The 72,089-nt window shown below is 39.4% G+C and overlaps 1 protein-coding gene across 1 annotated transcript in view; it reads right to left on the minus strand.

Moving 5' to 3' along the window:
* Positions 1-71,702: 71,702 nt before the first annotated feature.
* LOC145801227 (uncharacterized) overlaps positions 71,703-72,089 on the minus strand; it is a 3,575-nt gene continuing 3,188 nt past the window's right edge. Inside the window, exon 3 of the mRNA XM_082891937.1 lies at positions 71,703-71,998. Within this exon, the coding sequence (XP_082748063.1) occupies positions 71,703-71,998 (296 nt within the window). The remainder of the gene's footprint in view (positions 71,999-72,089) is intronic.

A 72,089-nucleotide genomic window follows, 5' to 3' on the forward strand; every position in this document is an offset into this window, starting at 1 on the left:
TTAACCCAGCTACCTATAGACTGGCTTTACCACCGGAACTAAGTCAAGTTCACAATGTGTTCCATATTTCGATGTTGAGGAAGTATATTCGGGATCCACTGCATGTAATTGATTATTCCAGGATTGTGGTTAGTGAAGATTTAGACTACGAGGAGAAGCCGATTAGAATTATTGATAGACAAGTGAAACAGTTGAGGAGCAAGTCGATACCGATGCTGAAAATCGAATGGAAGGAGCATTACGGCAAGGATGATACATGGGAGAAGGAAGAAGAAGTGAAAATCCGTCATCCAGAGTTATTTGTAGAGCAAGGTAACTTAAGTTTGGGGACCAAACTTCTTTAAGGAGGGTAGGATGTAACAACCCTCACTTCATCTTGGTCATGCTCTCATGCATTTATACGATTTTGTCTTGTTAAGCTTGCATTACGGATCTTGTCTTGTTTTGCTTAAGTGTTGTTTGCTTTGCTTGGTGTGTGTAGCCGAGGTCATCCTAAGCCTAGGTCACCTTTGAGCCTCTTATGCCTAGGACCATCTTGGGATCACCTTGACTGACCTTCACCTTCACCCTGGCATATTGGCCGAGATGTCATTATCTAGGCCGAAATGTTATCCCTGCACCTAGTGATCTTGTCCCTGGATTGGTGCGACCTAGACCAAGGTGTGGCACATCTAGGCCGAGGTGTGGCACAGCTAGGCCAAGTGTTGTCCTTCCTTAGCTGAGATCATTACCTGCCGGAGTGCCCATGCCATCTTGCTTGTTGAACACACTTTGTCATAGTCTTGTCTTTTCACTCAGTCACCTTTTGAGTAGAGCCAACCAGTCGTTGCCACGTGTCCGTGTTGAGTGTTAAATCAACCGGCAGAAAGAGGAATGTATCATTTGTTATATGTCTTTGTTCTTGAGGAGAGAGAAGCTCTAGAAGTGGGAGAAGGAGTTCTTAGAAAGGGGATAGATTTCCAAGCTTGATCTTCACACCTTGTGTCTTGAGGTTAGAATCTTGATCTACTCTCGTTGTTCTTATTGTTCATCTAGCTGCATTGCATGATCGAGCACGATTTGTAAGCCATGCATCGATTTAAAGTTGGGTTTAGAAAGAGAAAGTGGTATTCATGTGTTCTTGGAGAGAAAGCCTTGTTTGATCCAAAAGTTTGCATTAAGATTCATGTTTTGTGTTTGTTTTCATAAAATCTTCGAGTATGGGTACCCAGGTCCATGTTTTTGAATTCATAGCATGAAATCTCAGATTTTGTAATGATAAGTTATGATCTTTGCATCCATGTTCTTCATGTTCATGTTCTTCAAGAAAGGGAAACCCAGATTTTCCCGACTTCATTTCCTTGAATGTAGCCATCGGGGGCCACACCTCGGCAAGGAGGTGTGGGACCTCGGCCAAGACCTGGTTGGTGCCCAGCAAGTTTTCCCGAGATGAGAAACAATGTTTTGTTTCGGTTCGACTTAGTTTTGAAGGAATGCCGAGATCATTTGCATTCATGTAAAGCTTGTTTGAAAGTGCATTCAATAGACTTTGCCATGTGTTTGTAGGACTTGGACTCTCGCTTGACCCCGATGTTGAAGAACTATGTGAGTGGTATTTTTAATAAAGCTATGTTATAAAGTTTTGATAAAGCTTTGCTTTGTTTTGAAAAGTATTTGTTAAGCATGAATGATTATCCCTATTTTGTGTATCAAGTGTTAGTCTCATTTTGGATAACAACCTTTGAAAGTCTGTACGTGCTAGGGGACTATAAGCATTTGTAGCACAACCTTTGAAAGTCCGTACGTACTAGGGGACTATAAGCATTTGTAGCACAACCTTTGAAAGTCCGTACGTGCTAGGAGACTATAAACATTTGTAGCACAACCTTTGTTAACGTCACCCTTTGAAACTTGAAAGCCTTGAAAGACTTTGATTGATGAAGCTTGAAAGACTTGTTAGATGAACTTGTTTTGTCTTTGATTTTGTGCAAGATATAATGTGTGTCGCTTTGATAAAGATCTCGGATATTATTCATGCAAACCCTTTATTACTTGTACCATTCACTGAGTATCCAAGCTCACCCTCTCTATTTATATGTAGGTGATGAGCAGGACGACGGTGACGCCTAGATGTGCTTTGCAACTTGTTTTGGACTCGCATTTTGTAGCATCTTGAAGATCATGCTTCTTAGCTTGTAATTCATTGTGTTTTGTATATGATGGCTTGAGAAGCCTTTTGGTCAAGATGTGTTTTTGTATTTCATTTTATTGTATCCAAGTTGTAAGACCTTGATAAGATGTATGACATTTCATTCGATCTATGCACAACTCTTATAGACCAATTAGATTTAAATTTATTGCTTCCGCACATGTTAGCCCCATATACATACTCTGATTGTATGCGAATTCTTGTAAGTTGGCCTTTGGTAATCTCAGATTACTGGCCATCACGGCACCATTCTACTAGGGGCGGAATGGGGTCGTGACAAGAGCATAGCACCATCATATTACATTTTCTCCCACTATATCTAAAACAATCTAACAATACATCTATTTATAACTTTTTGCTCAGGTATGAACATGAGTTGGACCATTCCAATTTCTCCACGTGTATTTTCTTTGCTTCATGGTGAAGCTTTGACCATGGACGCTTCAAGGAAGCAAACTTTTTCTTATTCAATATGTTTCAAATTTCTCTCATCTTCAAGCTCCTTTACTCTTCTTCTTCAATTTGAATTCCTCTATTATAATAAAATTACTCAAAAATCCAAACTCAATACACTAACTCCAACACACGAAAAGTGGCGCGCTAACATTTCAAAATATAAACCGTTCATCAACATACAAAACAAAAAGGGAAAAACAGAAAAAAAAAAAAAAAAAAAAAATGGTCCCCCGGACCACATGTGGTCCCCATATATGATATATATATATATACTACAATCTGATAAATATGCGGTCCCCCTATAGAAACTATCGGCGCCAAGGGTACATAAACTGTCCACATCACCTCCTATGACCAACCACCTTCCGCCACGTACCCACTTCACAAATCACACCAGGCCCATAAGCACATCCTAAGCCCAGAAAAATCCTCCTATCAAGGTACCCGGGAAATCCTTTGTAATATATTATATAAGGATTTCCCACGGGTTATGTAGACACCCCATTTTGATAGACCTTAAGACTTTAGTGTTTTTTTCTGAACACCCGATGATGAAAATTGGAATATATTATTTTACAAATTTCTCGACAAAAAAATCAGATTTAAGCTTTAATTCCAACCTTACACGCATTTTGGCCAAATTATTTTAGACTAATTGAAAAACATTTTTCTGGATAAAATTCAAAAAAATAGCGCAATTATGGGAAAATTGGCCTCATTCAATCTTAGGATGACCACATGGCTTGTGAGAAACCTCGTGGGTTGCCATGTGGTTTGCAAGGAATTATTGGGTGTGGTGAGAGAGGAAAAAAACATGGGTTTTATAAAAGGGGAAAGGGCAATGAGAGGAGAATTCAGAGAGAGGAAAAAAATATTGCTTTACAAAATGAAAAGGCAAAAAAAGTTAAGTGAAAGAAAAGAAGAAAAGAAAGGAGGAAGAAACGAATTTGTTTTAGAAAGGAAAATAAGGGGTGAGAGATATTATATTCAAAGAGAAGAGAATGGAAAAAGAGAGAAGAATTAAAAATTGAGAGAGAGAGTCTGTCGAAGAATTTTGTTCAAACAGAGAGAGCTTTCAACCTTCTCACCTCTTTCTTCTCGGGTATATTATCTTTCAATTCCATTAAAGCTAAAATTTAAACCTTCTTGCTAAGATTTTAAAACATATTTTATAATCTTGAGAGTGTTAGAAAGAGAGTTTGGTAATCAGAAAATTAATCATTTGTGAATTTTTACAATTTTTGCACCTAATTTTATAAATAATATAATAATTTATAATATGTAAATAATTATTTGAAGGAGTTGTCTCCCACTGTCCTCCATTATTCTCTTGTTATTGCTTTTCTTTTTGTTTTTTTTTATATTTTTTTCCCTTTCTGTTTTTCTTTGTTTATTGTTATTGTTATTATATATATATATTGTGATGTGGGTTGCCGATGTTGGCACCCACATTTGTTGGGTTTTTATTTTTTTATTTTGTTAGGTATAAATATAATATATGTATAAAATAATGGTAGTGGGGGGTGTTAGTGGAAGTTTTGTTGGAGGTGTTGGCATTTTCAATGTTCAAATATTATTTGAGAAGAAATATAACACAAGGAAAGGCTTTGGCAAGTGGGTAAGGTGGTGTGGTAAATCTTTGGCAACGTTTGAAGCCCTCTTCTTGCATTTGAAAGTATTGTTTTTTTTTTAATTATTATTTGTGGATGATGACGTTAGGATGACGCACTGCTAACATCAGCAAACAAAATATTCCCTCGTGTTAATGTTTATACTTTAAATTCTGAAAATTGCACTTTGGCCTAGAATTTTTAGATAATTGTTGCGTGGCCCAACTTTTAGGGAGGATTTTCAGTGAAGCCCCCGAATGTTTAGTGAAGGTTAGTCCTAGCTAAATAGACCGTTTTAGACGCAATTGCGCGGTCAAAATCGTGCAATTCTAAACAATTTTAGAAAATTGTTTTAGATTTTCCATTTGATTGCTTTTGTACATATCATATTGCATTTCTCTTGGAAAGGCTTTGTTTGCTTTGTTTTGGCCCTGCTGCATGAAAAAACAGGCATTCCTAGAAAGAAAGAAAAAAAATTCAAAGGCGAAATAGAGCAACAAACAAGGCAATTTCTGGTGGATGATCTCCAAGGCACATGCAGATTTTATTTTTAATTTGAGAGATTTGTTAGGATTATAATAATTTCTTTCATCTCTTTTCGTTTTTTTATTTTATTATTTTAATTTTGTAATTATTAAAGTGTTGTAATTCTAGCACTTGTGTCCTCTAAACTATTGGAAAGTGTATTAAATTCCTTTATTTTCATTTTGGGAGTCTTTAGAGTTGTTGTATTTTGGTTTTGAAAGAGTATAATTTGATTTAGGCTTGTTGGGATTATTCGTTCATGCTTGTTTTCGTTGAAAAGTTCTTTGGGACCTTGGAAAATTTGTTCTGGTGTCGACCTAGTCTTCTTGGGGGTCAACACCACCTTGCTGGCTTGCTCTTAGTGTCTTTGCCAGCCTATAAGGTCGACAACACGGGTCCCAAGGTCGACCATTGTCTGTTGATGTGTTCTAGGTGTTGATACTGAAATCTAGGGTTGATACCACTGCTTCCTAGTGTCGACCCTTATCTGCTGCACACATTAGTATCTCAACTTTTCTTCTTGAGGGTCGACACCACAGTCTAGAGGGCCAACCCCTGTGAGTTATTTTCAAAAAATTTGGTTCAATTTTGGGCCCAACATTTAGGGGTTTTGAGGTATTATTTTCATTGACTTTAGGGCTATTATTCTACCTCTATAAATAGACCCTAAACACACTTTTCTCATTCACTTTTTCTCTCTCTATCTCTCTCTCTCTCTCTCTCTCTCTCTCTCTCTCTCTCTCTCTTAGAAACTCAACTTTTCTCACATAATCTCTAGATCTACTTGGTTAGAGACAGCTTTTCATCTTGGTCCTTTGAGAAAGGTTGTAGATCTCCTCAAGGGCTTTCTTTTGATCTAAGAGTTACATGTTTTCATCAACTTTGAGTTTTTCTGAGTTCTCCTCTTCGCTTCAAGAGGTAGGGTATATTTCCTAAACTCAATATGAGTTTGATAGCATATTTGTGGCATATTTTGTTATTTATATTTGGTAGTAATTTGGTATGATTTTACCCTAGTTATCTGTTATTTCAAAAGATCTATGGATTTGGGTGTTTTGGGTTAAATTTAGGATTTGGATTTGAAATATAAAAGAGAGATCTTTTTTCAAATGAATTCTTGAACAAGGTTATGATTTTGTATTGGTGGTTGAGATATGTTGACATGGTGGCTTTCCTTTACTAACAAGTGATTTTGAAAGAAAATGAGGTTTTGTTCTAAAACCACATGTTTTGGCTTGTGTTGGAAAACAATGAAAAATGATGTTGGTTTTGTAAGAGATAGGAAGAAAATGGTTGTGGGATCTTGAAAATGGTTGTTGTTACTCTTTCGAAAAATATTACTATATTGATATCTTTTGACTTTTGTATAAGAGACAACTGTTTTGGCTATCGGTGGAGGATAGCATTGCTGTGTGTTAGAAATTGCAAGTGGATTAGGCAATTTGAAATCATCCATATCATGGAGCATGTAATGGATTTTGAAAATTAAAATTGTATGTTTTAGAAAAAGATTTTGGAAATTCCTACATTATGTTTTGGAACATTTGCATTGTTTTGGAAAAATAATATTTTGAGTTACATGTATTGTACTATTGAAAAGTGTAAATAAAATAGTGAATCTGGGAAGAAAGCATTGTCTTGTTGAAATAAGTTGGCATGCATGTCCAGGGTGAAAATCCCAAAAATCACACGTATATATGAATGCCAATCATGCGGACGAAATAGTCGTAAATTAGCAATAGTAGCGCTGGTATAATCTACGTTTACATGGGTGTCGGTTACGATTTCTCGCAGACAAAATTTTCGTGAAAGGTTATATTTGTTTTGGAGATTTACCCATTTTCTTTGTTGTTATGTTATTTTGGAATAGGATGTTTGGAAAATGGTTTCAACCATGTATTTGTTGTTGTGTAGTGATGTATTCGCATTTGATTTAGCAATGTATTTGTTGGTTGGTATTCAGGTACTGGAATTGGTTTTTGGAAAGGAATTTTATATCAAACAGATGATTTGACCTCAGGAAATATTTTGATTAAACGTAAAGTTTTTGTAATTGGAGTGAAAGGATTTTGTTGAGAAATCAAATAAATATGAAAGTGCGTTTGGGCATATTGTATATATGTATTGCATCATGATCATTTGTGCTTGTGGAGCATGTTTAGTTTTTGAAATATTCTCTACTAGGCTTTATACTCACCCTACGTGGCTGAAAATGTTTTTCAAGTATACATGTGTGAATGTGGACTGTGACATGAAGTTGTGCTAAGAACCGTATAGGGTGATTATGTTATTTGTAGGCTAAAGGCCATTTATGTTATTTATTGGCCATGTGCCATTCTTGTAAGGGTTACACCATTGTGTATGATGTAAGCCTCAAAGCGTTTAATTTGATTTTATAACATCTGTGCATGTTTTAGTTACAAAATATTCATTCGACTTAGATGTTGTATCTAGGAAAGTATAAAATTGAATAAACACGTGTTGTATGACTATATTATATTCATTTGCATGAGAGTTGTTATCTACCATTCAACGTTGAGTGGCTTATTCATGTGAGTCGGACCGTGTAAATTTGGGGCGTGACAATCTTGATATTAGAGCTAACCGGGTTTGAAAACCTTGAGCTCGTGGGAAGTGGTTAGCCATAGTGGGTTTATCATGCTCGACGAGGACATTTGTATGTTGTGTTCTAAGTGATAACATGCTTATGTGTTGCATTTTATGTGGGTATGGTGTTGAGACTCATATATATTATTCGGTGTCTAGTTGACTAACTTGGAGGTCTTGTTGGAAACGCACTTGATCAACATTGTTTCTAATGGAAAATCTAAGCAAGCGCTGGAATGGATAACTATCTCTATAGACTTAGCATGATTATCTGTTATGTGTTATGTAGTAGATGATGTGTGATTTGAGTGAAGTCTCAATGTGGTTGTTCGAAAAATCGTTAAGTGATTGTGTTAATATTTTAGAGAATGGTACTAGTGTTATGTATCCTAGGTTGAGGGTATTCTCTCTGTTATGTATCCTCGGTGTGTGCTATATCGATTATGTATTAGCGTTGGTTGTGAGTTGCCATTAGTTGCCTTGGTGGCGGTTGTTTTGGAGTTCTTTGTGATGGCTTGTGAGGGTTGAGTTGTGATGATCACTTGGCTAGTATCATATATGTTTGGTGTTGGTTGGTAATCTGCGGATTAGTCCGTTTTGGAGTTAGTCAAGACCTCGGTCGGTTAGGTGTAGGGAATGTAAGTGGTGTCAAAATTTCTAAAACACGAAGAGTTAGGTTTGAGCTTGTATGTGTCGGGGTTTGGTTCAAGGTAATTGTTAGATAAGTATTAGCAACTGGTAGATTAACCAGGGAACTTAGTGATTTGGTTGTACTCATATAATGGGTGATGGGATAGAGCGTGGATTAAAGAGTTGACTTTATTGGTCACTGATGGATCGAGGTGTTATGTTTTGTTGTTGTTCAGCTTGGGTTGTTACGTGGTGCCGATGGCATTGTAGCATGGTAGGCTTTTGCGAATTAGTTTGGTATGAGAGAATAAATGCGTGAAACTGTTATTGTGAACTTGGTCGGGATTGTGAGTACATTGGCATGGTGAAGGCATTAGTGTTGAGATAACCAACTTGGGGTTAAGGGTAAGATGTTGTGCAGTAAATAATGGGTTCTGCTTGTGTGGTGTGTACTAGTGCATGGTTGGGGGTTGTTAGATAATGTGTAGAAGGGGATTGGTCATGGGATGATCCTAGGAGGTTGTCTTGGTGTAGCAATAGTATGTTTAATGCGTTAATTAAGAGTGGTCTAATGCTATATACTGCTGGGTCACTTTGGTGTAGTGTTATTGTTTTTTGTATGGTTTGGATAGTGGAACTCCAAGTGAAATAGTAACATTGTGTTGAGTGATTGGTGCACTCCGTCAAGCTGTTTTGACCTTATCGGTCCTTGTGTGCATAGTGTGAAAGGTTGGTCTATGCATTGACTTGAGGGGGTGTGTTGTGTTTTAACTTGAGAAGTCCATTTATGACCCAAATGTGAAGTAAGGATGTGCATGCCACATAGGCATATGTATGATGGGTGACTTAAGAACCAGAGTACTGTAGGTTAGCTTTGAGGAATCCGGAAGGATTCAACAAACATGTGAGGTTGGGCAAGGTGTTGGTGTCAATGTTGGGTTATGCAAAGTTGAGTGGTATGTCGATGTTTGGAAACTGGTGCAGGATAGTGGTGTCAGATAGTTGATTGATTAGTGTTTGGATAGGTTCACATAGAGTCACCTCGAAAATAGGTTCGAATTGAGGGTTGTGTAATTAAACGGTGTCATGGTGTGGCAGGTAAGTCCTACATGGACAGTTGGGAAGTTGTTCTGAGTTTATGGTAACCAATTTGGGGTTACAGTTGGGAACTTTGGTCTTATGCTGCGCTTTTGCGTCATTATGTGATCGGTGGGTGCGAAATTTCTTTCTCTTGTGTTATTGCGTTGCTGGCATTTTTTAAATTTTCCAGGGATTTTTTTATCATGGAAATTGGTGTTGATTTTGTGGCATCGCCACGGGTGTGATGGATTTATTAGGTAACTATGTTGTGAGTCACCAAAAGAACGAAAAGGAATGACTTTGAGGAAAACAAAAATTTTCTTTTGGTGTTGTGGCCTTGAGTAGTTTTCTGAATTAAAATGGTTTGGGATTGAAATGTAAGTTTTTGGTTTAATAAAAAGTTAAATCCAACTAATCAAAAAATAAATAAATAAATAAAATATGAGAATGGTTTTCTGTTATAAACAACATCTATGGTTTCGAAAAGAAGGTTTTGAAATCTTTGGGATTTTGTTGTGAACGATTGAAAATGTATTTGGATTGTGACGGTGCGAGTTTGAACACCTTTTGCAAAAAAAAAGTGTTTTGAAACAAATGGCGAAAATAAGGAATTTTCTTTAACCTGAATGGGGTATCATATATCTTGTATTGGGAAGTCGTGTTTTGACCTAGCCAAAGCTGCTAGTTACATGTCGTATGTTTATTTTTGTAAGGACTTAGAATTGTCGGGTATTGATGTGCCATAACGTTGTTAGGATTAATCAAGTTTTGCTTTATGTTCTCATGCTATGAGAGAGTTGATTGGGAGCTTTGTGTGCTAGTAGCTTTCTTATTCTCTGTGTCCGAGCATTGAGCACTTAATAGCGATTTGTGTATTGTCAATGGTTGAGGCATAGATCGCATCTTTGAGTTCGAGGAGTTGTTGTTGTTGTTGTTGTTGTTGTTGTTGTGGCTGTTGTTGTTTCTTGGTGTTCAGGTGTCTTCGAGGACCTCGAGGTGTTGGACCAAGATCCAAGAATATATCCCTAGATGGATCTAAGATTGGATTAGCGTTGTGTTTTATTTTATTGATTGAGTGGCCTTTTTGGTTTTGGCATTTCTTAAATTTTAGGGATGAAATTTCCTAAGGTGCGGAGGTTGTAGCACTTGCATCCTCTAAACTATTGGAGAGTGTATTAAATTCCTTTATTTTCATTTTGGGAGTCTTTGGAGTTGTTGTATTTTGGTTTTGGAGGAGTACAATTCGATTTACATTTGTTGGGACTGTTCGTTCACGCTTGTTTTTATTGAAAAGTTCTTCGGGAACTTGGAAAATTTGATCTGGTGTCGACCTTAGTCTTCTTGGGGGTCGACACCACCTTGCTGCCCTACTCTTGGTATCTCTACTAGTCTATAGGGTCAACACCACGTGTCCCAAGGTCGACCCTTGTCTGCTACTGTGTTCTGTGTGTTGCTATTGAAATATAGGGTCAACACCATTGCTTCCTAGGGTCGACCCTTGTCTACAGCACACATTAGTGTCTCAACTTTTCTTCTTGAGGGTTGACCCCACTATCTGAAGGGTTGACCCCTGTGAGTTATTTTCAGAAATTTTAGTTTAGTTTTGGGCCCAACTTTTAGGGGTTTTGACTTATTATTTTCATTGACTTTATGCTATTATTCTACTATTATAAATAGACCCCAAACACACTTTTCTCATTCACTTTTTCTTTTCTATCTCTCTCTCTCTCTCTTAGAAACTCAACTTTTCTTACATAGATCTCTAGATCTACTTGGTTAGAGACATCTTTTCACCTTGGTCCTTTAAGAAAGGTTGTAGATCTCCTCAAGGGCTTTCTTTTGATCTGAGAGTTTCGTGGTTTCATCGACTTTGAATTTTTCTGAATTCTCCTCTTTGCTTCCAGAGGTAAGGTATATTTCCTAAACTCAATATGAGTTCGGTAGCATATTTGTAGCGTATTTTGTTATTTATATTTGGTATGATTTTACCCTAGTTATTTGTTATTTCAAAAGATCTATGGATTTAGGTGGTTTAGGTTAAACTTAGGATTTGGATTGGAAATATAAAAGAAAGATTTTTTTCAAATGAGTTCTTGAACAAGGTTATGATTTTGTATTGGTGGTTGAGATATGTTGACATGGTGACTTTCCTTTACTCAAAAGTGATTTTGAAAGAAAATGAGGTTTTGTTCTAAAACGATGAGTTTCGGCTTTTGTTGGAAAACAATGAAAAATGATGTTGGTTTTGTAAGAGATGAGAAGAAAATGGTTGTGGGATCGTAAAAATGGTTGTTGTTACTCTTTCGAAAAATATATCTATATTGATATCTTTTGATTGTTACATTAAAGATAACTAGCGTTGCCATGTGTTAGAAATTGCATGTGGATTAGGCAATTTGAAATCATCCGTATCATGGAGCATGATGGCTTTTGGAAATTAAAATTGTATGTATTGGAAAGAGGTTTTGGAAATTCCCACAGTATGTTTTGGAACATTTGCATTTTTTTGGAAAAATAATATTTTGAATTACATGTATTATACAATTGAAAAGGGTAAATAATGGTGAATATGGGAAGTAAGCATTATTTCGTTGAAATAAGTTGACCTGTATGTCCAGGGTGAAAGTTCCAAACTGCGCGTATACATGGGTGCCGATCCTACGAACGAAATATCCATAAAACGACAATAGTAACGCTTGTATATCCTACGTTTATATGGGTGCCGGTTTACGGTTTCTCGCAGACAAAATTTTCGTGAAAGGTTATATTTGTTTCGGAGATTTACCCATTTTATTTGCTATTATGTTGTTTTGGAATAGGGTGTTTGGAAAATGGTTTCAACAATGTATTTGATGTTGTCTAGCGATATATTCGCATTTGATTTAGCAATGTATTTTCTAGTTGGTATTGAGGTACCGGGATTGGTCTTTGGAAAAGGAATTTGATATCAAACAGATGATTTGAACTCGAAAAACGTTTTGATTAAACATAAAGTTTTGGTAATTGGAGTCAAAGGATTTGGTTGAGAAATCAAATAGATTTGAAAATGCATTTGGGCATATTGTATATATGTATTGCATCATGATCATTTATGCTGGTGGAGCATGTTTAGTTTTTGAAATATTCTTTACTGGGCTTTATGCTCACCATACATGGCTGAAAATACTTTCCAGGTGTACATGTGTGAATGTGGACCGTGACGTGATGTTGTGTTCAGAACCGTGTACGGTGGTTCTGTTATTTGTAGGCCAAGGGCCATTTATGTTATTTATTGGTCGTGTGCCATTCTTGTAAGGGTTACACCCTTGGGTATGATGTAAGCTTCAAGCTGTTTAATTTGATTTTATAACATCTGTGCATGTTTTAGTTACAGAATATTCATTTGACTTAGATGTTGTATCTAGGAAAGTTTAAAATCAAATAAACACATTTATTGTATGACTATATTATATTCATTTGCATGAGTTGTTGCCTACCATTCATCGTTGGGTGGTTTTTTCACGTGAGCCAGACCGTGTAAATCTGAGGCATGACAGTAATAATTTATCGCCCCACTTCTTGCTATCCCTTTCATTTACTCAATTTTCATATCTGTAAATAGCATCATATTTTCTTTTTCATCATATCTATGTTTTGCATCCATGTTTCATGCATTTAGAATCAGCTAATTTTGTATTTGTGGATTTAATCAGTTCTTATATGATTTTATGTGCTGCCTCATGCTTTGAGATGATTCACATGTCATGTTTTAATAGCCAAATCCATAGTCACATTTTGTGTCTGTATTGCATTAGAATTTTATATATATGATCATGCATGTTTTTCTGACTTTGTTTTGTAATTATTTGCGGGACGTCAGTAAATATGTAAATTTTTGTGCTTTAACATCTCGCTTTTGTGTGTTTTCCTTACTATGTTGAGCATCCTACCATGTGGTTGTTTGCTGATTTGATATATCTCTATCAGTGCCATTGGATAGAGATTGTCTTTTTCAATTTGGAGCAAAATAGATTTTCTTGTTGCAAATTCATGTCGAGTTGTTCAAAATTCTTTCAAAAGTACATGAAATTGAATTGTTTCAAAATAAATGGCATAATCTATACTTGTTTGCCGTACATAGTACTTTTAGGATTTATTAAATAAATCGGAATATGAACATATAAAGCAAATAAAATTCATATCATGACCTAGTAGAGGCCGATCTTTTGGTCGAGTGAGAGGGAGTATTCAATTGATGACCTTCCCCCCTTACACCTAATATTTCGAGCCAAGCATCATTGGTTACGATGAATAGTGGCCTTTTGGCGAGTCACGAGTTTCCTAATCTTCCTAAAATATTAAGTGGCGACTCTAACATCTAGTGATATAGTCCTTTTCTTGCAATGATTTTGCAATAAAATGAATTTTCTATAAAAGTTGTCAAATTTGAACTATCATCTATGTTTCACATTGCACTCGTAACGCTAGATCGAAGAAATTAAGGGTTCGAACTGTTTAACGAGTATGGATACCCCCAGGCATCTTACAGGTTACCTCAAATGCCTCAGTAGCTCACCAATACTATATACATTCCCAAGTTTGAGAAGAGGTACCTCTTATTTACAATTGCCATCATCTCACCAACAATGCCTAGATTACCAAAAAAAACCCTCGTTCCCAAGGCAAAAGTCTATTCCTCACATACCCTCGCTACCACTAACAATTCATTTCATCCTAGACTTCCTCCATAAACTATTCACCCCATACGTCCCTCTATATTGCAAGGTGGCCAAGAATCCCATCAAGATGGAGGACCTCACCTACACTGTCTAATCTAAACAAACAAAAGGTTCGACATTCAATCGGCAACATATGCTGACGTCAAATTAGCTTCCGGAAAGTCCTACCATCCAAACTTACAAGTGCCACACTCCGACGCTGCCGTCGTAAAATATATTTCCAAAGAGGGTGTCTACACAAAGATTGGATCATATGTTCCTTTGAGAAAATCTCCCCAAAAAAATCACGATGCCCTCTGGTCTACCATACTGACAGAGTCCTCTGACAAAGAAACTTCTTGAACAGAGTACAAAAAGAACAACCTTACGTCTAGGCAACCCAACTAAGAAATCTCCAATACATAGCAAAAAACAAGTGGCAAAAACCTCCCACCATTTTTGTACCACAATTCACTATGTTCACCAATGTCCCGAAAACAATTGAGCAATAGACAGGAACTAACGTTCTGATGGTAAATCTTCAAGATCTGGAACTCCCAGCTTTTGACGAGTCAATACTGACTATATTGTTTCACTCTTACGCAAACTACATGACACATATCAAGAAGATATCTTCCAACAACCTATGGTCCATAAAGCTGGCATAGAACCACATGGTTCTGATTATAGGACTCCAAACCAGCATGATGCACCTCCCAAGTAATTCAAGGCCCTTCCAAAATTGGGAAAACTGCATGGGCCCGGTCAATAGGAAGGCACAACTACTGGAACAGCACCGTTAATTTAACTACGATGATCTAACACTTTATAATGTAATAGACAATATACCCTTTCAACATCTACCGTGCAAGAAAGATTTGTTGGGATGCCACTATGATTTTATTGTTAACAAAAAATATAGAAAACTGTTAAAGATTGGCTCATATTTGTTTTGTTTTTCTTTGTCAACTATAGCCGTTGATTGAAGAAAAAAATTGAAAAAGCTAGACATTTTCAGCCGAGCTACTCATGGTAGGGTGGCTAATCTTGTTGGTTATTGGTGGTTGCCATAAATGTTATCGGTGGCTTGTTGAAGACTTTAGCCATTCATTTCATCAATAAATGGTTAGTGAATGGGATGGGGTCAATGTGGTGAGTTGAAGAGGGAATGCAGAGCAGAGAGAGAGAATTATAGAGTGTGTAGTTCTTTGTTCCAAATATAGTGAAATCCGATGCCCATGGACGTAGGCGATTTGCCGAACCACATAAATCTTTGTGTGTTCTTGCTTGTGTGCTTGTGTGTGATTGTTTTCTCCTTCCTAGGCACAACAAATTGGTATCAAAGCATTGTTGTGTGAAAAACATAGTGTTTTCTGTAAATTGAAAATTTCGAAGTTGTCGAAATCGAGTTTTCAGCATACCACGACGACCGCCTCGACGAGAGAAGTTCAGACCCAGAAAGACCAACCCACGAGGACACTTCACACGCTCTCATGCTCTTGCCGAAGTTCTACCAGAGACTTGCCGGAAAGTTCTGTCCAGCGAAGAAGAAAATGTTGAAGAAGTCAACCTGTCCTAAAGGCTTTAAGTATTCACTTGTGCATCAATATAGTACAAACTACCACTTGGTAGAGTGGTTAAAGCCTTAGTTCAACACCTTCAGGTCAAGGGTTCAAGACTCATCATAAACAAATTTCCAAATTATTTTTGGAAGCTGCCACATCACGCCACATCAGCATCAGGTGTCAGCCCAGTCACTGCTACGCCTGAACCACGTGTCAACACGCCACCGCCAGCTCAACTGCCACGTCATTGCCATATCAGCACACCTGCCACGTCATCGTCCCACTTAGCCTGCCAAGTCACTGCCATGTGTCGAGACATGTCACAGCCAACTCAACTGCCACGTCATCTCCACATCAGCACGTCTGCCACGTTAGCGTGCTAATCAGCCAAAATTTCTAAAATTGTAGGGAGGCCCCTGAAAGGTTGGTAAATTACCTTTCAGTCCCTGATCTTGCTAAAATTATAATTTAGCCCCTGAAACTTCTGTAAATTGTAGTAAGGTCCCTAGATTTGGAGAATTTCATTGAGGTCCCTGGAGAGGTAGAGAAAGTGCTTTCCTAGCTAAATCAACCATTCCGGACACAACCGCGGATTTCGTTTCTTGAGATTCAGACTCGAAATTTCAGTGAAGTTTTTTGAAAGCTTAGAAGTTATCTTATCTCCGGCATTTCAAGCATTCACTATTGTTGTGGTGGAGTTTTTTTTGAAAAGTCTCAATGGCAAAATCTACAGAGAGGAGATCAATCGAGTCTATAAGCAGCCCCGCGGCTACAAGCAGCTCTGGGCGTTGGACCCCCGTGTCCCATGCTAAGTTCAAGGTAGAGAAGTTTGATGGTAGTCGTAACTTTGGCATGTGGAGATGCGAAGTTAAAGATATGCTTGTCCAGATGGACCTGCACTTCACTCTGGCAAACAAACTAGATGACTTGGACGAGATAGAATAGGAGAAAGTGAATCTCTTGGCCTGCAGTTCCATTCGACTTTGCCTTGCAAAAAGGGAGAAGTACGCCTTCATAAAATATGATACTGTGAAGGAGCTTTGAAAGGCACTGGAAGACAAGTTCATGATAAAGAGCATTGAGAACCGACTCTATTTGAAGAAGAGGTTGTTTCATTTCGACTACAAGAAAGGTATTTCGATGAACGAACACCTGAACAATTTCAACAAAATTATTACCGATTTGAAAAACTTGGATGTTCAAATTGATGATGAAGATAAAGCACTGCTATTGTTGAATTCCTTGCCTGATACATATGATATCTCACCACCACTTTACTATATGGTAAAGAAAAGATCAAGTATGTTGATGTTTCAAATGCCTTGGTAAATAATGAGTTCAAAAGGAAAGATAAATCTACAAACAGGGATTCAGCATCAGAGGCATTGACAGTCAGAGGTAGGATGAATAATAGAAGATATACAGGGCGGAGAAAGTCTCGCTCAAAATCCAAAGGAAGATCATCAGATAGAAGACGTCTTGCAAACGATGAGTGTGCTGCATATCGCCAGAAGGGGCATTGGGCAAAAGATTGTTCCAATAAAGACAAGAAAGAGGAAAAGGTGAACGTTGCATGAGATAGAGATAATAGTGAAGGATCAGCCTTCACAGTTTCATCACATGGCCAGTCTGATGAATGGATTCTAGATTCCGGATGTTCCTACCACATGTGTCCTAACAAACAGTGGTTCTTGAGCTTTCGAGAGTTCGATGGAGGAGTTGTATTGAAGGGCAATGACCAAGCTTGCAGAACAAAGGGGATTGGAACAATTTGACTGAAGATGCATGATGGAACAATCAAAATTTTTGAAGATGTTTGGTATGTACTAGATTTGATGAAGAATCACATCTCAGTGGGAGTTTTAGATTCCAAAGGTTATAGAGTAACTGTGGAAGGTGGAGTCCTCAAAGTTGTTCGAGGAGCATTTGTTGCAATGAAGGGTATTTGAAAAGGAAATTCATATTTCCCAGACGGCTCTACAATCATAGGAAGAGTGGCTATCTCCACCATCCTAGAGAATGATGCGTCAGACACTTCAGAATTTGGCACATACGCTTAGGGCATACTGGAGAAAAAGCTTTACAAGGGTTGGTAAAGCAAGGCCTGTTGAAAGGCACCAAGACAGAGAAGCTTAAGTTTTGCGAGCATTGTGTACTGGCAAGCAAACAAGAATTAAGTTTGGTACTTCCATTCATCGTACCAAAGGGATTCTAGACTGCGTTCACACCGACGTATGGGGTCTTTCCAAGAATGCTTCTTTGGGAGGTAATGATTTCTCAAGAAGAGTATGGGTTTACACAATGAAACATAAAGATGAAGTATTAGACATCTTTCTTACATGGAAGAAAATGATTGAGACCCAAACAGGCAAAAAGATCAAGAAGCTCAGATCTGACAATGGTGGCGAATACACATCAGATCCCTTCTATGAGGTTTGTCAGAATGAATGGATAGTGAGACATTTCACAATTAGTTGAATGCCATAGCAAAATGAAGTTGCAAAACGCATGAACCGCACTTTGGTGGAGAAAGTCCGGTGTATGTTGTCACATTCAGGATTGAGCAAGGCATTTTGAGGCGAGGCATTGAACTATGCTCGTCATCTTGTCAATCGACTACCTGCTGCAGCACTAGATGGCAAGACTCCCATGGAGGTATGGTCAGGAGTGCTAGCTACTGATTATGATCAGCTACGTATCTTTGGATGTCCAGCTTATTTTCATGTTACAGAATCTAAGTTGGATCCTAGAGCCAAGAAAGCTATCTTCTTGGGCTTCAGTGATGGTGTCAAGGGGTATAGACTCTGGGGCCCTGAATCAAAGAAAGTTGCCACTAGAAGAGACATTACCTTTGATGAGTCTACAATGCTGAAGCAACCAAATCCTCAAGAAAATGATGAAGCGTTGAAGAAGTCAATGCATGTGGAGTTTAAGACTCCAGCGAAGATTGTTCAGACAAGCAACAATCCTGAAGAAGTTTCATTTGATAGCTCTGAAGAAGATCCTGAAGAGAGTTCAGATGAGAATGAAGATCCAGAGGCCCCACAAAAATTAGAACACATTGCAATCAAAAAAGAAAAAAGAGTTATTAAGTAACCCGGTTGGATGACTGACATGGTGGCCTATGCACTTCCAATCATTGATGACAATGTTCCTTGCACTTTCAAAGAAGCCGTACAGAATGTAGAAAGTGTCAAATGGAAGGAGACTATGGATGAAGAGATCAGGTCACTTCACAAGAACTAGACTTTGGAGTTGGTGCAACTTCCAAAAGGCAAGAAAGCAATTAAGTGTAATTGGGTTTACACCAAGAAGGAAGGCATCCCAGTCAAAAACAACATCAGATTCAAAGCTAGATTGGTAGCTAAAGGCTATGCCCAGAAGAAAGGAATAGACTACAATGAGGTATTCTCACCTGTTTTGAAGCACATGTCTATTCGTGTCTTGCTAGCTTTGGTTGCCCAGTTTGATCTCGAGCTCGCCCAACTCGATGTCAAAATTGCCTTCTGACACGAAGATCTTGAAGAGAAGATATACATGTCCCAACCAGATGGTTTCAAAGTTGCTGGGAAAGAGGATTGGGCTTGCAAATTAAAGAAATCGCTGTACGGGTTGAAGCAGTCTCTAAGACAGTGGTACAAGCGATTTGATCAGTTTATGACAGAAAAGAGATACACAAGAAGTCAATTTGATCATTGTGTATATTTCCGTAAGCTTTCCGATGGTTTCTTCATCTATTTGCTCTTATATGTAGATGATATGCTAATTGCATCTAAGAGCAAGTTAGAGATTGGCAAACTCAAGGCAAAGTTGGCAGAAGAGTTTGAAATGAAGGATCTTGGCAAAGCTAAGAAAATTCTTGGCATGGAGATCAAAAGAGACAGAAAGAAAGGCACAGTTTGTCTGACACAAACCCAGTATTTGAAAAAGGTATTAGATAGATTTGGCATAAATGAAAAAACAAAAGCTGTGAGTACACCATTGGCCCCTCATTTCAAGCTTAATGCTTCGATGTCTCCACGCACAGAAGAAGAACGGAAGCATATGGCATAGGTTCCATATGCAAATACAGTTGGTACATTAATGTATGCTATGGTTTGTACAAGGCCTGACATCTCACATGCTGTCAGTACGGTAAGCAGGTATATGCGTGATCTGGGGAAAGGTCACTGGCAGGCAGTGAAATGGATCTTAAGGTACTTACATGGCATAATTAATATGGGTTTGAAGTTCGAGGGAGATCGTAGACTCGGACAGAATTTGGTTGGATATGTGGACTCAGATTATGCTGGTGACTTGGACAAATGCCGGTCAACAATAGGGTATTTATTTACACTTGCTAAAGGGCGATGAGTTGGAGGTCAACGCTTCAGTCAATGGTGGCTTTGTCTACTACAGAGGCAGAGTACATGGCAGTGACAGAATCCTTTAAGGAAGCTATTTGGCTGCATGGGTTGATTGAGGACTTGGGTATTGTTCAGAAGCACATTGAGGTGTACTGCGACAGTCAGAGTGCCATTTGTTTGGCAAAGAACCAGGTTCATCATTCCTGCACCAAGCACATTGATGTTCGTTTCCATTTCTTCCGAGAAATTGTGAATGAAAGGGATATTCTGCTTCAAAAGATTAGCACTACAGATAATCCGGCCGATATGCCCACAAAAGTGGTTTCTGGGATCAAGTTCCAACATTATTTGGACTTGGTCAACATCTCTCGGAACTGAGCACCTTCGGGTGCTTAGCAGTGTTGATCGTTCACTATGTCGGATAGAGAATCCTCGCCAAGGTGGAGATTTGTTGAAGATTAGCTCAGATTTGTTTTGTTTTTCTTTGTCAACAATGGCTGCTGATTGAAGAAAAAAATTGAAAAAGCTAGACATTTTCAGCCGAGCTACTCATGGTAGGGTGGCTAATCTTGTTGGTTGTTGGTGGTTGCCATAAATGTTGTCAATGGCTTGTTGAAGACTTTGGCCCTCCATTTCATTTATAAATGGTTAGTGAATGAGAGGGGGCCAGTGCGGTGTGTTGAAGGTAGATTATAGAGCAGAGAGAGAGAGAATTACAGAGTGTGTAATTCTTTGTTTCAAATATAGTGAAATCCGCTGCCCGTGGACGTAGGCGATTTGCCGAACCACGTAAATCTTTGTGTGTTCTTGCTTGTGTGCCTGTGTGCGATTGTTTTCTCCTTCCTAAGCACAACAAAAACAACGATTAATCAAAGGGGGAATACCTTCTATTGTTCTGTGTAATCTAGATCAAAGTTACCACTCTGACATGCTCAAAATCCATGGATTCATTGACTGCGCAGAACTAAACTGCCAATTTGAATATGTTAAAGAAAAATTTTATTAACATTATTATCTTCTTCTTTTTCTTAATTCAATTTTCTTTTTAATAAAGAAACAAAAAAAAAAACAAAACAAAACAAAACAAAACAAAAAAAAAACACACAGGGCTTAATTGACACATCAATAAGTGTGTCCCAATTTTATACAATTATTTTCTTTTTCTCTTTTTTTTTATTAAAAAAAAATCTTAAACACAACACTTAACAACAATTTTTTTTTTTATTACGTAAAAAAATTAAACATGCACTGCAAGGCAGCACTAAAATTACAATCTGCGTGATCCTACAACATAATCATATACATGGAATTAGCCTTTACATTATCTATGGTACCAGCACCATCCACTCCATATTTTGTTATATGACCCAGTTTTTGGTATCACTAAACAACCTCATCCGTCTTGCCAACACCACCCAACATAACAGAAGCTCTTACTTTAATACTTAATCTACTCCTATTAGACCTTGACACCATGGCCGTAGATACGTCACTGTTCACCATTTTCAGCATCATTTCCAAAGGAGGGACGTCTTCGATTGGCGACTTGTCTACAACCAAAAAAATAAATACAAAAAAAGTGGTTGCCGGAGGGACTACATTTACGACCCTGAAATGACCATAAATGCTGACGTTCTAGAACTTCACCGTATCGTCATTCCGATCACCAGGGTCACTGCCCGAACCAACATCGTTCAAATCACTTATGGCATCACGTCCGCCAAGCTGTCCCACAAATCTATCATGTAATTTTCTATCCCTTAGAAAATCACCTGTCAGATTCCGGTGCCCCATCAACAGCGTGTAAACCCGCCGCATTTTCTTCCCTAGCCTTCCGAAACCTTTCGAAAAGGGACTCAACTTCGGCCTGTAGGGCATCCACCCACAGGACGAGAACCATCGCATTTCCTGTAATAACCCGACCCTCGTATATGTTTTCTGGTATGCTTTCAGTCCCTTATTCTGTGCGTTTATATGCTAATTGTGAACGAACTCCCATGTGAAATTAAGTTTACATGGGTGAATCTTATGATCGTAGATTCATATCTGTCAAGTAAGAGAAATATAGGTTACAATTGTAATGTTTGGATCAGAAATTGGAAACCTTAGAAGCTTGATAACCTGAAATTGATTTTATATTTGAGATTAGCTTGATTTTTAAATCATAATAAGAATTTTTGTGAAAATCTGATTCAGAATGATTAAACTGATTAATTTTTGTTTTAAACAAGTTTTATATATATATATATATATATATATCTTTTATGCTCTTAACTTGGTAAGTCTCTCAAAAATATCTTCTGAGAGAGAGTGGTGAGGTTGAGAGAAAGAACCATGGGGGAAGAAGTTCATCAAGGAAGAAGATTAGGAAATTGAGAGGGTTTGTAGAGATTTGAGCCAAGGTATGTATGAACCACCTTAAATAACCTCTTCTTAAACTCTTCTTAAACTTAGTAAGAATTTCTCTTACCTTCATGCAATCTAGGGTTTGTAATTGAGATCAAGTGTGTGGTAATTGTTCAATTGGAAAAGGATTCTTAGCATTTAGTTGTTTTGGAGGTAATTTGGGTTATATGGAGGAATTGTAACTTATTCCTTGAATTCTCGTGTTGAAACTTGTACATATATATTGTTCGTATGTTTAAGAGAATTGGGTTGTGTTTGTGAAATTGAAAAGGATTAACTTAATTGAGCTTGTGACTCATGATTATTGTGGCATTATACACTTGTGACCCATGTTACTGTGATGTTGAGCCATTGTGTTGCATTAATTTCCCCTATTTTGTGCCTTATTATGTGCCTACCAAGTTGTGGGAATGTTTTGCTTCGGATTGCACAAAACAAGGATAACGACCGCACATGCGGGGCTCACAGCCACAGGTGCGGGAAGCACCACCGTATGTGCGGGGCTCACAGCTGCACGTGAGGAAAACAGAAGAATCCAACTTTGAGGTACTGAAATAAAAGCACGTGAGGGGGAGGATCACCGCATGTACGGCCCACCTTCCCGCACGTGCGGAGGGGGACTGCCGCACGTGCGGCCCATGTAGAAAAATTTTGTCTGCTCCGTTTTCCTTGTTTGACCCTCTGGTATTACTAAAATCTGTATTTGATGCTTTTAAAATGTGTGTAAATTCATTAGAAGCGAAATGAATCAGATATTGCTTAAAAAGGAAAATAAAATAATTTCTGAACTGCATGTGTGTGTAGGTCACATACAGGAAGGGATTGTCGCTCCGCCACAGCACTATGAGTACTAGTACTGTCGTAATAAATTTTGCTTATTGTTAATAACTATTATTAATGCTTTGTTATTCGTAAGTTAACTATGTTAACCTATATGAATGATTGGAAAATCTATGTACATATGACTGGAAAATCTATTCTGCTTTGTTAAAGATGGGCCCGAGGCCAATCTGTAAGATCTGTTGGGCCTGAGGCCGTTCTGTATGATATTGGGCTTGAAGCCTCTCCGTATAAAGATTGGGCCTAAGGCCGCTCTGAAAATATTTGCAGGATAAGATTAATTATATGACCTCTGCATTTATATACATTATAATTCAAGTTTATTCATGGAATTCTTTAAGTACTATTATTCACTAAGCCTTGCTCATTTCGTATTATGTCTGTCTCTATAAGTAACCAACCTAGAGATCAGTCTTAGCCCAGCTTGGGTCGCTTTCTTTTTGGCAACTTCACCGTGTCCAAACAGTTGATGAAGTCTATGCATTTTTCAAGAGTCCCTTCCACAATCCTTAGCTTGGGTCACCAGTCTTGTGTCTAAAGTTGTTAATCGTGTATAACTTTCTTTATTAATGTTTTTGGTTACACCCTCGCTGTGGGGCTGGGTCTGTATATACATATGTATGCATATAAATATCCCTTATGTGTATACTTATTATGCGTTAAATTATCTGATATAAAGTTTGTGATCCTGGCATATTAGTATTAGCTCAATGGATGTTGTTTTATGTTGTTAACTACTTCCGCTCAGGGCCCCATATGTTGTACATATCGAATTTGATGTCCGTTTCTGAAGTGAGCGTGCCCAAACTTTTAGGGGCGGGTTTGAGGCGTGACATTTCCATCCTCCACCAAACACAAACTCAGTGCCGTCAAAAAGGCTTGGATCAATAGACACCAAATCAAGCACTTTCACGGAAAAATAAGGGATACAGAGTCAAATCGCTCACGCTTCTAAGAACTAAGTCCCCCCTTAACTTATACGAGTTGATTCAGGTTCCTTATTTTACAAATCCGTAATACAATCCGCACTACACAAAACAACTTTCATCCAACAAACTAAGATCAAATACGTTCCCACAAGCGTACATCATACAAAAGCAAATGCGTACACTTTAATTTGAAACATACGTAGATCTGGGCTGCATAAAAGATTTGGGCCTCCCGTCTACGGAAAAACCCAAGATCAAAACGACACCCAATGAACACCCCTATCACCATCACTGTTTTTTCTGCGGGGGCCACCACTAACATTACAAAATGACACCCGATGCTGTCACACTGCAACCACTTATTTCTTGTCTCGTCAACGATATTTGGGACACCTTATATCACTCATCTATGATGTATTTTTTGTTGTATTCTTTGACTCTTGCTTCAAAAAATATTTGTTTCACTTCACCTTTTCAAATAAAATCTGTAAATTTTAGTTTATAATTTGCAAAATCGAATCATACGGATGTGTCTAGAATACTCCAAATAACTGGAAAACAATATTGGATCGTCAAAATCCGACTTCAAATGGCTCAGATCTAGCCAAAACAATTTGAATGATTCAGACCAACGGTTGCAAATCAACCGCGAAACACCAAATAATTTCTCTCCAAGTTTCTGCAACTTTAGAATTTTGGAGAAGGTAAGTGTTATATACGTGCTAAACTTCACGGTAGCCATATGGGTTCATTCCAAGTCCATTTGAGCCATTCTTTATACCGTCAGAATTCCCTTGACGAATACTTCAATCTGGTATATTCAAAACTGAATTTTGACAACTTCAAAAAAAAAATTAGTTTCCGAATGTTACAATTATCGATGAACTTCGGTTACTTCTTGGTTCTTCTAGTTGGTGGGTTTAAACTCCTCTAGTCGACACGAACCCTTTGGTATATTCAAATCTTGATTTTGACACCTTCAAAATCTGGACAAATTTGAACTCGTGCTCTATTCTTCTCTGTTTTTCGAAAAATTAGCCCGAATTGGCTCTGATCACTTCTTCTCTGGATCGTTGTGGCTCGGATTTCGCTTATTGGGACCATCATGCCTCTAATACCACTGTTGGCGGTATGCTCTAATACCACTGTTAGAAATTAATTATGAAAATTTCCTTTAGAAACTATGATACCACTGATGAAAGTAGGAGAGTGGTGTAAATCAATGTATGATTCACAAAGAGACATAATATTTAACGTGGTTCGGCCTCACTGCCTACGTCCACAAGAGAGTAGCCATTTTTACTATATAATGGATATTACAAAGAGGTTATAATGGAGGAGGACTCTCTCTCAATCAACTCCCACTGGGCTCCCCTTCTCACACCGAAAGAACTCCTCTTCCTGCCACAAAGGGTCAATCTCTCATTTAGCTTTCTAAACAAAACAACTCTCTACAACTCTCAAACTCTCTTAGAATTCAATCTCCTTGACTGGAGATGGCTTTGTATCTCCCACACTTGGAGATTACATTTTCTCTCACTCTATCTAAAACAATCTAACAACAAATCTATTTATAACTTTTTGCTCAAGTATGAACATGAGTTGGACAATTCCAATTTCTCCACGTTTTCCTTCTTTGCTTCATGGTAAAGCTTTGACCATGGAGACTTCAAGGAAGCTATATCTTCCTTCTTCAAACTTCTCTAATCTTCTAGCTCCTCTACTCTTCTTCTTTAATTTGAATTCCTCTCTCCAAGAGCTTCTTCAATCTTCAAGAGGCTCTTCATCAACTTGAACTTTTCAGCCTCCATTCGAATAGTACTTGAAGCTTTTAGTTCCTTCATCTCTAATTCAAATTGAGTTTGAATTTCCAACATCCCCCCTCAAACTCAATTTGTTGAATTCTCTACACGATGCCTTATATATGCTCGTGGATAACAATTTGGATTTCCAACCCTCTAGTAACCATATTTGTTACAATTAAAGCAACGTACATCTCCTCCTCTATTGTAATCTCTTCGTAATTTTCGTTATATAGTGAAAATGGTTACTCTCCCAGGGACGTAGGTTGTGTTGTGAAGTAATCTTGCTTCGCCTATAATAAAAAAAAAGTGTTTTTCTCCACCGGCCTAAGAGTAGAATGGAGGCTGAAATTAAGTTTTGTTAAAAGTGGTTGCAACCGTTTGAAATTCACAGCCTCAACCATATTTGCATTTAAAACTTGCCCAAGGATGATCACACTGGAAAAACCCGCGTCGAAAACAGAGCATTGTTTCAAAACTTGCCCAGAAATCAAAGTTGTTGAAATTCACTTTTGATCACACCCGTGTGTAGGTCTCATCCAGACAATCACACTGGAAAAACCCGCGTCGAAAACAGAGTCTGGAAGAGGTAGCATGCTCCACACGCACCATTTGACGCCATTTTCACACGCTGAGACACTCACTATGCGCCACACGTGTGAACCAGAGAAAGAAGATGATGGAGATAGAGTGAAGAAGTGCCAAGTTAAATAATATAACTTAAGACTTAATACCAAACAAAATTGTTTGACAAAGTGGTTAACTCACACTTCTAAAGTACACGGGCGAGGGTTCGAAACTCGGCGGTAGCAGCAATTCAAATTAATTTTTTTTGACAAGCAATTACAGCCGAGCTGGGCCTCTAAGCTACAACCAAGCCGAGCTACCAAACCGCAAACCGAGCCGAGCCAAGCCTCCAAGCCGCAGATCGAGCCGAGCCACCAAGTTGCAAACGTCACACTGACGTCAGCCGATCCGGGAGAAATTATCTGGTGTTTCTTAGAAGTTCCAGATTTCGCCAATCTGAACCGTCTAACTATTTTTGACTAGATCTAAGCCGTTTGAAGTTCGTTTTTGGTGATCCAATAGTGCTTTCCAACTATTTGGAATATTTCGGACACATTGGTAGGGTTAGAATTTGCAAATTACATCCTAAAAATTTGTAGATTTCTTAAAGTCAACCAATGGCCAACACAAATAATTTTTTTCAACCCCAGTTTCCAAAACTTAGCAAAGAGAACTATGAAAATTGGAGTATTCAAATGCAAGTCCTACTAGCCTCACAAGATTTGTGGGAGTTAGTGGATTGAGGATATGACGAGCCAGCTACTCTCGAAGATGAAGGAAATTTAAATAAAATTCAAAAGATGGCATTAAAAGATTCAAGGAAGAGAGATAAAAAGGCCTTGTATCTACTTTATCAAGGCATTGATGAGTCAAGCTTTGAGAAGATTTCAGTAACAGCAACCTCTAAATAGGCATGGAGTATTCTTCGCAATTAACACCGTGGAATTAAGAAGACGGTCAAAGTTTGACTCTAGGTTTTACGTGGCGAATTCGAGATGCTGCACATGAATGAGAATGAGTCAATTTCTGAGTACTTCAACAAAACATTGACCATTGTTAATCAGATGAGAAGATATAGAGAGAAGATGGAATCTCTTCAAGTGATAGAGAAGATTCTATGATCACTCAGCCCCAAGTTCGAGCACGTAGTTGTAGCAATAGAAGAGTCCAAGGATCTCAGTGCCATGACCACCAATAAGTTGATGGGCACACTTGAGATTCATGATGAAAGGATCAACAAGAAGACTCCCTCAAGTTCTCTAGAGAAAGCTTTTCAATCAAAGCTGTCTTTCGGAGATGACAGAAATGAGCAAGGGGGGACATCATAGAGAAGCAAAGGAAGAGGTCGTGGTTACAATAACTGAAGTTCTGGTTTTCAAGGAAGAGGTGGAAGAGGTCCAGCCAGAGGAGGAAGAAGTCAACCACACTTTGCTCCATGAGGAAGATGAGGTGGTTACAACAACCGACCAGGATTTGACAAAAGCAATGTTCAGTGCTACCATTGCCACAAGTTCAGGCATTACTGCAATGAATGCCGGAGTAGAGCAACAACAGAAGTTGGAGAGCAAGTAAATTTTGCCGAGCAGGAAATAAACAAAGTTAGACCTACAATCCTGTTTGTCCACCATGGAGATACTGAAAACCAAAATAATGTTTGGTATCTAGATTCGGGAGCCAGTAATCACATGTGTGGTAAAAGAGAATTGTTCGTTGAGCTTGACGAGACTGTACAAGCACAAGTCTCATTTGGTGATTCTTCAAAGACTCCAGTGAAAGGAAGAGGCAATATTCTTATCAAGCTCGAGAATGGAGATCATGATTATATCTCCAATGTTTATTATGTTTCTGCCATGAAGAACAACATTTTGAGTATGGGACAACTCTTAGAGAAAGGATACAACATCAGCATGAAAGATTGTTATCTTACCATCAAAGACAATTATGGTAATTTGATCGCTCAGGTGAGAATGTCCAGGAATCGGATGTTTGCATTGAACATCCAACATGATGTTGCGAACTGTTTAAGTGCCATTATCAAAGACAAAGACTGGCTATGGCATTTGAGGTTTGGACATCTCAACTTTGGAAGCTTGAAGCTATTGTCAAGCAAGAATATGGTGAAAGGGCTCCCTCATATTGCTCATAGTAATGAAGTCTATGAAAGCTGCATTCTTGGCAAGCATCACAGAACTAGCTTTGCCAAAGAAGTGAAGTGGAACGCAACAAAGCCGCTGGCGCTAGTGCACACTGATGTGTGTGGTCCATTGAAGCCAATGTCAAATGGACATAATAGATATTTTCTCACCTTCATTGATGATTATAGTCAGAAGACATGGGTATATTTTCTCAAAAGAAAGTCAGAGGTGTTTAGTATCTTCAAAGAATTCAAAGTTTTTGTAGAAAAGCAAAGTGGCTGCTACATCAAGACATTGTGGTCAGATCAAGGTGGAGAGTATACATCAGATGCTTTCGAGAATTATTGCAAAGAGCATGGAATCAAGCATCAAACAACACTATCCTACACACCACAACTGAATTGTGTTGCTGAAAAGGAAGAATCACACAATCTTAGATATGGCAAGGAACATGTTGAAAGGAAAAGGATTACCCAAGTAATTTTGGGCTGAAGCCGTATCATGTGCTGTGTATCTACTAAATAGATTCCCAACTAGGAGCCTTCACTCTATGACTCCAGAAGAAGCTTGGAGTTCACATAAGCCAAGTGTCAACCATCTCAGAATATTTGGGTGTGTTGCGTACACTAAGATTCCAGAAGTAAGAAGAACCAAGCTCGATGATAAGGGAGAAAAATGTATCCTTGTTGGCTATAGAGATAGAACAATGGGATACAAGTTGTATAATCCCATTACCAGAAAGGTGACCATGAGTAGAGATATGATATTTGAAGAAGAAGAAGAAGAAGCTTGGAACTGGAATCAAGATGAAGTTGTTAAAGATGCAGAACTCATTCTTGATGATGAAACATCAAAGCTCCAGTTGAAATCACAAGAGAAGTTCAAGATGAGCCACAAACTCCTCTACGTAGAATACCAGCACCTAGATCGCCAGTTTCTCACAGAAGTGATGCATCATCATCATCATCAGATGATAGTTTTTTCAAACAACCAAAACCAATGAGAAATTTGTAAGAGATATATGAAGCTACAGAAGAAGCAGATCTGAATTTGTTCTGCCTACTCACAGATAGTGATCCACTTACTTTCTCAGAAGCCATCTAAGAAGATAAATGGAAGAAAGCAATGGATGAAGAAATTCATGCCATTGAGAAAAATGACACATGGAAGCTTACCAGTCTACCGGAGGGGCACAAACCTATTGGAGTGAAATGGGTATACAAGAAAAAGAGGAATGCACAAGGCGAAGTGCAACGCTATAAGGCAAGATTAGTGGAAAAAGGTTACAAGCAGAGAGCTGGTATTGATTATGGAGAGGTGTTTGCTCCAGTTGCCCAGTTGGAGACTATCAAGCTAATGATTTCTTTGGCTGCCCAGCACAAATGGCAGATCTATCAACTTGATGTAAAATCTGCATTTCTTAATGCTTTTCTTAAAGAAGAAATCTATATTAAACAACCTTCGAGGTATGTTTAGAATGGGCATGAAGACAAAGTGTACAAATTAAAAAAAATACTTTATGGATTGAAGCAAGCTCTGCGTGCATGGTATACTAGAATTGATCAGTATTTTCATGACAATGGTTTTGAAAAATGCCCATATGAGCACGCACTATATTTGAAGAAGGAAGCTGATGGAAGCATGTTGCTTGCTTGTCTTTATGTTGATGATCTAATTTTCATCGGAAACAATCCAGCTGTAGACACCCCATTTTTGACCGCCCTTAAGACTTGGGCACTACTGATGGTTTGCTCGGTGTTGAGAGATGTGCAGGGCAAAGAATCAGTTTCTTCGGCTAGAAGAGAGGCAAATCTTTCAAAACACTTTGTTTAGGGTTTTGGAGTTGAAGAAAAGAGGAAAGGAGAGGAGAAATCTAATTTGGGAGAAGTTCGGCATGAATCCGGGTAGAAGCGAGTCGAACAGCCCTCGCTGAATCGGGCTTATCTGTCTGTACACTTGGATTTTAGCTATGGGGCCAACACCATCGGAAAGCTTACTTCCGGGGCTTCATTTTTCACTCAAGAATCTCTTAAAGCCAAGTCCGGGTGGGGGAGATATGATTGGTTGAAGTTGGGCATCATCCCGGTTGGATCGAATCTGCGCGGCTTCACGGAAAAGGCCATAACTTTTTCCACAGGAGGAATTTTAATGCAAGGTTTGCACCATTGGAAAGATAACTTCCGGGGCTTCAATTTAGACACCCACCGGCATTTTTTTGACCTTGGAATCATCTATCGGCAATCTATTTTGCCGACCGGCAAAATATTATGCCGACCGGCACTTTATTTTGGCCGACGACCAAATTTTCTGGCCGGTTTGCACCATTTGCACCCTCCAAGCCTGGTGCATCCCAGCTGTGCCAGCTGGGATGCACAAACCCTACTCCACGTGCATATATGTGGCTATTTTGAGCCTTTGCACACCCTTTGGCCCCTTTTCTTGCACCCTTTGCTCAAGGCTTCTTGAGGAAGCCTTGACCCCTTATCTTGGCTTCCTCAAGAAGCCTACCAGCTGTCCAAGCTTCTCCAATAAGCCTTGACCTCCCCTTTAAACCCCTTTGACCCTTTGAAGCTTGTCTTGGAAGCTTAGTATTGCCTATATAAGGAAGTCATCCTCCTCCTTTGTTTTGGTTCAGCAAAACCAGACCTAATACATACATATAACATATATATCACCCTCTCTCTCTATATCTCCCTCTCTCTCTACATTTGGGAGTGTTATAGTGATCAAACACCCTTGTTCTTGGGCCATTTCTTCATCAACTCATAGCACAAGGCATCCAACGCCCATTCCAGCAGCTTGAGGCTGTCCTCCAGAGGTTAAAAGCTCCCAAACTCAGTCCAAAGGTTGCTAAAGTTTGGTTCTACAAGGGTGAGTCTCATTTTCCCTCTTTTGCGCATTTTTTTGGCCTATATCTAAGCCATAGTTGCTTGCACTTTTGGGCTCCGACCTAAACTTCAAATCATCATATTTTGAGGTCCTCTTCATGTTTGATTGAGGACCTCTTGCTGTTTGAGGACAGTAGCTTGCACTTGCTTCAATATCCTCCTTGAATGCCATAATCTTGCATAGAATTTTTGTCTTGCGTGTGATCTGTTTTAGAGCCTGATGTAAACTGAAAATAGGCTTATTTTGAGCCCCTCTTCAACATTGAAGAAGGGCTCAACACTGTTTGGGACTTCCATATTGTACTTCCCTTTATATCCTCTTTTTGGTCCCATTTTTGTATGTCTTGGCAGCCCCTGATGTTGCTGTTTTTGGACCTTGGTCCGAACTAAAAGTGGCTTTATTTTGACCTTCTTAACATGTTTTATTAAGGGTCTTTGGCTGTTTGGTGAATGTTTTGCATACTTGCTTCTTTGGCCACCTTTTGGCCCATTTCTTGCATAAGAGCTTAGCCCTATCCATGTTTGTTTTTGGGGCTTTTACAGATCTGTAAATGTGCATATTTTGGGTCCCTCTTCAATGTTGTTGAAGGGACCTAACCTATTTGGAGTTAGCAGCTGTGAGTTGCTTCATAATCGCATGTTTAGGGCCGTTTTTGTATGCCATTTTAGCCCCATCTTTGCTTGCTGATTGGCCATGTCATAAACTGTAAAAATGCTTGTCTCAGAGCTGTCTTGCTTCTGTCTTCATGCTCCATGTCCATATTATGCATGCTTTGTATAGCTGTAAGCCATTTCGGGTGCCTAATTTCGCATTTCGGGAGGAATTCCATGCATCGGGCGTACTTTCGCCTCATTTCGGGGCTGTTTTGCCCCTCATTTTGCTGCTGAAATCCCATTGGCATGTTTGCATATCATTTCCATGCCATTGCATTGCGTATGCCATTGCCTCGGTTTGCGTGCCCGTGTGCACGCATTTCGAGGCACTCCATTTTCATTCATCGGCCTCTTATGTGAGTGTGGCTGAGGCTCTCTCATGTTAGTATAAGTCCATGTTGCATTCTATATGCCATTTTAGCCATTGCATTGCATATGCCATTGCCTCGGTTTGCGTGCCCGTGCGCACGCATTTCAAGGCACTTCATTTTCATATTATTGGCCACTGTTTTGGGCCTAACTAGAGCTGCCTAATTCATGTATAAGTCCATCTTTCCATCTATTTGCATTGCCATATGTATGCTTGTATGCTTGCATAAGTGCCTTGCCATGCCATGTTGCATTCTTAGCTTGTATGCCTAGGTTGCATTGCGTCTTGCATGCATTCCTTGTCCCTTGACTTGGGTGATAGGGATTGGGAGTTTTGTTTGATTGGTTTGCATACATTTGAAATCAAAGTTGCATACTTGGTTCTTTGGGCCATCATGCATGGAAATGCGTGATTGGTGGTCCGAGAATTGAGGCACATGTCCCTTTGAGTCATTACAATGATAAGAGACATGGTTGGTGCATATATGCCTTGAAATGTGCTGCCATGCTTTGCCTTGTCCTCTGTTGCTGTGGGTTGCAGGTTCTGCAGGAATACTCTGCCGACCGGCAGTGTAAGGTGCCGGCCGGCAATCTTTTCTCTGCCGACAGCTTCAATTTTGTGCCGGTGGCAACATCTCAGTGCCGGTGGCAATTTCACCCAGCCGGTGGTGTCTCCCAGCATCCAAGGAAGCAGTCCTGAAATTTTGGCAGCCTCCAGAGGAGCACAGGAAAGAAAACAGAGGCAGCCTACGCATGGCGGCGCGCTTCCCGAGGCGGTTTACTGTTTTCTTAGAATAATTAATTTGTTAATTAATTTGTAATATTTAATTAGCTTGCGTAGTTAATTAATTTGTAATATTTATTTGGTCCCTCCGAGCGAGGGCATATTTGTAATAAGTGTGCGTGCGTGTGATGTATGTCTTCCAACCCCACTTCTTTCTTCCCTTTTATTTACCTGCTTATGATGGTAGATTAGGGCACATTTATTTTAGCATACCTTATGCTATGCATGCGTGCATTCATGCATTTGTTGACATGCATTAGGCTCGGTACATCACGCTAACTGCATTCGTACTTCAAATTCTAAACCGAATATGTGATAATTGTGCATTTTCACATGCCATGTTTAGGGTTAGCCGAGCCTGCCTAGATTGCATTTTTGCATGTGATGCATTAGCCATTTTTAACACGAACTAGGGCATGCATGTTTGCTAACTAGTTTATTATTTTGGCACGGAGTACTAGGTAAGCTTTTATGCTTTAGCATATCGCATGCGTGTGAGTGTTGCCATGACAGTATGATTACCATGAGGCTAGCTGCTTATGTGATATAACTGCTTGAATGCCTGTGGATGGAGGTTGAATTACCTAAATTGGAATAATGCATTAAAACTGTGAGTTTTAAGCCCACTAGATAGTGGCAAAATCATCTTTTCTAAAAGCCCACTTGAGGGTGGCAAAATCTGCATTTTGGCCTACTTGCGAGTAGCAAACCATTTTCAAAACAAACATGAAATGTTTTGTTCCAATTTGGGCGATTTGGTCTATACTTGTTTGCCGCGCGCATAACATAGTAATTCTAGGCTAACAATTGGTATAAGAACACGTAAAGTTTTCAAAATTGGATATCACGGTTAGTAGAGGCCGGTCTTCGGACCGGGCGAAAGGGGGTGCTCATAGCTGACCTTCCCCGATCGTACCCAAGCTCCTGAGCCGAGACAACTCCGGTGATGACGGACATGTGGCCTTCGGCACCGAGTCAGGGTTTCCTAAATTCTCCCATAAAAAAAATATTTAGGTGGCGACTCTGTATCTGGCAAAGCAGTCCATGTTTGGCACTACTTTTTCAAAAATCTGTTTCTCAAAACGATTTGCCAGATTTGGACTCTTTGGTTCAGATTAAGAACCGTGACACAAATCGAGTCCGAACTGTAGCATCGAGGCCTCCCTCCGCGGGCGCGTCTACAGTTTCTGGCGACTCTGCTGGGGAAATTTAGAGAGCTTGACTCGAACTCGTGATATCCTGTTTTGATTTCACTTATGTGTTTCTTTGCATTGCATGTGCATTGGTGCGCCTAGGAACACCGTGTTTGCCATCTGCCATTCCTGAACGGTTTGCCGAAGGCTTGTCTTGTCAAGGCTGACCGGCTATGGGCTCTGACAGTATGGGAACACAAACCCCGGTTTTACCGGGGCACCCTTTTCGACCATTCGACCTAGTGCATATTCGGATCCATAGTGACCATTCCAAGATAGGAAAGGTGGCTTACCCGACGTTAGGTTCTTTGAAGAACCGCTGTATGCGTAGTGAAACCCTAGCTCCTGACAAAATAGGACAGGGAAACCCTACCCCAACATAGGGGTGTTTTGGCTCTCTCTTACTTGCTATGTGCTTTTAGAGTGTATCTTTACAGGAACGCATATGCCAGTTTGCGAGTTTGAGTATCGGGCCCGAGGGCACTAGAATCAGTATTGTTGAGAATCAGTTATCAGGAATCAGTTATTCGCGGGTATCAGATTCAGTATTTTGGGAACAGAAATCTGGGAACAGTGATCAGCAGTAGGGTACAGTTGTTTGGCTACGCCCGTGTTTGATCAGTTTGGGCTGAAATGCTGTCTGTTTTTCCTTTCAAGGTTCAGAGAGTTGCAGAGTTGATACAGAATAGCCAATGTTCCCCCTTTGCTGAGGCAGGACTTATGATGGCGCAGAATTCAGAAGAGACTGTGGTTATGACAGCCACATTAGGTCAAGGAATCAGTTTGCAGGGCGAGATCGATGGTGGTGCACCACATTCGCCCAGGTTGCCTGTTGCGCACCCGGTCTGGGCCTCTCAGCTATACCAGGCTCGCGAGCCTACTACATTTGAACTGATGAGGATGATCGAAGATCTTCAGAGAACTGTGGCAGATCTGGCCTTTGGGGTTTTGGCCCCATCATCAACCACATCACGTACCAGGGAGTTCATGTCTAAAGGCTCCCCAACTTTGGGACGGGTTGCATTGGAAGAAGGCCAATCTCTTGGCAAAGTGGAGGCGAGTGGAAAGAACAAGGTAGGAGCAGGCATTGGTCCCCATGAACACCTTCAGTGGGACATTGAGGCTTTGAAAGCTGAGGGACTGAACAAAGAGCAAGTCCTCGCGGTTGTCACAAAAACTGTGGATGATACTTTCGCCACTCAGAATGAGAGCACTCTGAATCAAAGGGCAAGCCGGGAGAAGGGCCTTTGTACCAGGAATGTTCCCTTCAGCCCTAATCCCGTGCTCGGAAATGATCAGCAAACCCAGTCAACGCCTGCCAATCCCTTTGCTGGTGCATCCAGCAAAACTCCACAAACCTCAAAATATCCACCTCGAGTCAAGAGGGTCTTCACTCCACTTCATATGCCTTTGTCAAAGGCTCTAGAGGTCTTACTCCGGAAAGGACATTTGAAACCGTTGGAACAACGGCCCCTACCCGATCCTATCCCTGCAAAGCATGACCAGACTAAGTACTGTGCGTACCACCAACAAACCGGTCATGAGACCGATAGCTGCTTTCGCCTGCGCCATGATGTACAGGATTTGTTTGACAACAAGGTCATTGCCGCACCAGCTCAATAAAGTCTATCACCACTGGATCAGTGAACTCGGGGGATAGTACGAATACGTGATCAGGGGATGAACCACCTGTGGGAGGCACTCAGTTTACTCCAGATGTGGCGTTTGGCGCGCACTGTTTCGAGCATTTTACGAATGCTAGTTTTTGTGTTTTCTGACTTGGGTATTGGGTCAGTCTTCTCAATTTGTATTGAGTCAGTCTTTTCATCCTGAGTCAGGCGGGTCTGTCTTGTTGTATCGAGTCAGTCCTGTTTTGTTAAAGTCGGGTGATTCCGGGGGTGTTACTTCGGATATCACTATTTTGCTTTGTGTTTATCCTTTTGAGTCTGTTTCTGCCAGGGAGCCAGTTGTGCCAACAGATTTGAATGAACAGCAGTGATTTTCACACTCTTGTGTTTGCTTCTGCCGTGTGCCAGTTGTGCCAGAAATTCTAAATGAGATGGCAGTATTTGACTAGAAGCTGTGTCTTTTCTGTGCCTTGAATTCATTGCATCGACCTAAGTTTTCCAAAACTTTTTTTGATACATTGTGATAAAAACGAAGAGGGAGGAATTCCTCGGGTTTTGCAAAATTTAATCAATTGAGAGAAAGAGAGGCATGCTAAGCCCTTAATGATCGAGATCATGCTTGTTAATGTGAGTACTGAGAAGGCTCCTCACTTGATCCAGATTGGTCCCACACTGTCTTCAGCGCGAGCGATCTGTCGCTTTCTTAAAAGCTTTCAAAAACAAAATGTTTTGCGCAGTCCTGCGAAGACCTGTGTGGAATCGCTCTTGAGATTGTGCAGCTTAGGATCGCTCTCAGCCTCGAGATTCGACCCCTCACTTTCAAACCTTGGACCTGAGTTCAGAACGTTCAACGGTCAACCGCCATGTGAGGCCTGTATGGCCATTTTGAAGCAGCCCTCGAACAAGAGGCACCAAAGCCAAATCAAGAAGATTAGACCTCATCAGAAGAAGCTTGTAAAGCTAGATCAGAAGTACCCTTCAAACTAGGGGCAAAAATGTCAGATATGCTCGAAGAGCTGAAGATGAGTCCTCTTGCAAATCAACAGCCACTCTCCTGGATACGGATGGCTTCGAAACCCTATAACCATTTGGCATGGACCAAACTACGCTTTTACCCTTTGAGAGGCTCGCTGGGCCGAAAACCCGGAAGGGCGACCCAGGCAAAAGTTAGAGCAAGAGAAAATAAAAAAAAAAAGGAAATGAAATGAAAAGAAATGAAAAGAAAAGAAACGAAAAGAATTGAAAAGAAAAGAAAAACAAAGCTCGCAAGGTCGAAAACCCGCATCGGGCGCCTTGGCAAAAGTTAGAGCCTAAAAAGGAGAGGTTAAATACCCGAGTGTACCTTAACCCCGGAACTACGTAAGGCTTGATTCCCATGTTTGGGATACGTAGGCAACTTCATCCTGAAGTCCAGCCACAAACACTTCCAATTCGATCATGTCCATGTGATGGTTCTAGTCATCTTTGTCTTTTCTGTATCCGGGAGTTTGGTTGCAATCGTCGCTCTGAGGACTGATTACAATACACTACGGTGCCATTCAGACAAGGGGCAACTTTTCGTTGCCATTCAATGCGCTGTGGTGCCGTGCAAACAAGGGGCAACTTTCCGTTGCCATGCAGCTCTCTTCGAGCAAGAGGGCAATTTTTGTCCAAATCCGAGGTTGTGCGTCTCAAGAGTGGGTTCTGTGCTTGTTAAGCATTGGCCGTTTGCAAAAATAGTTTTTGAGAATTTTTACTGAGGTTGACTAATTTCCTCGAAAATTGTTCCATCTTTTCCAAAAACTGGACCATTTCTTGGACCCAAAAAAGGAAAATTTTCAGTGCTCATAGCCTGACTTGCATGATTTCAAATCAAAAATCGAACAAGTGTGTTAATCTAACTCTCATATTGGTCAAAATTGTTTTCGTAGAAAACAAAATAAAAAAATGGTCAAAATGATGAACTAGGGGCACAATTGAGTCAGGCTTCCTGTCTTTTCCCCATTTTCAACATACTTGCCAAGAAGGGCACTCTACCTGCCAGAAAAGGGCACCACTGAAGCTGACCGCAAAAGGGTAGAAGGCTCTCACATCCTCCACGCAACGAGGTATCAAGCCAAGTGCGAAGCATGGACGGGAACGGATCAAGATATTCCACTCCTTTGTTTGGACAGATCTAATCACGTCCGAACTCCCCAGCAGGGCATCATCAACCGATGTTAGCTGCAGATTTGCTACACACCCAGTTGTAGCACAACCCCCTCTGTGGGAGGAATTCACTGTTGTGAACAAGAATCAAAAGCTGGTAGAATACCAGGGGCAAGAGCCCACAATTTCCAGCTTATCCATCAACCACCCAGGGGAGGGATGAAAAACGAGAGATTAAAGAATAGAGAGATGTGCGCTGAGAGAAAAGCGAGAAAAGGGTTTTGAGAGAAAAACCGAGCTTGAGAGCCGAGTGATGCGAGAATCACAAATAAGAAAGGGTGGGAATAATACCCGGTGAAACAGGCTCCCTGTGCATGTCTGTGTGTCGTGTCTTTTGTTTTGTCTGTCTCGATTCTTGTTTTGAGTCGCTTCGAGTGTTACTCGATGTGTTTAGGTTGTTTACCTTTGTTTTTCCCTTGTCGAGTCGTTTTGGCTGTGGCCAGTCGTCGGCTCAATACCCGGTTAAGAACTCATTTCTCAATTTTCAAAAATCATCTTGTGCTCAGAGTGCTGTGCCATTCTCCACATTTGTGCAAAACAGTATTTGTTCTTTCATAAAACTGCAGGGTTCACCCCCGATAAGTGTGAACAGTAGAACAAGGACCTATCCGAAGCTATGTAGGTTCCAGACTGCAAAGCAAAAGAAAAAGGAAAATTCGGAGCATCTTAGGGTGTTCCAGCTTTGGCAAGATCCGAGACTGCATTCCAGGTGCACCTTCTCAGGCCTCACCATCTCTTTGGAGTATGAGTGTATCTCGACCCCAAGTGTAAGCCTGCTTCAAGTCAGAATGGCAATTAAAGCAGCAGCAGATGTTATCTCTTGCCAACATAAACAAGGTGTGCCCTTTTTGAGCTGAGTGTGTTACAAAGTCCTCCAAAAGGTAAATTGGAGGCACCAAAGTACGTGTTTTGATACCCTTCCATTGCATAGAATGTGCACTTTCGTGTACACTTCTGTGATATGCGTGCCGCACATCGTTATGATTCATGCATAGAATATGCTTGCTTTCGATTCTGCATAGAATTTGCTTTCAAATACTGCATAGAATATGCTCCCGTTTCTTGCATAGAAAATGCTCGTATCTTTTGCATAGAAAATGCACTCTTCCATACTTGCATAGAAAATGCACCTCATTTGCATAGAACATGCATTCACTCGCGCTATCATGCGCACCTTACTTGCACTTGTTAGTGCATTGTATTTTGTTCGCGCTATTTTGCGCATCGCACTTGTTAGTGCATTAGATTTTGTTCGCGCTATTTTGCGCATCGCACTGTTTTGTGCATTACATTTCCTTCGCGCTATTTTGCGCATCGCACGATTTTGTGCATTGCATTTGTTCGCGCTATCTTGCGCACCTTACTTGCACTTGTTAGTGCATTGTATTTTCTTCGCGCTATTTTGCGCATCGCACTGTTTTGTGCATTACATTTCCTTCGCGCTATTTTGCGCATCGCACTATTTTGTGCATTGCATTTGTTCGCGCTATCTTGCGCACCTTACTTGCACTTGTTAGTGCATTGTATTTTCTTCGCGCTATTTTGCGCATCGCACTGTTTTGTGCATCACATTTCCTTCGCGCTATTTTGCGCATCGCACTATTTTGTGCATTGCATTTGTTCGCGCTATCTTGCGCACCTCAATTGCACTTGTTTGTGCATTGCATGTGTTCGCGCTATTTTGCGCATTGCACTGTTTTGTGCAGTTTACATTCGCGCTATTTTGCGCACCTCAATCGCACTATTTTGTGCAGTTTATCATTTGCGCTATTTTGCGCATTGCACTGTTTTGTGCAGTTTACATTCGCGCTATTTTGCGCACCTCAATCGCACTGTTTTGTGCAGTTTATCATTCGCGCTATTTTGCGCATCGCACTGTTTTGTGCAGTTTACATTTCGCGCTATTTCGCGCATCTCAATCGCACTTTCTTGTGCATTTCATCTCACTCGCACTGTTTTGTGCATTTCAAATCACTCGCGCTTTCTTGCGCATCGCACTGTTTTGTGCACCTTACTTGCATTTTGCATGCATTCTATCACGCTATCTTGCGCACCTCACTTGTACTTGTTAGTACATTGCATTGTCTTGAATACAAAACCGGCTTCGCGTAGCGTATAAGTCCAACTTTCAAAACCGGCTTCGCGTAGCGTATAAGTCCAACTTTCAAAACCGGCTTCGCGTAGCGTATAAGTCCAATTGTCAAAGTCTTCCTGCATGTCATTTGCATCCTGCCCCTGAACTACGCTGGTTTGATTCCTTGCAAAGGGATACGTAGGCAGCCTGCGGGCACAACCATTCATTCATTTGTATTTTGTTTGTTTGTCCAAGTCTTCGGCCTTGTCAAAAATGGGTCGTCTCGGGGCTTTGACATTCACTCCCGTCATTGTTATGACTTTCGAGTTCTGTCAAAGAGGGGCAACTGTAGACACCCCATTTTTGACCGCCCTTAAGACTTGGGCACTACTGATGGTTTGCTCGGTGTTGAGAGATGTGCAGGGCAAAGAATCAGTTTCTTCGGCTAGAAGAGAGGCAAATCTTTCAAAACACTTTGTTTAGGGTTTTGGAGTTGAAGAAAAGAGGAAAGGAGAGGAGAAATCTAATTTGGGAGAAGTTCGGCATGAATCCGGGTAGAAGCGAGTCAAACAGCCCTCGCTGAATCGGGCTTATCTGTCTGTACACTTGGATTTTAGCTATGGGGCCAACACCATCGGAAAGCTTACTTCCGGGGCTTCATTTTTCACTCAAGAATCTCTTAAAGCCAAGTCCGGGTGGGGGAGATATGATTGGTTGAAGTTGGGCATCATCCCGGTTGGATCGAATCTGCGCGGCTTCACGGAAAAGGCCATAACTTTTTCCACAGGAGGAATTTAATGCAAGGTTTGCACCATTGGAAAGATAACTTCCGGGGCTTCAATTTAGACACCCACCGGCATTTTTTTGACCTTGGCATCATCTATCGGCAATCTATTTTGCCGACCGGCAAAATATTATGCCGACCGGCACTTTATTTTGGCCGACGACCAAATTTTCTGGCCGGTTTGCACCATTTGCACCCTCCAAGCCTGGTGCATCCCAGCTGTGCCAGCTGGGATGCACAAACCCTACTCCACGTGCATATATGTGGCTATTTTGAGCCTTTGCACACCCTTTGGCCCCTTTTCTTGCACCCTTTGCTCAAGGCTTCTTGAGGAAGCCTTGACCCCTTATCTTGGCTTCCTCAAGAAGCCTACCAGCTGTCCAAGCTTCTCCAATAAGCCTTGACCTCCCCTTTAAACCCCTTTGACCCTTTGAAGCTTGTCTTGGAAGCTTAGTATTGCCTATATAAGGAAGCCATCCTCCTCCTTTGTTTTGGTTCAGCAAAACTAGACCTAATACATACATATAACATATATATCACCCTCTCTCTCTATATCTCCCTCTCTCTCTACATTTGGGAGTGTTATAGTGATCAAACACCCTTGTTCTTGGGCCATTTCTTCATCAACTCATAGCACAAGGCATCCAACGCCCATTCCAGCAGCTTGAGGCTGTCCTCCAGAGGTTAAAAGCTCCCAAACTCAGTCCAAAGGTTGCTAAAGTTTGGTTCTACAAGGGTGAGTCTCATTTTCCCTCTTTTGCGCATTTTTTTGGCCTATATCTAAGCCATAGTTGCTTGCACTTTTGGGCTCCGACCTAAACTTCAAATCATCATATTTTGAGGTCCTCTTCATGTTTGATTGAGGACCTCTTGCTGTTTGAGGACAGTAGCTTGCACTTGCTTCAATATCCTCCTTGAATGCCATAATCTTGCATAGAATTTTTGTCTTGCGTGTGATCTGTTTTAGAGCCTGATGTAAACTGAAAATAGGCTTATTTTGAGCCCCTCTTCAACATTGAAGAAGGGCTCAACACTGTTTGGGACTTCCATATTGTACTTCCCTTTATATCCTCTTTTTGGTCCCATTTTTGTATGTCTTGGCAGCCCCTGATGTTGCTGTTTTTGGACCTTGGTCCGAACTAAAAGTGGCTTTATTTTGACCTTCTTAACATGTTTTATTAAGGGTCTTTGGCTGTTTGGTGAATGTTTTGCATACTTGCTTCTTTGGCCACCTTTTGGCCCATTTCTTGCATAAGAGCTTAGCCCTATCCATGTTTGTTTTTGGGGCTTTTACAGATCTGTAAATGTGCATATTTTGGGTCCCTCTTCAATGTTGTTGAAGGGCCCTAACCTATTTGGAGTTAGCAGCTGTGAGTTGCTTCATAATCGCATGTTTAGGGCCGTTTTTGTATGCCATTTTAGCCCCATCTTTGCTTGCTGATTGGCCATGTCATAAACTGTAAAAATGCTTGTCTCAGAGCTGTCTTGCTTCTGTCTTCATGCTCCATGTCCATATTATGCATGCTTTGTATAGCTGTAAGCCATTTCGGGTGCCTAATTTCGCATTTCGGGAGGAATTCCATGCATCGGGCGTACTTTCGCCTCATTTCGGGGCTGTTTTGCCCCTCATTTTGCTGCTGAAATCCCATTGGCATGTTTGCATATCATTTCCATGCCATTGCATTGCGTATGCCATTGCCTCGGTTTGCGTGCCCGTGTGCACGCATTTCGAGGCACTCCATTTTCATTCATCGGCCTCTTATGTGAGTGTGGCTGAGGCTCTCTCATGTTAGTATAAGTCCATGTTGCATTCTATATGCCATTTTAGCCATTGCATTGCATATGCCATTGCCTCGGTTTGCGTGCCCGTGCGCACGCATTTCAAGGCACTTCATTTTCATATTATTGGCCACTGTTTTGGGCCTAACTAGAGCTGCCTAATTCATGTATAAGTCCATCTTTCCATCTATTTGCATTGCCATATGTATGCTTGTATGCTTGCATAAGTGCCTTGCCATGCCATGTTGCATTCTTAGCTTGTATGCCTAGGTTGCATTGCGTCTTGCATGCATTCCTTGTCCCTTGACTTGGGTGATAGGGATTGGGAGTTTTGTTTGATTGGTTTGCATACATTTGAAATCAAAGTTGCATACTTGGTTCTTTGGGCCATCATGCATGGAAATGCGTGATTGGTGGTCCGAGAATTGAGGCACATGTCCCTTTGAGTCATTACAATGATAAGAGACATGGTTGGTGCATATATGCCTTGAAATGTGCTGCCATGCTTTGCCTTGTCCTCTGTTGCTGTGGGTTGCAGGTTCTGCAGGAATACTCTGCCGACCGGCAGTGTAAGGTGCCGGCCGGCAATCTTTTCTCTGCCGACAGCTTCAATTTTGTGCCGGTGGCAACATCTCAGTGCCGGTGGCAATTTCACCCAGCCGGTGGTGTCTCCCAGCATCCAAGGAAGCAGTCCTGAAATTTTGGCAGCCTCCAGAGGAGCACAGGAAAGAAAACAGAGGCAGCCTACGCATGGCGGCGCGCTTCTCGAGGCGGTTTACTGTTTTCTTAGAATAATTAATTTGTTAATTAATTTGTAATATTTAATTAGCTTGCGTAGTTAATTAATTTGTAATATTTATTTGGTCCCTCCGAGCGAGGGCATATTTGTAATAAGTGTGCGTGCGTGTGATGTATGTCTTCCAACCCCACTTCTTTCTTCCCTTTTATTTACCTGCTTATGATGGTAGATTAGGGCACATTTATTTTAGCATACCTTATGCTATGCATGCGTGCATTCATGCATTTGTTGACATGCATTAGGCTCGGTACATCACGCTAACTGCATTCGTACTTCAAATTCTAAACCGAATATGTGATAATTGTGCATTTTCACATGCCATGTTTAGGGTTAGCCGAGCCTGCCTAGATTGCATTTTTGCATGTGATGCATTAGCCATTTTTAACACGAACTAGGGCATGCATGTTTGCTAACTAGTTTATTATTTTGGCACGGAGTACTAGGTAAGCTTTTATGCTTTAGCATATCGCATGCGTGTGAGTGTTGCCATGACAGTATGATTACCATGAGGCTAGCTGCTTATGTGATATAACTGCTTGAATGCCTGTGGATGGAGGTTGAATTACCTAAATTGGAATAATGCATTAAAACTGTGAGTTTTAAGCCCACTAGATAGTGGCAAAATCATCTTTTCTAAAAGCCCACTTGAGGGTGGCAAAATCTGCATTTTGGCCTACTTGCGAGTAGCAAACCATTTTCAAAACAAACATGAAATGTTTTGTTCCAATTTGGGCGATTTGGTCTATACTTGTTTGCCGCGCGCATAACATAGTAATTCTAGGCTAACAATTGGTATAAGAACACGTAAAGTTTTCAAAATTGGATATCACGGTTAGTAGAGGCCGGTCTTCGGACCGGGCGAAAGGGGGTGCTCATAGCTGACCTTCCCCGATCGTACCCAAGCTCCCGAGCCGAGACAACTCCGGTGATGACGGACATGTGGCCTTCGGCACCGAGTCAGGGTTTCCTAAATTCTCCCATAAAAAAAATATTTAGGTGGCGACTCTGTATCTGGCAAAGCAGTCCATGTTTGGCACTACTTTTTCAAAAATCTGTTTCTCAAAACGATTTGCCAGATTTGGACTCTTTGGTTCAGATTAAGAACCGTGACACAAATCGAGTCCGAACTGTAGCATCGAGGCCTCCCTCCGCGGGCGCGTCTACACCAGCCATGTTCAAAGAATTTAAAAGAAGCATGATCCAAGAATTTGAAATGACAGATATTGGATTGATGGCTCATTTTCTCGGCATTGAAGTGACACAAAGAAAAGATGGAATTTTAATTTCCCAAAGTGGCTATGCCAAGGAGATTCTCAAAAGATATGGAATGGAGAGTTGCAATTCAGTGAACACTCTTGTAGATAGTGGAGTGGAGCTCAAAAAAGATACAAAGGCGGGCGATGTGGATCCAACTTATTTCAAGAGCTTAGTTGGGAGTCTTCGCTATCTTACTTGTACCAGGCCAGATATACTCTATGGAGTAGGACTAATTAGCAGATATATGGAAACACCAGATCAGTCACACCTGTATGCAGCAAAGAAAATTCTTCGCAACATCAAAAGAACAATCGATGATGGTTTATTCTATAAACCAATTGATAATTTCAGTCTTGTTGGCTATTCAGCTAGTGACTGGGGACGTGACTTAGATGAGCCGAAGAGTACTACTAGGCTTGCTTTCTTTATGGGAAATATAGTGTTCACTTAGTCGTCCAAGAAGCAAGCTATTGTCACACTGTCAACTTGCAAAACTGAGTATGTTGCAGCCAACTCAGCTGTGTGTCATGCAATTTGGTTAAAAAATGTGCTGAAGCATTTAGGATTTCCACAAAAAAATCCTACTGAGATCTATGTTGATAATTGCTAAGCAATTGCATTGGCAAATAACTCAGTTTATCATAAAAGAAGTAAGCATATTGACACCCAGTATCATTTCATCTGAGAGCATGTGAAAAATAAAGAGGTGGAATTATTTCCTTGCAAATCTAAAGATCAGCTTGCAAATATTTTCATGAAGCTATTGAAAAATGATTTGTTCAACAAAATGAAGATGATGCTTGGGATGAAGCAGCATGGAGAATCAAGATTAATGGGGGATGTTGTGAAGTAATCTTGCTTCACCTATAATAAATAAATAAAAAAAAAAGTGTTTTTCTCCACTGGCCTAAGAGTAGAATGGAGGCTGAAATTAAGTTTTGTCAAAAGTAGTTGCAACTGTTTCAAATTCACAGCCTCAGCCGTATTTGCATTTAATGGTTTCACATTGCTAGTTTCATCTGTATATAGCTAATGTATTTTGAGAATTCAGAGTGTGGGAGAAAGAAGAGAGTTAGAGAGTAAAAGTGTGTTTTTCTCTCCTCAGTGTATTCTACATATTTGAGTGAAATAAATCTGTTTTTCAAATTATCAATCCTTTTTTGTATTTGTTTTTGTGAACCACCATAAGTGGTTTGCACCCCACTCTCACCAACAGGCAGTGAGGCCGAACCATGTTAAATATTATGTCTTTTTGTGAATCATACGTTGATTTTCACTCATCTCCTACTTTCATTAGTGGTATCAGAGTTTCAAAAGGAAATTTTCATAATTAATTTCCAACAATGGTATCAGAGCATACCACCAACAATGGTATCAGAGCCGCAACAATTTAGAGAATGAAATTCAGTGTAGACGCCCCATTTTGATCAGTCTTAAGACTTGGGCGCTTTCTTCCGAACACCCGATGATGAAAATTAGAATGTTATGTTACGAACTTCTCATTAGAAAAGTCGAATTCGAGCTTTAATTCCAACTTGATACCTATTTTGGGCAAATTATTTTAGACCTACTCAAAAACTTATTTTGTCCACCTATCTATTTTTCAAATATTTTTCCATCCAAAATCCATTTCAATGTTGAGAGAATTTTTTTTAAGTCAAAAATGGAGACATTAGTTTTGATTTTCAAAAACGATGAAAACATTCTTTCATTTTTTAAGGAATCTTGGCTTTTCAAAAATTGAGATATTTTGATTTGTCTTAGATTTGTCTTCAAAAAAAGAAAATGGGAGACAAAAATATTTGAAGAGCATCTTTGATTTTTTTTGAAGAAAATGGGAGACAAAAACATTAGAAGAGTATCTTTGATTTTTTTTTTGAAGGAAATGGGAGACAAAAAGTATAGGAAGAGGATCTTCATTTTTCCTATAAATTCTCTTCATTCTCTTGAAAAGAGAGGTGGTTAGTTATTGAGAAGGTGGTTAGTTTTTGAGAAAAGAGGAAATTTTCTTGAGAAAGAAAGGAGGTTGGTTTTTTTTTTTTTTTTGAAGAGAATATAATTATATATATATATATATATATAAACTCCATTGAAGTAACAAAACAATTTGAGAGAAAGAGAAGAGACGAAGAACTCCATTGAAACAAAATAATTTCAGGGAAGAGATATCATCAAAATTTCATTAAAGCTACAACTTGAAACTTGTTGTTGAGATTTCAAAGCATACTCTATAAGCGTGAGGGTATTATGAAGAAAGTTTGGTAATCAGAAAATTCATCTTTTTCTCCAAAGATGAATTCACTTTTCTCATTTATTTCTTTCTATTTCTCTTGTCTTTAAATAAGTAATATAATATGTAAAAACGGATGGTTGAGCCACCTGATATTTCTCTTTTACATTTGCTTTATTATTTTACATATTTGATTTGGCTCATTGGAAATGGTTGGCTGACCTAATATAGTTTATTTATTTTCTTAAATTTTGTTTCTTACTTTAAATATGTGATTTAAATGGTTGGTTGATCCACTTGATATAGTTTCTATATTTTGAATTTTGTTTCTTATTTTACATATATGATTTAGCTTGTTAAAAATGGTTGACTGAGTCACCTATCCTTAGATGTTGTAAACAAATTGGTTGTATGTTTTGTTAGATTTATCTTGTTGTAATAATCTTCAATCTCCACTTCTTTCTATCTTTTTTATTTACTCGCTCTCCATATCTTTAAATAGCATCATATTTTCTTTTTCATCATACCCATGCTTTGCATTCATATTTCATGCACTCAAACACTACAGGAAATTACACTTTTGGTGACCAAATTTGGCGACTAAAAAAAAATGTAATCACTAAAACTGTCACAATTGGCGACAAAAACAATTTTTTGTCACTAAATATGCCACAATTAGCAACAAAACAAAAAATTTAGTTGCTATATAGGTACTTTTGGCTGCTAAAATTATTTAGTTACTGAATGAAAAACAAAAAATTACTTTTCATCTTTGGTGACCACAAGTTTGGCAGCCAAATATTTATTTTCAGCGACCAACTAATATTTTAGTCGCTGTATAGTTAGTTTTGCCTACTAAGATTATTTATGTAACGCCCTCAAAAAATAAGACTTATGACAGTCATGCATAAGATCCATAAACATAGTAGAAAAATTGTGATAACCCTGGTCCGTGTTATTCTAATTAATCTTGATTATGATTGTGATTATGAGTTTGATACGATTTTGAGTGCCATTTATATGAATATATGTGGTTTTGAATTTCTATCTGCTCACCGTAGGAAAATCTGTTTGATTATCCGCTTTAGAATTTAAATTGAAGGCCTCATCAACCACAGAAACCGAAATTGATTACGCCATTGTGATTAGCGTAATTTTTAGAACCTACGGTGAAATTTAATTGAAAATTGATTCGGATCAAAATAATTCGAGTAAACTGATTGAATTAGGCTCTATTATTAACCTTAATCAATTTGATTAAGAGAGGGACTATATAAGGGCCTTATTACACTCAGCTCTTCATTTTGGTGAGCTCAAAAATCCGGTTATACACTCTAAAGAGAGAGAGAGAGGCCGGTTCTAGAGAGAGGAAGAGGGAGAATTGTGTATCTTGGCTCAAAGTTGTGAGTTTGGAAGCTTAACTCCAAGAATTAGCTAGAAATTGGAAGCTTGGAACTCCAAGGTTAGTATTTGAGCATTGATTCACATATTGAGATTGTAATTTTGAGAATTTGAAACTAGATTGTAAACAAAAGTGTGAATTAAGTTATATATGAAGTTAGATTGAGCATGCACGCATAGAATTACCACGACTTGCCATATAGTTGCATATTTGAAGGTAAAGCATGCTAATCATGATGAAATTGAGATCAATGTGTGCATGCATGTAGCAATTTGTTATGAGTCCTCATGTTTGTGTATAAGACATGTTGATTGGGTTGAATTGGAAGTCATTTAAGACATGCATCCATGAAAATGAGACAATGGACTCAACTACATGTTTTGGAGATGAATTTGGCAAGAATAGTATGAGTATGAAATTGATCCATGGGAATTGAGCTTCAAATTGTTGTAATTTAGCATTTGTATCATGTTAGAAGGTTTGCATGTGAAGTATGAGTCATAATATGCAAGTTACATTAGTTTGAATGCAAGTTTGAAGCTCAAATTGACTGCTGGAAAACCCAGAATTCGACATGTCCGCTCGAACAGAGAAAGCGCCGCTCGAGCGTGAAATGCTAGTTCCCAGAACTTTTGAAGACATGGACGTCCGCTCGAACAAGTAGATTCACGCTCGAGCGGGGAGCCATGTAGTTTGACTTTTAGCTCGAGCGTCCGAAGTCACGCTCGAGCGTAAAAATGAGGCAACCAGTATTTTTGCAAACCAAAGGGGTTCGCTCGAGCGGGGATCCCTGTTTCAAATATTTTGAAAAGTGATTTTATGATTTGTTATCCGTTCTCTTTGATTTCTAAGCACTCTTAGGCATGCATCGAGCATTGTGAATGAGTTAAAATGATAAGAAAGGAGCCTAAGAGGAATGTATAAATTAAAAATGGATTGAATCGTTTGCGACCCATATGTGTTATGTAATGTGTAGGGTTGAGCTCAAGGACAAATCCACTAGTAGAACACTATGAGTAATATCTTAGTAAAGATATTTTCAAGTATGTTACTTTCCAAATGCTACTCCTGTATATGCTCCATGGATTTGTTGATTTGAAAAATGAATGAGTATTCTATATGCCTAATTTGTATAAGGCCGTCAGACATGAATGATTGGGCCAAAGGCCGTCGAACATGAACGATTGGGCCAAAGGCCGTTGGACATGAACGATTGGGCCAAAGGCCGTCGGACATGAATGATTGGGCCAAAGGTCGTCGGACATGAATGATTGGGACATGAATGATTGGGCCAAAGGCCGTTGGACATGAACGATTAGGCCAAAGGCCGTCAGACATGAACGATTGGACCAAAGGCCATCGGACATGAACGATTGGGCTAAAGGCTGTTGGACATGAATGATTAGGACGTGAATGATTGGGCCAAAGGCCGTTGGACATGAACGATTGGGCCAAAGGTCATCGGACATGAATGATCGGGCCAAAGGCCGTCGGATATGAACGATTGGCCCAAAGGCCGTTAGACACGAATGCAAAGATGGGCCAAAGGCCCGTTTGAATATGTCATTTGATATGCTAGAATACCGTGATGGGCCAAAGGCCGTTTAAATGAAAGGGATCATGATCATGAATATGAAATACGCATGGATATGAATATAAAGAGAATGGGCCCAAGGTCATTTGATACGCCTGATATGTTTGAATTGGGCCCAAGGCCGTTTGATGTGTTCGAATTGGACCAAAGGTCATTTTGAATAGAGAGTTGGTTAGACCAAAGGTCGTTCCGTATAGATGGACCCGAGGTCGTATTGTTTTATATAAGAATTGAACCTGAGGTCGTTTTGCATATGGACATGATGTGTTGGACCTAAGGTCGTTTGTTGAGATTTGTAAATCTGGTGTGAATGAGAATAGTGGTTCAAATATGTGCATTATAAGTATGATTCATTTATGTACGAATCTCATTCATTAACCTCTTTATTTTGATATTATTCACTCGGCGTTAGCTCACTCTCATTTATCTGTATATAGGTGAGCAAAAGGACGTTCAACCCCAGCCTTAGTGGAATTTAAGAAAGCAACTGAGTTTTATGAAGTCAGCCCAGGTGCCTCACGCAAGAGGCTTTGTTTATGATCTTTTGTATTCCTTTTGCTATTTCTTTTGGTCATGATAGACCGGTTATGTGCATAAGCTTTTGGTTTAACTGACTGTGTGTTTGAATGATCCTGGGCATACAAGATGTTAATTACTGATATGTGGTGTGAGTTATTATCAAGTTTGTGAAATGTTTGTTATGCCATGTAAGCATAACTCATTGGACAAAATTTTTAAGTTTGCTTCCGCATCTGGCCCCATATTATTAATTATTAATTGATATCAAGTTTGAGGCCGTAGGTAATCTCATGATTACTGGCCGGTTATGACCTTAATCTATAAGGGCGGGTTCGGGTCATGACAAAAATATTATATCTTCATTCATCAGAGTCCTTTACAAAAGATATCACATGCATTACATTTTCATTGATATTTATCCTGAAACTATGGCATGTAACTCTAACTTCTAATAACAAAATAAATGCCCTACGGGCTTACATTTTTCCAAGCTATCACTTAGATATAACAAAAGAAAAGGTCTAACTCTGTTACAAATAAATTCCTCGGCTTGAATTTACATGTAATCATCAAAACAAAAATAACAAAACGGAGCCTTCAACTCCCAAACCTTCCAAGCTAAGACCTTGGAGGCGGCAGGTCACTTGTACCTGAAAATGGTGTCTCGAGTAGGGTGAGCCAATGCCCACTAGAGATATGCTAAACACAATATGAGAAATAACTAAAATATTAGCATCCGATAAATGGTTAACACTTGTAAACCGACTTACACGCTTTTTATAACCCATCAACATTTACACCTACATTTCAATCCGCATCCATTTATTCATCCAAATCAATCCATTAACATGGTTCATTATTTATCCAAACAATTCATAATGAGACTACAACTCATATTTTCAACACTTCTATCATCAACATCATTCAAATGTATACAAGGTTTCGGGACTTTCACCCTAGACACTCCGGCCAACTTAATTATCAATGGAGTCCATTCCCTATCTCCTCCAAAACAATGGAGTACATCCCCTATCTCCTCCCAAACAATATACATATACAATGTATTTAAACAAATTGCCATATACAATGACCAACTCAATCACATATTCAATGTTTATATCCAACCGTCATATTTAATGACATATTCCAATTGATTAGTTTCAATTCAACTAATCATCATGCAGTTTCTACAACAATCATGGCTATCCTCCATCAATAGCGCAAAAAAGATAAATAAATCTATCAAATAGATAATTTGTTAACTTTTCCATAGGTGAGTGATTTATCATTCCAACTACACCATTTAATTACATTTTCCCTTAATTTCATCATTTCCAACCCAATTCCATATTTCCACAATTAATTCCATTATTTTTTTACAAATAATTTATTTAATCCCAATTACGGCATTTTTCCCCTTCCTCAAATATCAACCCTAAGGCTAAATTTCATCAATTATACACAAATAAACCCATTTCAAGATCTCACATACACAATGGAGCCCAAAAATAGAAAACCCCTTTTTCAAACATTTCAAATCTCAAACCCTAACTTTCCAAAATTTCCAAATCTCACCATTTATACAAAATGACTAATATTTATGTTAAAGCTCATAGAAATGAGTAGATTATCCCTACCTCAAATGGAGAAACTCAAAGGAGATGAAGAGAGAGACCCAAGATGCTCCAAATCTACACTTTTTCAGATCAAAGGATAGCCCACACGATGCTCTACCCTTTTTACAAAGAGACTAGGGTAGAGAGACCCAAGATGATGGAGTATATGTAGAGAGAGAGAGAGAGAGAGAGAGAGAGAGAGCTGGATTTAGGGTTTGGAGTAAAAGGGAATCATAAAGTGATGTAAATTCACGCTGCTGTGAACTGATATATACGGGGCTCGCTCGAGCGAAGGACTTGTCGCTCGAGCGACCAGATACAACAAATACCTCGCTCGAGCATAGGAAGCATCGCTCGAGCGAACAATGCGAAGTTTCAGGTCTTCCACTCACGCAGATGCACGCTCGAGCGCTAGAGTTCTCGCTCGAGCTAAGGAACACAAAACACAGGGCTCACTCGAGCGCAAGAAAGCTCGCTCGAGTGAAGAATACCAACCTTCAGGTCTTCACAGAGACGCAGACGCATGCTTGAGCGCAAGAGTGCTCACTCAAGCGAAGAGACACACCACACAAAGCTCGCTCGAGCTCAAAAACCCTCGCTCGAGCGAAGAAGCAAAAACCCAAGGCTCGCTCGAGCGAAGAAGCAAAAACCTGGGCAGCAACCATTTGAACCAACTCACAACCAACCTGTTCCAAAGTCGTCCAACACATCCCAAAACTCAAATACAAAGAATAAAGGATGAAAATAAGGTATACATAATGACATACAACCACGGAACCCGAGTCCAGAAAATAATAAATGACGTGGAAAAATCAGGATCGCTATAACCTCCCCCCCTTAAAGAATTTCGTCCCCAAAATTTTAGTACAAGTCTTCAAAATTTTGATTATTCAATTTTCAACATGATTACAACACAACACTCATCAACATGATCCACTACCGGTCATTCCATCTCTTCTCAAGAGAACCACTTTACAAATATAGTTGATTATACATTATCGACATGCATTCTTTTGAATTTCAACCAATTTCAATACTTCTATTCCATATCTCCATAACATATTCAATGTTAACAGCATATTTGCATTTCTAAAACACTATCAACATATACAATGTTAAATTAAACTCGCATTCCCGAGACATATTCAACAATTACAATACTTCCATAGTCCAAAACATATACAATGTTCTTAGAGTTCATCAACAAAACAAAATTTCCAACATGTGCTCAAACATTAACAAACAGGTCCGGATATTTCTCTCAAGCCTCTAATTCACGTTCCCAAGTGGCGTCCTTAACTCCGTGATGTTTCCACAAAACCTTGACCAAGGGAATCGTCTTGCCTCACAAGACTTGGTCCCGCCTATCCAAGACCCTCACCGGTCTCTCCACATACGAGGCATCCTCATCTGCCTCTAAGTCAGTCCAATCCAACACATGCGATGGATCCAGCTCATATTTCCAAAGCATACTAACATGAAACACGTCATGCACTCTAGAAAGTTGCGGCGGCAATGCTAAACGGTATGCAACCTCCCCAATCCTCTCAAGGATCTCGAAAAGGCCAACAAACCGAGGGGACAACTTCCCACTCTTCCCAAACCTCATCAAACCCCGCCTAGGTGATATTTTCAGAAAGACGTGATCACCCACCTTGAACAGCAACGGCCTCCTCCTACGGTTGACATAACTCTTTTTGGCCACTCTGGGCTGTAACTAACCTCTTACGAATAAGTGCCACTTTCTCCGTCGTTTCCCGAACCAACGCCGGACCCAACAAAGGTGCATCACCCACCTCGGCCCTACACGGTTGGCTATACAAAGCCTCGAACGGTGCCATACCAATACTTGATTGGAAGCTGTTATTGTAGGCAAATTCCACTAAGGGCAAGTGTCTCTCCCACGACCCCTTAAAGTCAAGGACATGGCCTCTAAGCATATCCTCAAGGATCTGAATAATGCACTCGGACTGCCCATCAGTCTGAGGATGGTAAGCCGTGCGAAAAGTCAATCTAGTGCCCAAGGCACTCTGCAAACTCTGCCACAACCTAGCAGTAAAACGCGGATCTCTATCTGAGACAATCGACACTGGGACCCCGTGCAACCTCACTATGTCCCAAACATACAAGTCGGCAAGGTGATCTACCGAATCTCTCACACGCATAGGAATAAAGTGTGCCGATTTAGTTAACCAGTCAACTACCACCCATATGGCATCACTACCCCATTGAGTCCTTAGAAGACCCACGACAAAATCCATCATGACATGCTTCCATTTCCACTCGGCTATAGGCAAGGCTTGCAACAAACCCGCTGGCCTCTGATGCTCGACCTTCACTTGCTAACAAGTAAGGCACTTTGACACAAACACCGCCATATCTTTCTTCATACCCCTCCACCAAAACTGGCGACTCAGATCACGGTACATCTTTGTGCCTCCCGGATGCACCACAAGGCGTGAATGGTGAAACTCTCGGAGTACTTCCTGTAGACACCCCATTTTTTACCGACCTTAAGACTCAGACGTCACCGATTGAGCGCTTGGTGATATTGCATAATGTGCTCGTTCAGAAGTTTCAGAGTCGCGGCCGTGAGCCCTGCCTCCGGACTTCCGAACCCTCTTTTGTGCCTTGTCTCGGTTTGCGAACCAGACTCGGTTTTCTCTGTTTCTTTTCCTGAGGGGGGGAGAGGTCCTGTAGACCATCTCTCAGTGGCCGTAGGCTACATTTTGTGGCCGTAGGCCATTTTGCCCATTTCGGAGTCCGGTTTCCAATTTTTCGGGACCGTAGGCCGTGTGCCTCGATTCGGGACCGCTTAACCATCTCCTATTGCTCTAATTTTTGGAATACTTCCTATTTGCTCCCTTTTGAGGGACACTAGGGTCTGAGAAACCCACTTCGTGGCCGAATGCCACTTTCGATGCTTAACAGCCCATTTTCGGGACCCCGAACTGCACGTTTCGGTCCCCGAGCATTCGTTTTGCAACGGTTTTCGTTCATTTTTGGCAGGTACCTCTGTTTTATCACCGGGGAGGTCACTGAAGGGTGGGAGGCCAGCAATTGTTGCAGTAACCAGTTATACATCCTCCGACGCCCTCCGGCGCCCGTTTTTCACACTTCCGGGCTAATGTTGAACCCCTTGGACCCTCATTCTCGAACTTTGAACCACATATTTGTGATGTACACACATGAGAGGACCCTAAAAGTTCATGGCCGGCCATTAATTCAACTTGACCCTTTTGACCCCCTCCTTCCGGGCTAATGTTGAACCCCTTGGACCCTCATTCTCGAACTTTGAACCACATATTTGTGATGTACACACACGAGAGGACCCTAAAAGTTCATGGCCGGCCAGTAATTCCACCTGACCCTTTTGAACCCCTCTTTCCGAGCTAATGTTGAACCCCTTGGACCCACTTTCTTGGACTTTTAACCACAGGGTTGTGTTGTACACACAAAGGAGGATACCATCGGTTGGTGGCCGGCCAGAAAATCTGATTGACCTTTTTGACCCCTGGCCGGCCGGCTAGGGGGTGTGGCCGGCCGGCCACCTGGAGCAAAAGTAATAGGCCGGCCGTGCTCCTTGCACTGTGCACTTTACAGCTGTGGGGCTTTATCCCCCAGAAAAGATCTTTATCCGGGGCATATTTTGTGGGGAAAAGTTTGTCTCCTTTTCCCCCACCTTTACACCCCCTTGTTGGCCTATATAGCAAGCAAGATATATCCTTTGTTGGGGTTAGAAAACTTCACCTTCAAGCCTCCATACACAACTCCATCTTTATCCTTCTCATTTCTTTGAAAATCTCTAAGTCCCTAAGCTCCATTCCTTCTACACCACCAAGCTCTACCATCACCACCTCATTTCCAGCAACAAGGAAGGTTTCTCAAAGGCAAAAGAAGCTGCAAATTGGTCCAAGAAGCAACAAAAGTCTTAGTCTTCAAGGGTGAGTAACTTTTCTTCACTTTGACCCTTTTTCTTGATCCATTGGTTATCCTTTTATGCTTTTTGTTTCAAGCTCCGACCCTAACTGAAAAGGGCCCTCTTTTGAGCTCATCTTCACTTTTCATTAAGGGCTCAACCCTGTTTGAGCCCTCCATGACACACTTGCTTCATTGATCCTCTTATATGTCACAATCTTGCATGCTATTTTTGGCCCATGAGCAATTTGTTTTCGAGCATGTTGTAAACTGATATTAGGCTTATTTTGAGCCCCTCTTCAACATTTAAGAAGGGCTCAACACCATTTGGGACTTCCATGTTGTACCTACCTTTATACTCCTCTTTTCTTCCCCATTCTTGCATGCAATGGCAGCCTACCATGCTTTTGTTTTTGGCCATTTTACAATTCTGAAAAGGTTCTTATTTTGGTCCATTATTCATGTTTCATTTAGGTCCTTCCATGGTTTGGGACCTCCATAGGTCACTTCATGTTATATCCCTCTTTTATTCCCCATTCTTGCATGTTTAGTTAGCCTATCATGATTTTGTTTTTGGCCATTTTACAGTTCTGTAAAAGTTCTTATTTTGGTCCATTCTACATTTTTTATTAAGGGTCTTTGGCTGTTTGGTGATTATTTTGTATACTTCATGTTATAGCACCTTTTGAGCCCCAATCTTGTGCTCATTTTTTAGCATGTTTGTATACTGATTTTGAGGCTGCCATATACTGTAAATATTCATATTTTTGGTCCCTCTTCAGTGTTGTAGAAGGAAAATTTTCATTTTGGGTTTTGCTTATATCACTTACTTCATTACCCCTCTTTTGGCCCCTATTCTTGCATGCCATTTTTGCCATACCTATGCTTGCTGTTTGGCCATGTTTATAACTGTGAAAGTGCCTTTTTTGGGACTGTCTAGCTTCTGTCTTTGCATTGCATGTCCATATTGTGCATGTTTGGCATAGCTATAGGCCATTTCGGGTGCCTAAATTCGCATTTCGGGACAATTTCATGCATTTGGTGTCATTTCGCCTCATTTCGGGGCTGCTTTCCCCCGCTTTTCAGTGCTGAAATCCCATTACCATGTTTGCATATCATGTTCCCATGCCATTACATCGCATTTTGTCATTGCCTCGGTTTGCGCGCCCGTGTGCACGCATTTCGAGGCACTTCATTTTTATCCGACGGCATCCTATGTGAGTGTGGCTGAGGCTCACTCATGTTGGTATAAGCCCATATCATGTTCCCATGCCATTACATAGCATTCTGTCATTGCCTCGATTTGCGTGCCCGTGTGCACGCATTTCGAGGCACCTCATTTTTATCTGACGGCATCCTATGTGAGTGTGGCTGAGGCTCACTCATGTTGGTATAAGCCCATATCATGTTTTCATGACATTACATAGCATTCTGCCATCGCCTCGGTTTGCGTGCCCGTGTGCACGCGTTTCAAGGCGTCTCATTTTCATTGCATTCATGCATTTTCTCGGTTTGCGTGCCTGTGTGCACGCATTTTGAGGCATCTCATTTTCATTGCATTGCGTATGCCATTGCCTCGGTTTGCGTGCCCGTGTGCACCCATTTCAAGGCGTCTCATTTTCATTGCATTCATGCATTTTCTCGGTTTGCGTGCCCGTGTGCACGCATTTCGAGGCATCTCATTTTCATTGCATTGCGTATTCCATCACCTCGGTTTGCGTGCCCGTGTGCACGCCTTTCAAGGCATCTCATTTTCATTGCATTGCGTATGTCATCACCTCGGTTTGCGTGCCCGTGTGCACACATTTCAAGGCATCTCATTTTCATTGCATTCATGTATTTTCTCGGTTTACGTGCCCGTGTGCACGCATTTCGAGGCATCTCATTTTCATTGCATTGCGTATGCCATCGCCTCGATTTGCGTGCCCATGTGCACGCCTTTCAAGGCGTCTCATTTTCATTGCATTCATGCATTTTCTCGGTTTGCGTGCCCGTGTGCACGCATTTCGAGACATCTCATTTTCACAGCATAGTGCATACTAGGTTGTATCTTAGATTGCATTCTGTCATTTTCTCGGTTTGCGTGCCCGTGTGCACACATTTCGAGGCATCTCATTTCCATAGCATTGTGTATGTTAGGATTGTATCTCAGTTGCATTTCATGCATATCATGCATATTGCATCATGTCCGGAATAGGAGTTAGCCCGGGCACGGGAAACGAGGTACATTTCGTACTCCGAGTAACGGAATGTGTCTCAATTCCCCAGTCACCGACACTCCGGATTATCCATGATGGAGTTAGGTTTTAGCTGTAGTTTCATGTGCATTCATCCTATATCGAGTTGTGCATTTCGGCTCCTCGGCCATCATGCCTCGGTATGCGTGATTGGTGGCACGAGGATCGAGACATGCATATATCTGTGCAAATACATTGCTATGCCCCTTTCCTGCTCTCTGTTGCAGCAAAACGAAGAATCAGCAACTTTTTGGAACTTGGCGCGCTTTTCAAGTACAGGTGTAAACAGAGGCTAATTGGGGCATTCCGGTGGATTTCCGCGCAAGACAACCCGGACATGCATCATCCATCAGAAGCAAGGCAGTCCCTGGCTTGCACGCCAGTTTTATTTGCTTTCTTAGTTAATTCATTAATTAATTAGGATTTTGTAAAATTTTGGACTGTAATATTCTTTTATTCGGGACTGTAATATTTGGATTGTATTATTTATTCAGACCCTCTGCACGAGGGCACAACTGTAATAAGTGTGCGTGAGTGTGATGTATGTCTTCCAACCCCACGTCTTTCTCCCTTTTATTTATCCGCTTTTGATGGTTAGATTAGGGCATGTTTAAATTAGCATACAGTATGACAGCATGTTTGCATCATTCATCTGTATCACATGCACCGGGCTCGGCGCATCATACTAACTGCATTGTACTTTCAATTCCAAATTGAATACATGATAGTTGTAGCATTTCATATACCATCTTAGAATAGCCAAGCCTGCTACAGTTGCATTTTTGCATGTGTTGCATTAGGCATTTCTGTATACTTAGGATTCATGCATGATTTCTAATGAGTTTCTATTTTGGCTTGGAGTACCCGGTAAGTTTTATGCTTTAGCATCCTTGCATGCGTGTGAGTGACTGCCATGAATAGTATGCTTACCATGAGGCTATGTGCTTATATGATATAACTGCCTGAATGCCTGTGGGTGAAGGTTGGGTTATCTGAATTGGAATAAATCATCAAATGTTTCAAGCCTACCTGCGGGTAGCAAAACCTCTTTCAAAAACAAACATGAAATGTTTTGTTCCAATTCAGGCGATTCAGTCTATACTTGTATGCTGTGCGCATCACATAGTAACCTAGGCTAATAAACCGGAATAAGAACACACAAAGTTTTCAAAAATTGATATCATGGTTAGTAGAGGCCGGTCTATGACCGGGCGAGCGGGGGTGCTCACGAAGTGACCTTCCCCAATCGTACCCAAGTTCCCGAGCCGAGGCAACTTTGGTGATGACGGACACGTGGCCTTTTGGCACCGAGTCAGGGTTTCCTAAATTTCCCAAAATAAAATATTTAGGTGGCGACTCTGTATCTGGCAAAGCAGTCCATGTTTGGCACTTCTTTCAAAAATCTGTTTTTTTCTCAAAACGATTTGCCGGATTTGGACTCTTTGGTTCAGACTTAGAACCGTGACTACAAGTCGAGTCCGAGCTGTAGCGAGGTCCCCCGCGGGCTTGTTACACTTCCCCTCAGCAAGACTTCGGCACAAATAAGCAGTCTCGGTACCTCACACTCAGGTCAGGGTACACAGTCAGACCCTTCTCTACCTTCCCACTGGAGATCTTCTCCCGGAGGGATTCTACCTCAAAGTCACCCTTCTGTGCCTCTAACACTCGATTCACAAGTGTAGGTTGTACAACTATAGAAAACAAGGCCGCAGACTAAACAGACTGACCTAGATGCAAGTCAAACTCACCAAGAGCACCCAACATTTCCCATTCTCGGATAACAATACAAGCTACATCACTAATGGACTTCCTACTTAGGGCATCGGCCACAACATTGGCCTTTCCCGGATGATATTGCAACTCTAAGTCATAATCTTCTATGAACTCCATCCACATTCTCTGCCTCAAGTTCAAGTCCTTTTGTGTAAATAGATATTTCAGACTCTTATGATCCGAGAACACCTCGATTCTCTCACCATACAGATAGTGTTTCCAGATCTTCAAGGCAAATATCACAGCCGCCAACTCCAGGTCGTGAGTAGGATAATTTCTCTCATGTGTTTCCAGCTGACGTGAGCCATAAGCTACTACTTTCCCCTGTTGCATCAATACACAACCCAAACCCTCTCGTGAGGCATCACAATACACTGCATAGCCCAAACCTCTCTCCGGAATAATCAAGACTGGAGCGGTGGTAAGTCTAACTTTAAGCTCTTGGAATGACTTTTCACAAGTCTCACTCCACACAAATTTGAACCCTTTCTGCGTCAATCTAGTCAAAGGCGAAGCTAGCCTGGAGAAATCCTTCACAAATCGACGGTAATACCCGGCCAATCCAAAGAAACTACGAATCTCAAAGACATTCTTAGGTTGTGCCCAATCCTGCACTGCCTCTATCTTGGATGAATCTACAGTCACCCATTTCCCGGATACCACGTGGCCTAAGAATTTAACCTCTCTTAGCCAGAACTCACACTTCCCAAACATAGTATATAACTTATAGGCTCTAAGCAACTCAAGTACCACTCGCAAGTGTTCCTTGTGCTCCTCCTCAGAAGGTGAATAAATCAGAATGTCGTCCACAAAGACGACTACGAAGTGATCTAAGAACTCTCGAAAAATCCGGTTCATCAAGTCCATAAACATAGCCGGTGCATTGGTAAGCCCAAAAGGCATCACCAGAAACTCATAATGGCCATACCGCGTACGGAATGTCGTCTTCGGGATATCCTCCTCCCTGACCCTCAACTGATGGTAACCCAATCTCAAGTCTATCTTAGAGAAACAACAGGATCCTTTCAACTGATCAAACAGATCATCTATACGAGGCATAGGGTACTTGTTCTTAACCGTAGCCCAGTTCAATTTTCGGTAATCAATGCAAAGTCTCAAAGCCCCATTTTTCTTCTTGGCAAAGAGGTCCAGTGCTCCCCAATGCGAAGTACTAGGGCAAATAAAACCCTTATCTAGTAACTCTTGGAGTTGAATCTTCAACTCACTCAACTCAGCTGGGACAAAACGATACGGTGCAATGGAAATCGGTGTCGTGCCAGGCATTAAGTCAATAGAGAACTTGATCTCTCGATGGGGTGGTAAACTAACAAGATCCTTGGGAAAAATGTCCGAGTACTCACAAATCACTCGTGGCAACTCAGTCCCAGTCTCATCACACTCACTCCTCATAAAGCTAGTGAGAAGACAACTAAGCTCACTCCGCTCTCGCGGATCATACACCGGTGATAAAAATCTACCAACCTGATCTCCCAAGAAATGAAAACAATCTCTGCTCAACGTACATACAGTAACCCTCTGACGATAGCAATCTATAACAGCCCGGTATGACGATAACCAGTCCATACCCAAAATTACATCAAAACCCGACATGTCCATCAACACAAAAGAAAATGGAAGCCAGCGATCGGCGACCTCTATATCACAGCCCCGACACCCTTGTTTCAAAACCATCTCACCCCCAATTGGTGATACAACACAAATAGAAGATGCTAACTGTGCCAACTCCAATCCCAAAATAGATGCAAATGCAGAAGATATAAAGGAATGGGATGCACCCGTATCAATTTACACATTAGCAACCGAGTTACAAAACAAAAAGGTACCTCTCACAACAGATGGAGCCGGTACAAGGTCTGGTGCTATAACAGCATGCACGCGCCCTGTAGGTCTCTGATCCACCTGCTCACCCCTCGGAGCATAAAACTGCTGTACAGACTGAGCCGAAGAGGCTCCCTGATTGGCCCTTGAGGCCTGAACTGACTAAGCTGGCTAATCACTCTATGTTTGTCTCGAACCAGACGCACCAAATATGCCACCCAACTGCGGGCAAAACCTCTTCAAGTGCCCCGCCTGCCCACAAAGATAACAAGTGAGCGGCTGGCCTCTGCCCTGACTCTGGCCCTGAGAACGAGCCGAAGATGATGTCGCACGCTGCCCTCTTCCCCTCTGCGGGCAAGCTGGAGACTTGTGGCCCAACTGGCCACTTTTGTAACAGGTGATGTCTCCCTGAATGCCTCTCCCAGAACCCGAACTCGGTACTGGAAAGGTAGAAATATTTTAGTCGCTGTATAGTTAGTTTTGGCTACTACAATTATTTAGTCGCTAAATGAAAAACAAAAATTTACTTCTTATCTTTAGCGACCACAAGTTTGGTAGCCAAACATTTATTTTTAGTGACTAAAAATATTTTTAGTTTCCAAAGAACTAAAATATTTGGAGGGACACATTTCAAATTTTAAATGCATTTATAAAATTAACTAGCGACTAAAATGTTTAGTCGTGAATTAGAGGGATTTATATATTTTGTTTCAAAACCAAACCCTAAACAAACCAGAGCCTCTCTCTCTCTCATCGGCGCCTCTCTCCCTCTCCCTCTCTGTCTCTGTTGCTCCTCTACCCTCTCTCTCTCATCGCCGCTCCACTAGCCACAGAACAGCTCTCTTCCATCGAATAACTACCATAATTTTGCTAAAAATCTTTGGTGACTACCTAATTTAGTAGCCAAATATTGATCTTCAGTGACCAAAAAACATTTAGTCTTTGTATACTAATTTTTGCTAACTAAAGAAATTTAGTCGCCAAAAAACTAACATAAATCAGTGTGTTTGGTTTCAGTTTTCTGAAAACTGAGTTATTTGTTTTTCATTTTTTTTTTTTGTATTTAGAAAATATTTTGTTTTAATTTTAAGCAACTGTTTTACTTTTTTAGATACACCTTACTTAGATGTATCTAAATAATAAAATATTTATGAAAAAAAAAATTAAAAATTAATAAATACACAAAAATACGAAAAATGTATTGAATTTTCTTTTTGTTTTTTTTTTTTGTATTTTTTGATATTTAGTGTATTTTTTAAAGATTTTTTTCACAAATATTATACTTTTTAAGTGTGTTTATGTTAGGTGTATCTAAAAATTTCATTTTGATTTAATTACTTTTGATGACTAAATATTTGGTCGCCAAACATAACGTGTTTGCAACTAAGTCCATTTTAGTAGCCAAAGATAAGATTATTAGCGACTAAATATTTTAGTCGTTGAAAGGGAATTTCATTTTGATTTAATTACTTTTGACGACTAAATATTTGGTCGCCAAAACGTTGTGTTTGGAGACTAAGTCCGTTTTGGTGTCCATATTTCAAAGGTGTCAAAATCAAGATCTGAATATACCAAAGGGTTCATGTCGACTATAAAAGTCCAAACCCATCAACCAAAAGAGCCAAGAAGTAACCAAAGTTCACCGATAATTGCGACATCTAAAAACTGAACTTTTTTGAAGTTATCAAAATTCAATTTTGAATATACCAGATTAAAGTACTCATCGAGAGGATCCCGATGATATAAAGAATGGCTCAAATGAACTCCGAATGAACCTACACAGCTGCTGAGAAGTTGAGCACATATATATAGCACTCGTCGTCTTCCCAAAACTCTTGAGTTGCAGAAGAAAAAATTATTAGGTGCTTCATAGGTCACAAATTCAACAAATCCGAGCCAAGTCATCGAGCTGCCAAGCCGAGTCGAGCCGTCAAAGCTGCGAGCTGCCATCACCTATGCGGAAATCAAGAGGGATTATTCTGTGTTTCGCGGTTGAGTTGTAACTATTGATCTAAACCGTCCAAATTATTTAAGCTAGATCTGAGCCATTTGAAGTCAAATTTTGACGATCAAATAGTGGTTTCTAGATATTTGGACCAATCCTGACACATCTGTACAGTTAGATTTTACAAATTCTATACCTGTAATTTTCATATTTTATTTGAAGAAATAAAGTAAAAGAAAACATTCTTCAAAGTGGGAGTCAAGGAATACAACAACGAAGACGTCACAGACCAAATATCGTGGACAAGACAAGCAATATATGGTTACTCTGTGACATTGGAAAGACATAAGTCAACTGGTGGTTGACTACAGTGGACAACAGGTGGTTGTTCCATGCAATAGACAAGAAATGGTTGATTTGCAAGAGAGAAGAAGTCAGTGAGTGGTTGACAGCACCGAACAATAGGTGGCTATTTCGAGAAAAATGAAAGTCAACAAAGGGTTGACTACTAAGACCAGACAATAAGTCATGATGAGATTCACAAGCAGATATGAGGTATCATGTAGAGAATCCAGCAAATTGAGTTAAAGGGAGGATATTGAAAATCAAACTCAATTTGAATTTGAGAAAAGAATAAGAAGCAAGAAGATGCTAGAGATTGTGAAGAGGAATCAAAAATGAAGAAGAAGAATAGAGAAGCTAGAAGAATAAAAAATGAAAAGCCTCCATTGTTGACCAAAAATAGAGAAAACAATTTGAAGTTGTATACACAGTTTGTACATGAATTGAGAGTCTATAAATAGATAGATTGTGTGATTGTTTGAGAGAGAGTCCTCCTTCATTGTAATGTCTTTGCAATTTCCATTATATAGTGAAAATGATTACTCTCTCGTGGATGTAGGCAACGAGGCCAAACCAAGTTAAAAATTGTTTCTTTGTGAATCATACATTGATTTACACTCATCTCTCACTTTCATCAGTGGTATTAGAGTTTCAAAAGGAAATTTTCATAATTAATTTCCAATAATGGTATCAGAGCATACCACTAACACTGTTGAATAATTTTAAATTGAAAATTGGTAAATGTATTTCTTGAATAACTCTTGCCACAGGATGGTAAACATGTTTTGTTATTTAAAATTATTTATTTATTTTTTATTTTTTATGTTTTTTGGATTTAGTTATATGATTAGATTGTCACTACAAGAAATAGCACTTTTGGCGACTAAATGTTTGATTGCCAAAAGTCATGTTCTAGTCAGCGAAGGTTTTTAGCGACTAAAAGTTTTTGTCGCCACGTTAGTTAATGACCAATTGCTGGGAAAGGTTTTTGGCAACTAAAAAAATTTTAGTCACGAAAAGTAATAACTTGCCAACCATTTTTTTAGTCGCCAAAAGAAGTAAAGGAAAATTATCTACAACAGTTTTAGCGACGAAAATTTTTTGTCGCCAAAATTTGAGAATTATTTTTTATGACTAAAATTGTAGTCGCCAAATAATTTTTTATGTCATGTTATTGTTTTTTAGCTACTAAATATTTTAGTCACCTAAACTTTATTTTTTTTGGCTACTAAACTTTTAGTTGCCGAAAGTTTGATTTATTTTTTGCCACTAACCCTTTAGTCGCCAAAAATGAGTTATTGTTCAGGTTATTTTTGTTTAGCTATTGAATAATTTAGTCACCTAATGTTTGATTGTTTTCGACTATTAAGCTTTTAGTAGCCTAAAGACTGAATTGTTTTTACCTACTAAACCTTTAGTCGCCAAAACATTTTTGTAGTTTGTTTGCAATTTTGTACCTACTAAACATTTTAGTCGCCTAAAGTGTGATTTGTTTTTTTGGCTACTAAACTTTTTGTCACCAAAAATATTTTTTTAATTTTTTTTTTTGCTACTAACTATTTAGTCACTAAATTATATACTTCCTTTATGCCTATGAATTGTTTAGTCGCCAAAAACAAAAAATTATGCTTTCTCTCCATATTCTAATTTGTTTACAGCCTATATCTATTCCGTGCAACCTATACTACATATATGAACAAAGCAATACATATATTATCAATCATTCCACAACAGATCCGTATCCATTTCACTTCCAACCATCCAAAATGTATAACTATAAATGTAAAATTCCATTCAAACCATAGTCCAACCTGTACTATATAGTCCAAACTAAAATAATAATTCCATACAAAACATAACTGCAAAAGTTACAAAAATCAAGCCCTCTGTGTACAAAAAATGTATATACTACCATGCGAAATGGCAATTTGTCGTGGTACAAATTACCATCGTAATCTATACCACAACAAAAGGAATTCTGTACGCCACACTAGCAATTATCAAGTCAATGCCAAAAAATATCTGTACGAGTAATAATAATCCACACAAAAGTGGAGAACGACAAAATTATCAAGATTATGAAAAAGTCAAAATTGTCCTCCATAAACAAAAAAGGAGTATCCACAAGTCCACGCCAAAAGCCATCTACACACACACACAAAATGCACACATCAGTATTCAGAAATGCATGCGTCAATGTAGCTATGTATTCATGTTTTTTAAAACTAATAGTAATGCATGATTGATAGCCTTTTGGTGGTGAATGTGATCTGTCTTGTGTACAGCTTTTGTGTTTCTAATTTTTTTACTTTCAATCCAGTTCCATGAACTATAGAAAACATATTAATAGAGTTGCTATTTTATTGTTCCATCACTTTTCTCTTCTTCTTCTCATGGAAAATAGCTTTAGTATCTAATGATGTGGCCATATCAAGAAAAATAGGTACTGTATCCATGCAGTTGGACTGAAGAGTATATGGAAGAATTTTGGAATTAGTCCATTGCATTTCAATTGATTGGTGATCAACCATGACAGATTCTGCTACCATATTTATAATGTTTAAATTCTCGTACACGGTCCAATTCAGCTCTATAAGGTGGTCTGAAGTGATTGTCTGAAATCATCCATGAAGTGGTGGACAAGTTCTTGTGGTTCTGTTCAAGAAATCTTTGATAAGTAATAAGAAGCTGAGCTTTTTTGTTATGTAAAAACTAAATACAAGACTTCGTAAACTTGTCTTCATGAAAATTAATCCTATTTAGCTTTTGGTAGTGTTTTAATTTTCCAAACAACATGATTCTGATTTTAACATTTTGGTTGAATTTTTATTTTCTTTGAAATTTGAGGCTGATATAGTTAAACTTTTGGGATGCTTGATAATGGAATGAAATTTGAGGTTGAATTTTTATTCAATATGATACAGTTTGGTGGGAAATATTTTTTGAATAATTGAGAATTAAATAGATAGATGTATTATTATTTATATCAATATATTGCAGATTGTACGGAAATATTATTTTGAATAGTTCATAATTGAATAGATAGCTATAAATATAAATGAAACTCTTTGGCGACTAAAAGACTAAGACTTTGGCCTATTAAACTTTTAGTCGGCAAAAGTGAAATTAATTATTTGGCTACTAAAATTTTTGCAATCAAATATAAAAATAAATGACAACGAAATATTTCATTGCGAAATGTCAAGTGTCAGTGATAAAAATGTATTCGCAATTAAATATTTTAGTCATTCAAAGTTAAAATAAAAAAATTATTTTTACTTTTGAATAACATTAAGCCACTAAATTTATAATATAAAGCGATTAATCGTCGAAGATTTTATTTTAGGTAATAAAAGTATTTGTCCCCAAATACTTTTGTTGTCGAAGTGTTGGCGACTAATGTAGCTATATATCAGATCGACTTAAATATTTGTGTGGATGATATACACAAAATGATCTAAAAATGAACAATTTGGATAATTGAAATGGAACCCATGATAGGTATCATTTTACTTACATTTCACTCGAAAATATTCAATAAAGTTGTGTTTGAATGATGGATTTGGATATAAATTTGGAAAGATAAAAAGAAAAGGTAGGAAAAATATAATTATATTTCATTCACTTTTTCCCTTTTCCTTTTCAATTTTTTACCCAAATTCAGTATTTGAACATACTCTAAAGGTTAGTAATAATTATTATAAGAATAAAAATAAAAAAAAGCAGCTCCTCTCTAGTCCACAAAGTGGATGGGACGGCGTTGTTTAGGCCCGTGGGGCTCATTACGAATCCCATTTTGATGATCTAAATCTTTCATTTTATTGGACACTTCGTATGTTTCATTTACAAAAAGAAATTTATGTTGATCCAAACTCATAACTTATTCAATTTATTGTATTTGTCACCAAAAAAAAAAAAAAAATAGATGATTTATTTTTAAAACACAACTGCCATTCTTTTTTTTTTCTTTTTTTCTTTTTTTTTTGTGATGAACACTATAAATTGAATAAATTATGATTATTGAATCAACCTAATTTTTTAACAAAAAAATAAATTAAGTTCTGACAAAATGAACGATTTGGATCATTGAAACATGGCCCATAGTAGGTCTCACGAGCCTAAACAACGCCCTCTAGTTTAGATTATGGACCAGAGGTAATCTCCTCCAAAAAATAGATTATGGACTGGAGATAATCCTCCAAAATATATATATATATATATATATATATTAATTGCTTAATCTTTAGGGCCTTATAGTCTAGTAAAACCTAAAAATGAAACTTTATGGGAAAAAGAATATAAAATTATTCACTTGGTTTGATATAGAGTAATTTATCCTTTAACTATTTTTTTTTTTTTTCATGAAGTCGTTTTAGGATTGAATAATTTTTCCTTATATATAACACAATTGTTTGCTATTTGATGGGAATAATTTGGTCATGCATTTTTATGTTGTATTTTTTTTTTTTTAATGAGAATAATTCGATCTTGCACTACACCTTAGGGTTAGTGAGTGGAGGTCAAGAGTTCGAGTTGATGGAGCAACGGCGACCCTTCAGTTGTAATCTAACGATGCTAACATACTAACGCTATCTCGGGAAAAAAAAAATTGTTCAAAAATGTAAATCGAAGTAGAAAATAAATTTCAAAAGGGATAAACATAACCTTGACTCAGGAAAACATAGGGAGAAGAAACAAACCTACACGCAAGGAAGAGATCGCAACTAGTAAAATATTCTAAATTTGAGATAGTCACTTAATGTATTAAAAATGAATTCAGCAGTGTCGGATCTCGGTCATGAAATCTAGATCTAAAAACTTCCTCGGTGGCAAGAAGATGATGGAAACAAGAGGAACAGTACTGGCTAGCATGGCGATGAACAAGAAAAGAGAGAGAGAGAGAGAGAGAGAGACCACAAGAGAAGAAATAGGGGGAAGATGATGTAGGGAATTGTAAGCTATGAAAACCAAACACAAAGAATAATCACAAATTTGAATAAAAGAGATACTCTCTCTTAAAATATATTCATTCTCCAAAATAAATTGATTTGCCCCAAGGCTTACAGCCCCTATTTATAGTGAAAGAAAAGGCCTAATTACAATAAGAAATAAATTAGAAAAGGTAATACTTACTAATCAAGTTTAAATCAAAGAGAATAAGAAATTTGACCCAAAAAAAATAGAAAGATTCGAGTTAAGCTTAAACCTAGAAACTAGAATAAAATTACATATTCTAAAATTCAATCTAAAATGGATTCATTTGGACCAAGTAATTAAGCGAACAAATATTTCCTAAAATGGAAAAATTGTGAAATTGGATGCCTAAACATTGGAATTTGGCCGAAATTTATTGTATACCATAGCAAAGTGATGGATATTGATTGTGACACCATTTTCCATGTAGCGACCGAATTCAATGTCATTCTGAGCATGTGGCATCTCATGTTTCCTAGTGCCTTTTATCTTTGCCTTGTTTGTCTATAAGTTTCAGGAACTCTACTGCCAAATACTCTGCACTGGAAGAGAAAGGCTAGAAGCGCCACCTCCTCCACCAAAGAGACAAAACGGTTAGAATTTCTTAGAAAGAAAAGGGCTAGGGGTGTTAAAAAGGAATGATAATATACTTTTTATGTCATATTGAAGTGTGTTGTTCAGTATATTTGTTTATTTTTTGAGTCATTGTGCATTGATCATTCAAATAAAATAAAATTAATGTGATAATCATAATTATATAATTTTATTATATTTGTCTTTAAACAAAATAAATAAGGTGTGGTTTCCAAATTAGACCATTTAATTTTTTTATGGCTAATTACACTTTTCGCCATTGTAGTTTGATCTATATTTTACTTTAGTTCCTATAATTTCAAAATGAATAATTTGATCTGTACACTTTAAGTGTATTTTAATTTGGTCATTCTACCCAAATTGGATATTAAATTTAATAATTTTGAGATACTTGCAAACAGTGATGAAGTTAGGATTTTGATTAACCGAAGGGGGGGGGGGGGCGGGGGGGCATCATTAATCCTTGGCGATATCAATTACAAAACTTAACCAAATCTGATTTTCATTTGACGATAGAATAACCAAAGATTAACATGATGTCAAAATTATGTGTCTTAGATATATTTTAATTAACCGATGCTTTTTTATTTGCTATTTTAGTTACGAAATATGATAATAATTACAATTTAAAATGTAATGACATGCATACAAGAAAAAAATGGAAAAAGTAAGAAAAAGATAGATGTGGAGAAAAATAAGAGAGAAATAAGAGAGATAGAAATAATTATAAGAGAATATTTTGATAAAATTAAACATTTATAATGGCAAATTATAATGAATTTATTAAAAAGAAAGAGAAAAACAAATGAGATATAAACATTTTGAAACATATTTCAAAATTAAAAAGGAGTTAGATGAAAATGAGAAAAAAAAAATTTGGGGGGGGGGGCCACGTGCCCCCTCTAGACCCTATGTAGCTTCGTCCTACTTGCAATTTTTTTTTTTTTTTTTGATCGGCGAAAGAAATCTTTATTGATGAGAACATACAAAGTATGAAAAGTACATCAATAAAGAGGAGCCTAGCACAAGCTCCAAGCTCCAGTTGGTGAGAAACCATCAAACATAGCAAAGAAAGAAAAGCAACAAAGCCAACCAACAAAACAAAACACTAGGTGTAGCCCCAGATGAGCTGAGCAGGAAAATCAGAATGTTGAGCAAACCAACAATAGCAGACCAATACACCCTCTTTTAGACACCAAAATCACCAATATAGTGTTGAAGCATGCTAACAGGTAATTCAACCAAAACACTCTCTATGAGGCACCAGACTCCATTTGCTGTGTTGCCTTCAAATCAAGACAGAGTTGAGATCCAAGGAAAATAACAACTGCTGATACATCCACAAAAAACACCTTAAACACCTCAAACAGACAGCCTAATCTATTGTAGATTGGAGATAAAATCATGAACTGTGTAATCAAACTGCAATACCCATTTAGCCCACAAAGTAATATGCACCTTTATTTTTTCACATAAGTCTTCAAAAGCAGGTTGAGCCTCCTTGAATAAACAATCATTTCTCAATTTCCAAACATACCATAAAACAACTAAAGGAACTATCTGCCAAATTCTGGATTTCCTTGACTTGAACTTACCACCTGACCACTAATGCAGCAGACCCCGAACTGATCCAAGCATTACCCATACCAGATCCCACCACTTTACCATTTGTGACAGCACTCCCAGACCAGTGGTCAAATTAATAACACATGTTCTAGAGATTCCACCTCAACATTGCAGAACACACAAAGAGCCTTAGCACTAGTAGCTAAAACCCCAATCCTTTTTAGGAAGGATGAAGTCTTCACTCTGCCTCTCCAAGCCAGCCAACAAAAGAATTGCATTTTTGGGGGGGCTAAAATTACCCATATCCCTGTAGGTACATGCATACTAGGCCCTTTTGTTGTCACCCACCACTTCCACACAAAGGACACTAAGAACTACCCTGAACTGTTAGCTAGCCCAGAGCAAGAATCTTCAATATCAAACCTAATTGCAGGGGATGATGCCAGTAGACTTATCAACCTCTGCAGCTCCTCTTCTTTCCAAGCTAATATCCTTCTTCTGAATTGAAGCCGACACACCCCTGAATTGCTCTTCTTAGCACTGAGTTGTTGCAAAGACTCCTCTTTCTCAGTGAATAAATGATATAATCTGAGGAATTCCACCTTCAATCCTCTGTTAATGACCCAACCATCAGACCAGAAATTTATTCTCCTCCCATTACCAATAGGTACTTTAAAATGATCACCATAAAATTCACCCAGGTGCTGGTTGACTGAAGGTATCTTCACAATAGCCTACCAAATAATGGACACCCCCCTGTG

This window comes from Camellia sinensis, chromosome 1 (assembly GCF_055761805.1).
Source record: "Camellia sinensis isolate YWXY chromosome 1, ASM5576180v1, whole genome shotgun sequence".
NCBI classification, from domain to species: Eukaryota; Viridiplantae; Streptophyta; class Magnoliopsida; order Ericales; family Theaceae; genus Camellia; species Camellia sinensis.